The sequence below is a fragment of the Zingiber officinale genome, chromosome 5A (genome assembly GCF_018446385.1).
Source record: "Zingiber officinale cultivar Zhangliang chromosome 5A, Zo_v1.1, whole genome shotgun sequence".
Lineage (NCBI taxonomy): Eukaryota > Viridiplantae > Streptophyta > Magnoliopsida > Zingiberales > Zingiberaceae > Zingiber > Zingiber officinale.
Window position 1 is genome coordinate 119,654,922 of NC_055994.1, and position 72,089 is coordinate 119,727,010.

General features: G+C 41.0%; 1 protein-coding gene across 1 annotated transcript; it reads right to left on the bottom strand.

Annotated features, from left to right (window-relative positions):
• Positions 1-26,263: 26,263 nt before the first annotated feature.
• Positions 26,264-32,915, bottom strand: LOC121983172. The gene is made up of 7 exons (XM_042536129.1): positions 32,654-32,915; positions 32,312-32,567; positions 27,660-27,848; positions 26,916-27,573; positions 26,779-26,819; positions 26,588-26,647; positions 26,264-26,500 (listed from the first exon to the last, which is right to left on the bottom strand). The coding sequence occupies exons 1-7, from the start codon at positions 32,879-32,881 to the stop codon at positions 26,451-26,453; spliced, it is 1,482 nt and encodes a 493-aa protein (XP_042392063.1). The 5' UTR covers positions 32,882-32,915; the 3' UTR covers positions 26,264-26,450.
• Between the last annotated feature and the right edge of the window lie 39,174 nt (positions 32,916-72,089).

The following is a 72,089-nucleotide window of genomic DNA, read 5'->3' on the forward strand; positions in this document are numbered from 1 at the left end:
AGTATGGTACAAAAATACATATTTACTCAAACTTGCCTACGAATTCTTTTGGAAGCTCCTTATTAAGTCGCCGATGATTTATAGAGAGAGGAGGAGGTTCCTTTGATAAGTAACCCCCCTCCCTTAACTTCTGAACATCCCCATCAGCTGAGTGGGTAAGAGTTCCTACAATGTGTCTGGCATACTCTTCACTAAATTCAAGAGAGCCCAAATACGATCTTCATTTGTTTTCCCATCGTTCATCCTCTCTCACCTTGTATTTTTGAAGTTTAGATTGAAGGTTGTCCCTCTCAACCTTCATGATAGCCTGTTCCGCTTTAGAATATTCTAGCTCATCTAATAGGGAGGTTATCTGTGAATCTTGGGTGTTTAGTTTCTTTTGTTGTTCTAACAATAAGAAGTTTTTGGCAGTCAATTCTTGAATTAGTTCAAGAGATCTAGAGTCGTGCGATAGTTGTAGTCTTTCTACAAGTGTGGTTTTCTAAGTTAAATCCGAAAGAGCTTTATCTTTTAGAGCCCTCTCCACTCAAAATTGGGATTCACTCTTTTATAGTTGGAGCTCCAAGTTTTCCTTCTTAGCCTCTTGAGACTACAGTGATTGATGACAACCTTGTAGAGTTTTCTCCAAGCAGAGATAATGTAACGCCCGAAAATTCTCAAGACTATTTTACGAATATTCTATGATTTTTCTGGAATTATTAGATATTTTTTTGGAATTTTTGGAGTATCGGAAGTAGCAAAAATAAATAGAAAAGTAAAATGGTTTAAGCGGGAATCGAACCCGGGACCTCTCGGGTCCGCTAAACCTTTAGTTAGCCTTAGTAACCGGTGAACCCAGCAGGGCCGTGCTGAAAGAGAAGGGAAACATTTATATTTATATTTGAGTTGGGCCTAGTTACCCACTTAATATAAATTAAAAACTTAAGTTGGTTTGGGTTATTTTGAGTTTGGTTCGGCAACCTCTTCCCCTCCAAACCCTCACGCCGAACACCTCTCCCTCTCCTCCCTCTCTCGGCGCCAACCACAAGGAGAACTAGGGTTCCATCCCTAGGGTCCCAAGGTCACTTTTCGGCGACGATTTCAGCACAAGGACGTTTCCCTCCGCGAGTAGAGCACGTGGACGCGAGCGAATCGTCGAGAAGTCGTCTCCACCGGAATTTCTAGCGATTAGATTTGTAAGAAATCTAGCACACAAGGTAAGAAACCCCTCACCTGCAGTATAATATCTATCGTGTGATTTTTCTGTGCATTAGTTTAGTTATATGCGTATGTTTTCGACACATAGGGTGTATTTAACCCTCCTCGCAGGTTTAGGGATTTAGTGAGTACCCTTAGATGGGTCGGACACATCTTTTCTCCTTCAGTTGGAGGTTTAGATGTTGTTGGGTGCCTAAAGGTAGTCTCCCTAATAGAGAGGGGAGTTACAGCGCACTAGGTGTTCGATTAAATAACCAGCTTAGAAAAGAATGCAACTTAGGCATTTTTTTATTAGCACGGTTGAATGCATTAAAAGCATCTAAATTAGTAAATCAGTTTATTCTAGCTTATATGGGACTACGGTCCACTGGGTGGGCTCCCACAGTCGCCTCTAGGTTCAGACAACCTAGCTCTAGGTTCAGATAACCTAGAAAGAGCTGAGCTATACTCGTTTTAGTTTTAGATAACCTAGTATGCAGGATTTATTATCCATTGAGTTGGCTCCCATAGTCGGTCCCTAGGTTTAGATAACCTAGTAGCTCTACTAAATTCGGGACTTGCAACCCCGGGTCTAGTTAGAGATGCGCGCATAGCACGTACAGTTGTCGGGCCCCTCAGCAGCATGTTTAGTATTTTCACTTATTATATGTATACGGTTTTCAACCTTTCACAAATTAGTTCGTGAATTCAGTACAGTTCTAGCAGTAGCTCAGTATTAGCGTAGCTCAGTTCTTAGTATCAGCTTAGTTTTTCCCTGTGAATATGCATGATGACTTTATGTTCAGCTTTAGATATGCCATGATTGTATGCTTATATGTCATGCCATGCTTAGTTTATTCAGTATATCCAGCATATGTTTTAAACAGCATGATTTAAAATCATATTTGCATCGTTGCATGTTTTGTGAGGTAGATGGTATACAGTAGCGTTCCAGGAGAGTTTCAGGTGCCTGGATCGGTCAGCCGACCGATCCAGACATACCTGGATCGGTCTGCCGACCGATCCAGCCACACCTGGATCGGTCTGCCGACCGATCCAGTTGGGAACAGAACGACCACAGCTCCGATCGATCTGTGGATCGATCGGCAGGTCTGTAGGTAGTTGGGAAGTTTAGTTTCTAGTCCCTAGCTCAGTTGGGATGTTCAGTTTCCCCTCCTTAGCATGTGTACACCAGCAAAGAAGGTCTTTAGACCTTTCTTATCAGTTGTATCCGTCCTTAGTAGAGTAAAATTTTAATTAGCCCAGCTTTCCGCACAGTATAGTTTAGCATAAATTGTAGCGACCGGCCTTACAGCCAGTACCCAGAAGGTGGGTCGTTACAGAGTGGTATCAGAGCAGTGTTCCATACTTCCTACACACACATCAGCATTGAACCTGCAGCTTCCAAGTAAGAATACCTCTACTTTATTTATGCTCCTTGTTTTGTTATTACAGTTCATGTTTATATGCCTACTGCTTGTTAGTATGTGATAGTTTTTAAACATGACATTAGTAGTTATATAACTGTGATTACATTAGTTATGTTATGTTCTCTACGTCTTTAGAAATGGCACGAGGACGCCCAGCTAGAAGGGCACTAGCTACTGAGCCCCAGCAAGAGGCGGGCAGTTCAGTGCCTCCCCCATTAGTGGCTCGCTAGCTGAATGAACAGAAATAGCCACCTTAAAGGCTAATCAGAGAGTACCCCCACAGTCCGAATTTGACGACTTCGGTAGTCTTAGAGGTTCCACCACCAGCCCAGCAGGTGAGCCAAGAAAGGAAGCCTATCGATCCAGTGGCAGAGAGCCGGAGAACTTCTGGGCACTAGTGAACCATGGGATGCACAAGCCTGGTTCAAAACACTGGAGCACGATGGAGCTTCGGACTGGCCGTAACACGAGAAGGTGAAGTGTGCCTCCATCTGCCTGAGACGCACGCATGTGGTGGAAAGAATCGAATGAAGCGCCCAGTGAACCGGATGTCATGGGCTGACTTGAGAAGGAATTCTTCGAGGAGTTCTTTCACATACGGGTTACAAACCGCCACTATGACGAGTTCACCGAGTTTCGTCAAGGCAACCTTTCAGTTGAGGAAGTCGTGAAGAAATTCAACAGTTGGCTCGCTATGCCCGGAGCTAGTTAGCACAGAGAAGGAACGAATCCGGTTGATGCTCAAGATGCCGAGGCCGGAGCAGTGAACGTGGGTGGTGGCATACATAGGCCACAAACCACGGAGGAGTTAGTGAGCGGTGCCTTGACCACAGAGCATTACCAGAAAAGCAGAAGCAAGTCTCCTCCGAGTCCAAAGGCCAAGGAAACTCTCACACTCAAACACAGCAAGGCCACAGCTAAAGGGAACTCCAACAGAAGCGCAAATCGGGAGTGACCCAAAAGGAGGACCATCTAGCAAGCGACCCAGTTATCCAAAGTGTGCTACTTGTGGGAAATTCCACCCGGGGTTTGTCGCAAGGGCACACGAGGATGCTTGAATGTGGACAAGAAGGGCACATGGCCAAGCGGTGCCGAACAAGACCGGTCTTCCTCCCACAGATTGATGCAGCCACCGGCTCTTATATCGATGCGCGCTCAGAAGGTCCACTTATCGGCCGGCGATTAGAAGCCCCTCGGCTATGGCGAATCGCGAGGATCTACTCACTCACCGAGAGGACGAGCAATGCCTCGGCGGTTGTCACAGTCGATTAGCATTTTCGTATAATGCTACTTGTTCTATTTGATCTTGGGGCAACCCATTCATATATAGCCGGATGTTCTCCGAAAATTAGAAATACCCTCAGAGGTGCTCGGTGGCACTACCTTCGGGAGAGATCATGGCATCCACGCACTGGCTCAGAGCAGTATAGGCAGAGAGCTCTTTTGTGATCCGATAGTGCTAGAGATGGCCGACTATGACGTTATCTTTGGAATGGACTTTCGATCAAATACGGTGCTACCATGCCGTAAACTGAAAGTCATCTTCCAACCTGAAGCGGCAGTGTAATACAACGAGGAACCAAAGAGAAAGGGCAAGAAGTTTCTCTCAGCTATGAAAGCACTGGATTACGGGATGTACGAGATTCCTAGCACACGTAGTCAACGCCAGCCAGGACAAGAACAACTAGCAGAGGTTCGAGTCGTATGTGACTACCCAACAGTCTTCCCTGAAGAGTTACCAGGCTTAGCACCAGACAGGGAGATTGACTTTGAGATAGAGCTCATTCCTGGTACGAATCCTATCTCCAAAGCGCCTTATCGCATGCCTCCAGCCGAACTGAAGGAACTTCAGGAGAAACTACAGGAGCTGCTTAACAAGGGTTTCATACGCCCGAGTCACTCACGATGGGGAGCGCCTGTATTGTTCGTGAAGAAGAAGGATGGAAGCATGCGACTGTGCATAGACTACAGATCACTAAACCAAGTCACGATCAAGAACAGGTATCCCCTTCCCAGAATCGATGACCTGTTCGACCAGCTGAAGGGAGCAGCAGTGTTCTCTAAGATAGATCTCAGATCAGGTTATCATCAGGTGAAGGTTAAAGAAGGGGATATACCCAAGACAGCATTCAGAACCAGATACGGACACTACGAGTTCGTAGTCATGCCCTTTGGCATGACCAATGCTCCAGCTACATTCATGGATCTCATGAACAGAGTATTCAGGGAGTACTTGGATAAGTTTGTTATTGTGTTTATCGATGACATCCTTATCTACTCAGGAACTCAGGAAGAACACTCAGAGCACCTGTATGCAGACCCTTCAAAGAACCAACTATACGCCAAGTTCACGAAATGTGAATTTTGGCTAGATCAGTGTCCTTCTGGGTCATATCATCTCGAAGGATGGTATTATGGTAGATCCCAACAAGATAGAAGTAGTAACTGGAAGAGACCTAAGAACGCCGGTGAAATCAGGAGCTTTCGATTAGCAGGATATTATAGGAAGTTTGTAGAGGACTTCTCCGGATAGCCTCCCAGCGACTCTCACCGGAAAGAACAGGAAATTTCGGTGGAAAGAGGACTGTGAGAACAACTTCAGGAGCTAAAAGGAGATTGACCAGTGCTCCCATTTTGGCTCTACCAGATAACACCAGCTTTGACATCTATAGTGATGCCTCTAAGTTGGGACTAGGAGCGGTCTGATGCAAAGCAAGGTGATCGCCTATGCCTCCAGACAACTCAAGGATTATGAGAAGAATTATCCTACTCATGACCTTGAGCTTGCAGCGGTAGTGTTCGCTCTCAAAATTTGGAGACATTACTTATATGGAGCTCATGCAGAGTGTATACAGATCATCGAGTCTGAAGTACTTCTTCACTCGAAGGATCTGAATATGCGACAGCGCAGATGGTTAGAGCTAGTCAAAGACTACGATATAGACATCCTCTACCATCCAGGGAAAGCAAATAAGGTAGCAGATGCACTTAGCAGAAAGTCCAGTGCTACCTTATTATCTCTAGCAACCATGTCACCAACCCTACAGAAGGAGATCGTAGATTTCGGTCTTGAACTCATCGTTGGACAGCTCTCTACTATGACCTTAGAGTCTACCTTGCTTGGTGATATTCGTCAAGCAGAGCAGGACCTGAAATTCAGAAAATCAAGCAAGGGCTAGCAGAACCAGAAAGTAGAGAATTCAGAGTGTCCGATAGAGGGTGTTGTATTTTGGTGACAGACTCCGTGTTCCAGATCGGGAGGAACTCGGAGGCAGATTTTAGATGAGGCTCACAAGACTCCCTATGCGATGCATTCAGGTTCCACCAAAATATATCAAGACCTGAAGAACCATTTTTGGTGGCATGGGATGAAGCGAGACATCGCCAGATATGTTAGCATCTGTCTCACCTGTCAGAGAGTCAAGGCAGAACATCAGCGACCATGAGGAGTTCTGCAGCCTATACCGATTCCAGAATGGAAGTGGGAGGATATCTCTATGGATTTCATAGTGGGACTGCCCAGAACCACGAATGGTTTTGACGCCATCTGGGTAATAGTCGACAGGTTGACTAAATCAGCCCACTTCTTAGCTATCAAGATATCTTACTCCATGGAGAAGCTAGCTCAGTTGTATCTCCAGGAGATCGTCAGACTACATGGAGTCCCACGAACCATCATTTCAGACAGAGACATCACACTTCTGGGAGTGTGTACAGTCAGCGTTGGGCACTAAGTTAAAGTTCAGCACAGCATTCCATCCTCAGACAGATGGTCAGACGGAGAGAGTAAATCAGGTACTCGAAGATATGCTCCGAGCGTGTGCCTTAGACTTCAAGGGAAGTTGGTGCAAATATCTGAGCTTAGCAGAATTTGCATACAACAACAGCTATCAGGCCACTATCGGCATGGCACCTTATGAGGCTCTCTATGGGCGGAGGTGTAGATCTCCAATCTGCTGGTATGAGAGTGGTGAACAGAAAGCACTAGAACTTCAGACAGATCTAGTAGCAGATACCACAGCAGCTATACAGCAGATCCGCCAGAGGATAGAGACAGCTCAGAGCCGCCAGAAGAGCTATGCTGATACACGACGCAGACCCTTAGAGTTTTCAGATTGTTCCTCGAGTAGCTCCCATGAAGGAGTGATGCGTTTTGGGAAGAAGGGCAAGCTTAGTCCCGGATATGTGGGACCATACCTTATCACAAGAGTGGGCAAGGTAGCATATGAGCTAGAGTGCCCAGGAAATGTCGGATGTCCACAACGTATTTCATGTCTATGCTGAAGAAGCATACCCCAGATGCCACCCGGTGATTGAGCCCCAGTCAGTGCAGATCCGCGAAGACCTCAGCTGATAGTCGGCCTATTCGGATAATAGACCGAGCGGTTAAGAAATTTGAACAAGGAGGTACCATTAGTCAAAGTCATTTGGCACAATCACCACAGAAGAGGCAACTTGGGAGACAAAAGCTAGAGTATCCAGAATTATTCTAAGTTCGAGGACAAACTTTTATAAGGTATGGGGATTGTAAGCCCGAAAATTATCAAGACTATTTTAGGAATATTCTATGATTTTCTGGAATTATTAGATATTTTTCGAATTTTGGAGTATCGGAGTAGCAAAAATAAATAGAAAAGTAAAATGGTTTAAGCGGGAATCGAACCCGGGACCTCTCGGGTCCGCTAAACCTTTAGTTAGCCTTAGTAACCGGTGAACCCAGCAGGGCCGTGCTGAAAGAGAAGGGAAACATTTATATTTATATTTGAGTTGGGCCTAGTTACCCACTTAATATAAATTAAAAACTTAAGTTGGTTTGGGTTATTTTGAGTTTGGTTCGGCAACCTCTTCCCCTCCAAACCCTCACGTCGAACACCTCTCCCTCTCCTCCCTCTCTCGGCGCCAACCACAAGGAGAACTAGGGTTCCATCCCTAGGGTCCCAAGGTCACTTTTCGGCGACGATTTCAGCACAAGGACGTTTCCCTCCGCGAGTAGAGCACGTGGACGCGAGCGAATCGTCGAGAAGTCGTCTCCACCGGAATTTCTAGCGATTAGATTTGTAAGAAATCTAGCGCACAAGGTAAGAAACCCCTCACCTGCAGTATAATAGCTACCGTGTGATTTTTCTGTGCATTAGTTTAGTTATATACGTATGTTTTCGACACATAGGGTGTATTTAACCCTCCTCGCAGGTTTAGGGATTTAGTGAGTACCCTTAGATGGGCCGAACACATCTTTTCTCCTTCAGTTGGAGGTTTAGATGCTGTTGGGTGCCTAAAGGTAGTCTCCCTAATAGAGAGGGGAGTTACAGCGCACTAGGTGTTCGATTAAATAACCAGCTTAGAAAAGAATGCAACTTAGGAATTTTTTTTATTAGCACGGTTGAATGCATTAGAAGCATCTAAATTAGTAAATCAATTTATTCTAGCTTATATGGGACTATGGTCCAATGGGTGGGCTCCCACAGTCGCCTCTAGGTTCAGACAACCTAGCTCTAGGTTCAGATAACCTAAAAAGAGCAATTTAGAACAGTTTAGCTATACTCAGTATTTTACTTTTCAGTTGGCACTATACTGGATTAGATATCCATTGGGCTGGGCTCCCATAGTTGGTCCCTAGGTTTAGATAATCTAGTAGCTCTACTAAATTCGGGACTTGCAACCCCGGGTCTAGTTAGAGATGCGCGCATAGCACGTACAGTTGCCGGGCCCCTCAGCAGCATGTTTAGTATTTTCACTTATTATATGTATATAGTTTTCAACCTTTCACAAATTAGTTCGTGAATTCAGTACAGTTCTAGCAGTAGCTCAGTATTAGCGTAGCTCAGTTCTTAGTATCAGCTTAGTTTTTCCCTGTGAATATGCATGATGACTTTATGTTCAGCTTTAGATATGCCATGATTGTATGCTTATATGCCATGTCATGCTTAGTTTATTCAGTATATCCAGCATATGTTTTAAACAACATGATTTAAAATCATATTTGCATCGTTGCATGTTTTTGTGAGGTAGATGGTTTCTTACTAAGCTTTTTAGCTTATAGATACTACTTTTCTTATACTGCAGATAAAGGTAAAGGAAAAGTGGATCAGTAGCGGAGGCTGGAGGGCAATGCTATCAAGATGTGTGTGGTCAGGAGTTGGAATAAAGATCTTTGGGATCTAAACAGTTTTACTTCAGTATTAGCACTTTGCGTTTTTAGTTTTCATTATTCAGTTTTGATTGTTAAGTGTTATGAGATAGTAAACCATGCACTATGTAGTATGCCAGGTTTAGAATGTTAGTAGTTTTATATTAGTGTGATTTGCATTGGGTTAGAGTTGTTGTGTGAGGTTTTGGCACGAAGTGTCAAATCGATTCGCGAATCGAACTCGATCGGTCTCGGCCGATCGGGGCGATGCCCTGGATCGGTCGGCCGATCGAACATGATGTAATCATCCTCCGGATCGGTCGGCCACCGACCGCCAAAGATCTGATAGCGTTCGGAGAGTTTGGTGCGGATCGGTCGGACCGACCGGACATACTGGATCGGTCGACCGATCCAGCCACACCTGGATCGGTCTGCCGACCGATCCAGTTGGGAACAGAATGACCACAGCTCCGATCGATCTGTGGATCGATCGGCAGGTCTGTAGGTAGTTGGGAAGTTTAGTTTCTAGTCCCTAGCTCAGTTGGGATGTTCAGTTTCCCCTCCTTAGCATGTGTACACCAGCAAAGAAGGTTTTTAGACCTTTCTTATCAGTTGTATCCGTCCTTAGTAGAGTAAAATTTTAATTAGCCCAGCTTTTCGCACAGTATAATTTAGCATAAATTGTAGCGACCGGCCTTACAGCCAGTACCCAGAAGGTGGGTCGTTACAGATAAGCTCGGTCTGTGAATCTATTTTTCCTTGTAATTGAACAATTTCATCACTGGGAATAGCAGGGGCATCCTGTAGCTCTTCCAATCTATCTTTTAAAAGTTTATTAGCTCTTTCCAGATCCATAACTAGCTAGCCCAAATATAGGCTTAAAGCATTGAACTAGATAAAATAACATAATTAGATTTTGCAGTAATAAGTTAACAGAATGTAATCAAAGACTTACAGCAATAGCATTACGGTTGTGCTTGTCAGCACGCTCAGCAATTGTGCTACTTCGTATTTATCTTTGTTCTTGTAGCCATGGTCCAGCTAATGAACCTTTCAACTTAAGTATCCCATAAGATGGAGGGGAGGTAAAATCTAGTCCTTGTTGAGACGATAATCCATGGGATTGCTTAAAGAGACATGGAGAGCTAGTAGAAGTTGTAGGCCCTGAAGGAGGAACAATGGAGAGCTCAAGCAATTATGACGGAGCAAAGGATGGTTGGGTGGATAGTGTTGTCCCAACTAACTCAAGATTTTGCTCAAATATCGGTCTTTTGGACACCAAGCCGGCGGATCGCCTACAAGGAGTCAGCCTCTCGTGGGGTTTAGTTAGAGGAGGGACCATGGTTTGTAAAGAAGTTGGTGAAGTGGTATCTAATGTCGTCTCGATAGAAGGGATAACTGGCACGTGACATGGGTATAAGGAGGCCAGGCCTCATCATATGGAGTGCAAAATGAGAATGGCTATGTGGTGAAGACTTGGGCTCTTTACCTCAATTATAGAAAATCTCGGTCAAAGTGATGGGAACTTGCTTAACGATGAGTATTGTAGGTAAATTTAGACTCAAAGCCTCAGTTTGAGGCTTTTTATGCCTGACAACGAAAGGAGTATCCGGCTCTGAGGAGCTGGAGGATGGTTCTCGTGTTGGCTCGGCTGAGGGAAGTAGACCAAGGGAGAAAGAGGTTTAATTGAGGTGATGTTCTTCCAATAAGTCCTCTCCTAACTTGGTTAGAACTACTCTTATTAATTGAGTATTTCTATACAAGAAAGTGGGGAGAATAGCCTCAGTTGGGAAAAAAGAATAAAGATTTTAAAACTTATATAACAAACAATCATTTATAAGGAGAATAAACTTACTAAAGGAAGCACCTAATTCCGTATCGGCCAGACTAAGCCCGAAAACATATAATAAGCCTTCTACGGTTAGCGTGGGCAAGTTAAACTTGACACCTTTTAATTTCCCCATAGAATCAAGGAAGGTGGGATCTGCGGAGATGGCGCTCAAGTTGGGAATAGGAGGAAGGTCATGTTGCCAGGTTACAGGATAAGGTGGAGGAAAGGGAAGGCGTATGAAGAAGTATTTATCTCTATATTCCCCTTGTGGTAGGACTCTATTGAATAGAATTACCTTAGGGCGTGCTTGGAATTTGAACAAACCATTCCTTATCTGACAAAGATAGAAAAAATGATGGAATAGACGAGGTGATAATGGGACATTGAATAAGCAAAAAAGCAATAACAACGCCACTTAGGATGTTGAAAGATTGGGGATTAAGTTGGTGTAAGGAAAGGTTGAAATAGCGATTAACATCAACAAAGAAAGGATGTAGAGGAAATCGAAGGCCAGATATGACTTGTTCCCTGAAGACCGCAATGCTTTCTAGTGGAGGATGATGAGGATGGTCTTCTAGGTAGGAATGACTATATAGGAAGGAATGTCATAGTTTACTTGGAGTTCGTAAGCTTCGTGAAGGATGAAATTGGAGGAGCATTGAGCATACCATTCGTTATACTCTGACATCTTTGAGAGAAAAGGATTGTTAAGGTCAAAAGGAAGAAAAACATAGAGTCGGAGGAAGAATGACGAAGTCTTAGGATTTCTGCTAAATGTTTATAAGGATTCTTCGAAAAAGCTAGTTAAGGGAGACCATTGGATCTTGGCGGTATAAAAGGTGGGATCAATTACAAGCCATTGGATGATCAAGTGAGGCAATGGGTATAGTAAAAAAGCTACATATATGATGTTAGTTACACACATGCCACCAATCGGAAGCTAGTGTTGATAGCTGATGCACTGGGTCATCTTCCCAAAGCATCAACACGATTACCGAAAATAGGTTTAAGGTCTGAAAGCCCGACAAACCTTAAGTGGTTATAAGATTTACTGACTTTTAACATTCCCAGATGGATGAATAACATAAGTCTTGGTCATTTTATTTTATGCGTATAGGAACAAGCCCGATCAGCCGTTAAAAGCTAGGCGGGTGTTAAGTCCAAATGAAAATATACATTGGTAGGAATAAATTCGACCTTCCGTTAAGGGTAGGGAAAACCACAAGGCCGAATGAAAACAAACTTGGCCAGAAATGAGCTCGTTCAGATGTCAAAAGCCAAGTGAAAGTTAATGCCAAACAAGGATAGATACGAGTATAAATAAGCATGTTTAGCCAGTAAAAAATGAATACATAGTAGATTAAACAAACTCTAGAAAGAATTAATTTACTTTTACTTGATTATCTAGATTTTCATTTGTCAATATTTGAGAGTTAGTAGTGAATTATATTGGCACTTAAAATGTTATCAGAGGTTATGAAAATGCTAGTGCTTGAATTGCTGAGAGACTCCTTAGTACAATAATATGCAGGGGATTACATCAGTTTAGGGAATAAGTCAGGAGGTCTGTTCTTAAGTAATCTCCTACGATCTAGAAAATTAATAGGAGGCTCATAAGCTAGATATCCCTTCTCCCTTAATTGTTCTATAGCCCCCTCAGCTCCATGGCTGAAAGCCTTAACAATGGATGCAGCAATAGAATCGTTGAAATCGATCGATTCAAGGAGTATTTTCTTTCTTTTTTGAATTGTTCATCTTCACCCGCTTAATAAGTTGCTAACACATCCTGGGAAGCTTTTAGCTCAGCCTCTTTGGTTGATGTAGCTACTTGGGCCTTGGCTAAGGATATACACAGAGAGTTTACCTCAGCATCCTTGGAGTTTAATTCAGAAATTTTGGCTGCTAATTCAGAGGCGTAAGTCTCCTTCAATGTCTGCAGATGGGTGGACAATTGAGTAGTCTCTGCAACCTGTTTATCAAGCTTTATTTTCAATTCATCGTGAAGGTTAATCTGTGATTGAAGCTGGGACTCAAGGCCATCTACAGTGTGTTAGTCCCATGGCGACCGACTAGAGGGAGATGAATAGCCTACAGCCTGCACAATAAAAACAAACCATTTTCGAACTTTATAGCTTTATTAAACTAACACTTGCATAAAAGGAATAAGAAACTAATTAAAGAAAAAAGAGGCTCGGAGATTTTACTTGGTTACAACCGGAGAGGTTATTAATCCAAGAAAGATGAAAAGCTCACTAAACAATCTCCTTCAAGCGGAGAAGCCTCTTACAGTAGTCAAAGCACTCGATTACAGAACAATACTAAAGAAGAATCAATCACAAGTGTTGTTCTAACCTTCTGGGACCAGAGCTATATTTATAACCCTAGTCGGGGCGCCTGGAAAGGGTCCAGACCCCTGGAGGGGAATAAACTTTTATCCCCGTCGCAACAGGGCACGCCACATTGCGAAATGATAAACTTTTGATTCCGAGCGTCCGGAAGAGTTCCGGGTGCCCAGACCAGTAAAGTCAACTTCTAGTTGACTTTTTGGTCCGGATCTTTCGCTCCAGTTCCGCTCACATTGGTCCAGATCTTCCGCTCTGGTTCCACTCGCTTAGGTGATTTTGGTCATCCAGAATAGAACTCACCCGAACCTAACTTCCAGCCTTCTCGAGAAAATTTCCGCTTCAGCTTCTCGTCCCTCAGAAACGTCACGCGCCTCCTTCTCATCCGCCCGCCCGCAGCACCTCGTACCTCAGATGCACCGAGCCCGTTGGCTCTCTCTCATTCTGTCCTTCTCGCTAACTGCGTCTCTCGCTCGATTTCCTGTGCTCCTAAGTTCCTGCATACTTAGACACAGGGGTTAAATAACAACAAAATCTAACCTAACTTCGTTGATCGCATCAAAACTACCTTGAGGTACTAACACAGTGGTCTTCCATTGGATCGATTTCTCGAATTCAGCTTAAAATAATTTTTGAGCCTCTTGAAATTGCTTAGACAATTCTTTTATTTATTCAGAGACCCGAGTGGAAGATGCTTCAGAGGTCTGTTGTTTTAATAGTTCATTTTCTCGGGCTAGATCATACAGTTGTTGAACCACGCTCATAGTGGTGACCCGGCGTTGTTAAGCATAGGTTGTTAGCAATACTCTAAAATAATAATAGGATAATTGATGGAAAACTACCTTACCTTAGTTTCTTCAAAGGAAAATTTATCTCGCGGTTTAGTGAGAGTAAGCTCTTTAAGTTGGTGTTGGGTTTCTTCCCAGGCGGTCGTTAAAGAACCTCCCAATAATATGGGGGGAGTAGAGGAGGGTGTTGATAATGAAGACAAAGAAGTTTGGACAAAGGGCAAGGAGAAAATAAAAAATGGAGGATCTTGGGTTTCTTGTGGAGGCAAAGGGATTTGTTCCTGAAAGATCATAACAAAATCGGGGTCCAAGCTACTACTTGGAGCTGGGATGTCCTCCTGAGATTGAATAGGTTGTGAAGCGGCAAGAATAGGATACAAAGAGGACAAAGTTGGTTCAAGGGAGGTAACTCGGGTATCCCCTAAAGTGACATCTTCTGGGATGGAGAGCGCTTGTCTTTTAGGAGAAGGCGCCAAAGTTAATTTGCGCCCCTTGCGTTTCCCCTTAAGAGTAGCCTCTAGTTATGAAGGGGCATCTTCTGGCAATATAGGTGAATTTATAGGCACTTCCCCAAGGGTACTAGCTGATCCAGGTGTGATCGTCTAGCTGGCAAAAGCTACACTTGAGGAGACAATAGGTGGCAAAACTTGCTCAGCCAAAAGTTCTCGTTCTTTGGCTAAAAGTGTGTCCTCCTCTAGACCAATTTTCTTATCGACCAAAGCTTCAAACATAGCGTCCACTCCATGAAACAAAAGATATTTTATTTAGTAAAAGGTTAATGGTAAAGGCATCATAACTTACCAAAGGAGCAGTGTAGTTTCTTTTGAACAGGGTTTAAACCGGATAAATACAAAAAATCATTGTATATCCATTTGTGAATGAAGAAACGATGACCAATCAATCTTTGGGAATATCATGGAAGGTTGGGTGTTGATGGAGTTTCATTATATCAAGAAGAGAGAGAAAAGAGGACTACCAGGGGTAGACCATGAAGCAGATTTGGGAAATCTTATGAAAAAGAAATGTGATTTCCAACCTTTGTTGGACGAAGGCATCTCTTTAAAGAAAATCATTTTCAAACAGGATTGGAAAAGAAACACTCCTAGTTCTGATTTTTTGGGATAGGAGAACATGAAAAGGTTACGAGGTGTAGGAGGAATATCAAAAAGATGAAATAATATATACATCCCATACAGATAGCGAAAGGCATTTGGGACAAATTGCTGTAGAGGAATGTTGAAGTATTGGCTTACTTCTGATAGGAAAGGAGGTATAGGAAAATGTAGGCCGACTACCAGTTGGTCCTTAAAGAAAGTAACATAATCATTATAAGGAAGATGAAGACGAGCATCGAGGCCAGGAATTTTGATATGATAATCCTTAGGGATTTTGTATTGGAGGCGAATGGCTGCTCTATCGGCATTGTCGAAAGAGGAACGGGTATGAACATATCAAGGGGAAAACAACTCTTCAACCATGAAAGAGCACGGAAATAACTAGGGGACAAGAAACTTACTAAGATCTTAAGGAAGTGGCGTGACGGAGGGAGGTTAGGAAAAACAAAGGAGCGCAAGGTGTTTGAGAAGGTAAAAAAGAAAAATTGTTGGGGAGTGAGTTGAAAAAGACGAAGTGTTGAGACTAAGGAGTGTTTAAGGTTTTTAGGACGAAGCAACTAATAATAATCACCATTGGATTGAAACAATTTATGCTGCTAAGGAGAAGAATCGGGCGAAAAGCTGCTGAGGAAATCGCTCGCAATGGCTATATACTGTGCTCCCAATCGATTGGGCTTCGTCCCAATCAATTGCCATGTCACATCTCAGCCATCGCAACCACCCATCGCATGTAAACTAAGCAACTGTTGAATCTCAATCGATTGACCAATCTATTGGGGAGGCTTGAATCGCGATCGATCGATTCAGAGTGTCTCTGTGCTCTTTGCAGAAAATCTAGAATCGATTGACCAATCGATTTCATCTACCTCGCGTTCTCGTGAGAAAAACTAAGCCCAATCGATTGGCTAATTGATTAGCAGCTTTCAATCAATCAACTGATCGATTCAGAAGTTCACTGTTCGCTTAGAAACTCTTCCAATTGATTGGGGAAGTTTTGATCGATTACCCAATCGATCAAGACAATTTCTGCACCAAATCGCGTCAACCAATCGATTGGTTGATCGATTGACCCCATTAATTGATTGTCCAATCGATTGGAAAGTAGAAAAAATGTATAGAGTTTGAAACGAGCTTTGTTTCGCATCCAAGATCACCTCATTTCGATATCCGAGTCAAAAGTTATGACCTTCGGAAGTTTACTACGTCTGAACTTCCTAATTTCATGCCAACTCCCTATTGGACTTATGACCGCTAAGTGTTTGGTCAACTTTTAACCCATCTGGAATTTCTCTTTGCCAACTTCTTGTTGGACTTCTGATCACCAAGTGTGATCCTCCTTAACCCCACTTAGATTTACCGTCTCGTGTCAAGTGTCCGGTCCTCCATGATCCACTTGGACTTCCTTCCACCAGATGACCGGTCACCCTTGACCCATCTGGATTTTCATTTGACAAGTATCTGGTCAATCATTTGACCTACTTGGACTTCTCAATACCAAGTGTCCAGTCAACCTTGACCCACCTGGATTTCCACGTGTCTGGCTTCACTCACAAGGTCTTTCCATCTACCTAGCTTCACTCACTAGGACTTCCCATCTACCTGGCTTCACTCATCAGGACTTTCATCTAACTTCACTCACTAGGATTTTCACCTGACTTCACTCACCAGAACTTTTCCACTGCCCGGCTTCATTCACTGGGACTTTCATCTGCCTGGCTTCACTCACCAGGACTTTCACCTAGCTTCACTCACTAAGATTTTCCAACTGCCTAACTTCACTCACCAGGTCTTTCACCTGGCTTCACTCACTAAAATTTCCCAACTGTCTGTCTTCACTCACCAAGACTTTCAACTGTCTAACCTCCAGTTAGGACTTTCCCAATCAAGTATCTGATCAACCTTTTGACCTACTTGACTCTTCTTCACATTTAACTGGTCAACCTTGACCAGAGGGGAATTGTATCAACAATCTCCCCAAACGGACGATTGCATCTGCAATCTCCATGTATTATCAAACATCAAAACCCAAACATCAAAACTCAAGCTTGAGCTAACTCAAGCTTAGTCAACCAGGTCAACCTTGACCTAGGGATATTGCACCAACAGTATGCGCTCGACCAGGCAGAACTGGATCGAGCCTAAAGGGACTCGGCCTTATAAAATTTCTAGCATACGTTCGGCCTAGCGAAGACCGAACGAGCGTAACGGTGCTTGCATGCGCTCGACCAGACAAAACCCGATCGAGCCTAAAGGCACTCAACCTTATAGAGTTTCTAACATACAATCGACCGAGTAAAGGCCGAACAAGAACAAGGGTGCTTGTATGCGCTCAACCGAGCAAAGCCTGATCGATCTTAAAGGCACTCAACCTTATAAAGTTTCTAGCATACGTTCTACCGAGGAAAGACCGAACGAGCATAAGGGTGCTTGTATGGGCTCGACCGAGCAAAACCCGATCGAGCCTAAAGGCACTCAACCTTATAAAGTTTCTAGCATACAATCGGCTAAGTGAAGACCGAACAAGCACAAGGGTGCTTGTATATGCTCAATCGGGTAAAGCCCGATTGAGCTTAAAAACACTTAGCCTTATAAAGTTTCTAGCATACATTCGGTCGAGTGAAGATCGAACAAGCGTAAGGGTGATTGTATGCGCTCGACCGGGCAAAACCCAATCGAGCCTAAAGGCACTCAACCTTTTAAAGTTTCTAGCTTACAATCGGCCAGGATTATATTCAATAGAAGGTATTCTTAATGTATGACCGGCCAAGATATATTCAACAGAAGGTGTTCTCATGATACGACCAGCTTAATAACTGACTGGGATATATTCAACAAAAGGTATTCTTAATGCATGATTGGTCGGGATATATTCAACATAAGGTATTCTTAATGCATGATCGGTCGAGATATATTCAATAGAAGGTGTTTTCGTAATACGACCAGATTAATAACTGACCGGGATATATTCAACAGAAGATATTCTTAATGCATGACCTGCCAGGATATATTCAATAGAAGATATTCTTAATACATGACCGGCCAAGATATATTTAACAGAAGGTGTTTTCATGATATGACCGGCTTAATGACTGGTCAGTATATATTTAGTAGACAAGCAGACGACAACTTCATGACAGCCTAGCAAACTTGTCGGAAAATATTCTCTCGAAGCTTCTTCATTCATTAATCAGTTACAGTGATGTACTCTTTTGCATATGTCATCATATCAAGGATTCAAGTGATAAACGACAAAAAGGGTACATCTGCGGTAGAAAAAAGATTCCTCAGAGGATTATTGCACGAAGTCATGGTTATACTTTTCTCATCTTATAACAAACTCTAACAAATCGGGGACCGCCTCATGATCGCGGAGGTTATGTGAGGTGGTATAAAAAGGGGAATCCTCTCCGCTGGCAAAGTACGCAAACACAAGCACTTACATCCGAAGCTCCACTTTCTTGTAGTTTTCGTTACTGTTCTTCGTCCACATTCGAGTAAGGAGACTGACATGAGCGTCAGAGGGCCTAGCCAGGGATTCCCACCCTGATCTCAGGTCTGTTGGAACCCCGTGGTAGTTTTGATGTAGTTTTGATGTAATCAACCAGGTTAAGTTAGGTCCTGTTGTATTTGACCCTTGTGTCTAAGTGTGCAGGAGCTTAGGAACACAAGAAGTCGAGCGGAAGACGCGGCAGCAAGAAGGATGACACGAGGAGGAGTCGACGGGGTCGGTGCATCCGAGGGACGAGATGCTATGGAAGAGTACACCGGTGGACGAGAAGGACGTGCGCCACATTTCGAGGGACTAGAAGTCGAAGCGAAAGCTTGCTCGAGGAGAAGGTCAAAAAATGGTTCCGGGTGAGCCCTATTTCAGATGACCGCGATCACTCAGGCGATTAGAGCTACAGAAGAGCGAAAGGAGGCTAGAATTGTTGTTAGAGGCGCCTTCAAAGTGAATTGAAGGCATCTCTGCACCTTCACTGTGGAAGGTGCCTTCGATGAATAGTATGAAGGCGCCTTCCAGCCCTATGGAAGGCACCTTCGACCAAGCTGATATTGTCATTGCCAAAGGATAAAGCTTTATCCTTTGGTGTCTCGCTGGAGGCGCCTTCCAGCCCTATGGAAGGCGCCTTCAAGCCACGAATAAGATTTTTCAGGAGCTATAAAAATACCCCTGGACCTAAGAAATAGACAACAACCCTTGTAATTATTTCCTATCAACTGTCTGAGCTTTTCAACGAGTGTAACAGGTTTCTCTTCCTTCAATGAAAGATATTTTCTTTTAGTGCTTTTATTGGTCTTGGATTAACAACCTCCTAGGTTGTAACCAAGTAAATCTGGTACCTCGTCTTAAGTTATTATTTTCATTTATTATTATAGTTGCTTTTAATTAGAGTTAAAAGAACGGAAAAGGTTTTTATTTATTTTTTTAGGTAATTCACCCCCTCTTATCGACCCTAACTGGTCCAACAAGTGGTATCAGAGACAGATCGCCTCAGAAGGACTAACCACCGACTGAAGAAATAAGACAATGGCCGGTGCAAGCATCCACCCACCAAAATTCGAGGGAGACTTTGTGCAATGGAAACGCTGGATGAAGGTATTCTTTAAAACAGATTTTGAGATTCTGTTAATTATGAAATATGGTTTTATAGTTCCAAAAGACAAAGAAGAATACTAGTGAACGAAGAAGGAGCAAGCCGATTTCGTGGCAAATGGTAAAGCAAAATTCCATCTACTCAGCATCCTTGCACCCCAGGAAGTCAATTGAATTGGCAGCTATGACTCCGCTAAAGAGCTCTGGGAGAAGTTCTTAGAACTCTATGAAGGCACTTCGGAAGCAAAGTTAGCAGGTGATACATCTTCTGGACCCAGCTAACAAACCTGTAGATGAACAATGGAGAAAAGGTAGCACAACTCCAAGCACGAATCAAAGAACTCATCACTCAGCTCAATAATCTTGGAGAATCGGTAACGAACCGAGATTCAATCCGATATGCGCTCAATGTCTTCCCAAGAACTCCAGAATGGTCATCCTTAGTAGATGCATACTACATCTCTAAGGACTTCGAGGTAAGTACACTAGAGAATTTATTTTCCACTTTTGAACTTCACAAAACTCGATGTCTAAAGAAATCGAAAAGTCGAACAACAACTTTGCCTTGAGAGCTAAGAAGGAAGGTCCTGACTCTGAAGCGTCAATCGACGAAGATGAAGGGGTGCTACTAGTAAGAAAATTTAATAAATTTATTAAATCTAATAAATTTAAATTGCATACAAGAAAGCATTATAGAAACAAAAGGACGGTCTGATGCTACAACTGCAACGAAGAAGGGCACATCAAGGATGACTGCCCAAAACTGAAGAACAAAGATAAGGAAAAGAATAAGAAGCCAGCTCGGCCCAAACATAATCTAAAAGCCACATGGGATGAATCGTCATCCTCCGAATCTGAAATTGAAGCCTTTGTCGGACCAGCCCAAATAGCAGACCATCAAAAGAAAGATGTAAGCAGCTCAGAGATGAGCATCGACGAAGGGGGAGGATCATCGGGGAAAAACTGTGATAAAGAGGGAGCATCAGAACTTAAGGTAAGTGAGGTATGCGCTCTTTCTCCAGAACAATTTTTTCAGTTCATTAAAGTTCTTTTTAAGGATTTAGTAAAACTAGAAAAAGAAAACAATGATTTGAAAATATAATTAGCAAAAGCATGCCCATTAGATTTGTTTGATAATTTAAAAATAGAAAATGATAAACTAAAAATAGACAAAAGCATGCCCATTTTCAAGGGCTATAAAAAACCTCCTGGACCTAGAAAATAGACAACAACTCTTGTAATCATTTCCTAGCAACTATTTGAGCTTTTCAACGAGTGTAAGAGACTTCTCTGCCTTCAATGAAGGAGATTTTCTTTTAGCTTTCATTGGTCTTGGATTAACAACCATCTAGGTTATAACCAAGTAAATCTGGTGCATCGTCTTTAGGTTATTATTTTCATTTATTATTATAGTTACTTTTAATTAGAGTTGAAAGAACGGGAAATGTTTTTATTTATTTTTTTAGGTAATTCACCCCCTCTTGCCGACCCTAACTGGTCCAACATCACTAACGCTTTGTTGGATCGTCTGAGTGTATACAAGACCATCAAGGAGTTCTTTCAGTTCTTGAGAGTTTCGTCGTTCTCTATTCACCGAAGTCAGTGTTGGAGTGTATACTGAAAGCCTAAGCTTTTATTTTGAATAAAGAATCACATTTGGTCAAATTATCTACATTTGTTTGTAGTTGTTCAATTAATTTATATTGTAGATAACATAGTATGTGGTGTCACATGCAGAAGATGATGTTATCAGTACCTTATAAATTATAAACAGTAGCTCACGACCAAAATGGAAAGGAACAAACCATTAGAAGGTCGTAGTGTAATTAGGTATTAGTTTATCTTGACTATATAATTACACTAGTACACTCAGAGTGTATTGAGTAGGACCATTTGAGGTTGTTTCTTTTATACTGACTTTATAAAGGAACAAAGACCTCGGTTATTATGGAAGTGTGTGCTCTTAATCCTAATATAATAACAAGCACATATATTTGATATTTATTTCTTTAATTTATCAATGGGTGAGATTTAGTTCGATGAATCAATAAACCCGATAAGTTGGGAAATGATATCACTTATAGTGTGTGTTGTTGATTATAGAAGGAAACTGTGTCCTAGAGATACTAGGTTGATAATGTCCCCAAGAAGAGCTCATAAGGATTGTCATGTTAAACCCTGCAGGTGGACTTAGTCCGACATGACGATAAGGTTGAGTGGTACTACTCTTGGACTAAGATATTAATTAAATGAGTTGTCAGTAACTCACTTAATTAGTGGACATTCGATATCTTAAACACAGGGAGACTAACACACTCATAATAAGAAGGAGCCCAAAAATGTAATTTGGGATTGGTGCGGTAGTTCAATAATAGTTCTCTAGTGAAATGAATTATTATTGATAAAATTAAATTGTGTGTTCGGGGCGAACACGGGATGCTTAATTTTATCGGGAGACCAAAACCAATTCCTCCTCTCGGTCCCTATCGTAGCCTCTTATTTATAGAGTATTATACCCACCTATACCCACCTTCTATACCTACCTAAAGGGGGTCGGCCAAGTTAGCTTGGAATCAAGCTAGGGCCGGCCTAAGCATGGTTTAAGGTGGCCGGCCCTAGCTTGAACCCAAGATAGAGGGGGCCGGCCATATTAAATTAAAAAGAATTATAATTTTAATTTTTATTATGTGGAAGATATAATTTATTAAAGAGAATTAAAATTAAAATATCTCTCTTGTAAAGGATCTACAAAAGATTAAAGAAAGAGATTAGATCTCTTTCCTTATTTGTAGATTGGTGAGATATTTTATTTTCTCTTTAAAAATTATTCACATGTTGAAAATTAAAATTATAGAAATTTCTTTTTATCAACCATGAAGAGATTTTTGAAGTGAAATTTTACTTTTAAAATTTCCGGAAACAAATTAGGAAGTTTTAATTTGTTGATTAAAACTTGTCTAATTTATTCCTCCATGATGTGGCCGGCCATTATAGTTTAATTGGGAAATTTTATTTTATTTTTCTCAATAAAATCATGTCAAGGAAATTAAGGAAATTTTATTGTAATTAAATTTCCTAATTTACCAAGGCTAAGGAATATAAAAGAGGGGGTTGGGGTGCCTTCATGAGACACAACCTCTATTATTTCTCTCCCTCTTTTCCTTGGTGTTGTGGCCGGCCATCATCCTCTCCCTCTCTTCCTCTTGTGGTGGCCGAATCCTTCATCTCCCTTGGAGCTCTTGTGGTGGCCGGATACTACTTGGAGAAGAAGAAGGAGAAGGAGAGAAAGCTTGCGTCTCTTGGAGCTTGGTTGGTGTTTTGTTCTTCATCCTTGGTAAAGCTTCCTTGTTGTGGCCGAACCTAACTAGGAGGAGAAGAAGGTGGTTGGTGGTTTCTCATCTCGGAAGATCGTTGCCCACACAACGTCCGAGGTTAGAAGAGGAATACGGTAAAAGATCAAGAGGTCTTTCTAGAAGGTATAACTAGTAATTTTTCCTTTCCGCATCATACTAGTTATTTATGGAAATAATATCAAATACAAGAGGCTTACGATTCTAGTATTTCGAATATGTTTTTCGATGTTGTGTTCTTTTGTTTTATTTTTTCTTGTGATTTGATTGTTCTTTTCGGTTAACCTAAAGTTATTTTAGGAAATTAAATATTAGCTTTCCATAAAAGGTTTTGTCTAGTCGGTGGTGGTTGCTCCCATATCCAAGAAGGTCGTGTGCCTCGCCACGTCAGTACTGGGAACCAATTATGGAAATTAATATTTAATGGAATTAATAACTTAAGGTGATTTGGGTCGAACGTGTTAAGTTCCGCAGGAGACCCAAGTCAAAACCTAAAAGAACGAATAGATTAAGTTTTGGATCAAACGTGTTAAGTTCCGTAGGCGATCCAAAATTTAATTTAAAAGAACACATGGTAGCTAGGAAAAGGTTCAGACCTTTGTACAAAATTTTTATACAGTGGAACCTCTAGGTTTTCCGAGTAGCAACCAACAGTCAGCGCACCATCTCATCGCCTTTAGACAGGATCACCATACATTAGCGGTGATCTAATATTTCGCCTCTAATAGCTGCGAAATTATATTTCGTAGCTATTTTACTTATTTTTTTGTAGTGGCCCTTTGAGAAATAACAAACCATAATACGCCCTTTGGGAATTCCATAACTTTAAGTGTGTCCTTTGGTAAATTGTCCAACAATATTCAAAAATATTTAATATGATTTTAGTATAGTGTGAAAAATAAAGCCGTCAATTTGGGTTGTACACGTCGAGTTGGCCCGTCCCGCCAAACAATTTAAGCAGGTTGGGTTGGAATTTTATCAACCCAAGTCCGCCGTGGGCCAACCCGTCTAGACCCGCGACCCGCGCGGGTCGGCCCGCTCGGGCTTGGGTTGGCCCGCGGGTTGAAAAACATATGTAAGCTAAGTTTTAGGCCAATTTTATTATCTTTCTTTGTTATAATTTTGAAATTAAAATAGTACTTTTTATCCAACATAAGTACTCGTTTGTGTTCATTTATATTTAAAATACATGTTTATTTATACATTTAATTATAGAAAACTTTTTCGAAGTACAATGTTGAATATATGAAATATTTTTTAATTTTTTTTTAAATTTTTGATGGGCCCGCGGGTTGGCCCGCCAAATCCGCAACCCGCCAAGTTGACGGGTTGGCCCGCCCCGCCCCACCAAATGGTTAACCCGTCATGGACCAACCCGCCCTGCCACGGGTTGACCCGTCTGACAGCTCTAGTGAAAAAAGACACTTCGATGCACGAGATGTCTGCCAACGCGGATTTTTAGAGAAGAGTAGGGTCATATTGAATTCATTATATATAGCTTTACTCTACATTATAAAAGGTTATTTTCGCTCAAACTCCTAATTAGACAATAATAATTTTATTATTACATCAATGCTCCTCTTTTGTTATTTATAGCATTTTTAGTGAAAATTAAATTTAATATTTATTTATCCAAAAATACTTCCGAGTACTTTTAGATCAAATATCAATTAGTTTTTTTTTTTTTTAAGTCTCAGTCAAGGTCTCTTACCTACAGAGATAATTATCAATCATCAAATATATCTAATCAATTAATGGTTAATAAATAGAAAGTATTTGTTGAAATACAATCAAAGTTTTTGGTCCTAAATTTATTTTTTTTTCTAATTCATCTCAATAAATAAGAAATTAATATATATTTTTAAAATTATTTTGTAAATTAATTGAGCAATTTATAAGTATAAATAAAGATCTAAGTAACTTTTAATTAATTTTCAATTTAAACTCATAATTTTGATTGTATAAATTAATTATTTCTTTATAATTAAACTCACTTTAATTAATTGAATAAATTAATTCTTAACTTTTTCAAATAAAATTTTATATTTATTAATGTAATTAGCTCTTAACTATTTGATAATTAACACTTAACTATCCAATTGTCCCCTCTCAAACTACACATCTCATGCTAAAGGTTCAAATCTTATGCATGTGATTGTATATTAAAATAAAATGTAAAGTCATCATCTTAGTCATCTTTCTAGGACGACTCCACACTCTCAAAAAGGAGATAAATCATAAAGGGCATTTGTCCTAATACAACGACCCTTTGCATGGAAAGACTAGACATCGAGTAAAATACTTTGTACACGTTAAAAATTGATCCTAAAATCTATTGCAACAACCGCCTATGTAAATACCAATTACGTCAACCCGTAAGGACAACCATAGTGACTACACTAACCGCATGTATGTGATTGTATATGCTTCTAGGCATATCGGCAATTTATCTAAGTAATCATCTTTGTGATCTCACATGCAAAATATTTCTTCATACATGGTACACAAGGATCACTCTAGGAACAATAGGACAGCGGTAAGACGTTTTCTCAATTTCTAAATTATCTAAAAATCAAGTCCCAACTTTAGCGAATTAACAAATGAATATTTTTTAATAGACAATTGACCTAAGAACATTGAGATGATTGGCCACCTACTACAAGCGCTTTTCAATTTATCCTAGTATCCGATTAAAAACTTCCATAATATCATGCCAATTGCCCTCAAGATTAATTGACATGAGCTAAACATCTAATGCCAACTAAAAATAATACACAATGATATACTGAGATTTTGCATGACATTACAACAAAAACCAAACTTTATCCCACTTATTGATCTTGTTGAATTTGTGCAATTAGTAAACTAATTAGTTAAAAGAGATATGTAAGACAAGTCACAAACACCATGTTCAAGTTTGATCACAATGGATGTGCTCGCTAAAAAACATAGACAATTTGCAAAGTGCTTCCATTGAAAAAGGACCCAATGGCTCAATGCTTTCTTTTATTTGGGAGGCAAGGGGCACAAACTCATGAAAGCTAATAGAAGATTGGACAGGATTTCAGAAGAGTTCATGATAATGGCAAGAAGCAAATTTGAGAGTGAACAAATTGGCCTCTATTTCAATTGGCAATGAAAACCTCATACTTATACATGTTTTCTACATAGTTGAAATAGAAATAGATACTTAAAAATGCATAAATTTGGTGAAGAAATGATGGATAAAATCCTCTAAATGAGACGACAAAATACCTCCACAATTGTAGAGAATACTCTGATTTTGGAGGATCCTGGATGGAGAACTCAAGAGATGTGGCAATCTCAAGTTGCAATGTCTATCTTATGTTTTTGGCAATTTATCACTTACAACTGCCACAATGTCTCATTGTGCATTGTTGAAAGGATAGTTTAGACTAGATTAAGGTGACACATCATGGAATTCAAACAAACTTAGCTAGTATAGGAGCACTCTGATGCAATCTCTGGCTCCTGCATGGAGTAGTAAGGTTAATCCAGAATAAAAACATTAAACCCCTGTTACCCTAGGAGAGGAAGAGTGAACCAATTATGCAAGTACATACATGCTGCCAAGTAGCTTAGAGAGTGGCAGAACTAAAAAGAATTTGTTACACAGTAGAAGCATCCTTAGTTCCATCTACATTAAGCAAGCAAATTAGTTGTGACCAGCAACCATCTATTCTTTTCCAGGTGAATATGTTTGCTTCTTAGAACTGTTGGGTTTAACTGCCAATTCATCCAAGAGTTCATCAGTATGTTGACATAATTTCAAGTAATTTTGTGAGCAAAAAAATAAATGAACCCTTGGCTTACCTGGGCATAGAATTTTAACAAACTTTGTTACAGCTTTTACAGAGGCAACATAATCTTGGCCTGTTACCATAGATAGATGTGAATTTAGAAGTAGAGAAGGGAAAACCCATCTTCTAAGTTTTAGAATCAACACTAAGCTTGATCTTAACCAAAAAGCCAAAAAAGGTAACAAACTTTATAGGATTTATAACCTTGAGTGTCCATTTCCTTGTCAGAAACAGATGCGAGTGAGCTGTCAAATTGAGCAGACGGTGAGCATCCACTCATAGCATTGTCATTGTAAATGAAACGGATTAAAGAAAAAGGTAGGGTAAAAGTTAGACTTTACCTTGGAATTGAAGAAACATGTGAAGAGTGTGACTGTAATGAAGGATCAACTTCACAGTCCAGATCAATTTCAGCTAAAAATTCAGAAAAAGAGAAATCAACATTGAAGATGTCCAAGTCTGGAAGATCAATGTCTAAATTTTCAGTGGGTTCATTATCACTTGAAGATTTAGAAGTATCTGCAACTGGTTCATGAACACCTGTGGTGAAAAAGGGATTATCAAAATCCAATTTCCCCTTTATATGTCCTCTCTTGCTTTTTGAATTGAGTTTATAAGGTGAAGCAATGTGGTAGCTCCTCTCAACTGCATAATACTCAGTGTTCTTGAGGGGGCTGGCTATGATAGATTTGGATGCTAATATAGAGCAATTGGATGGTGCAGCTGGCTTATGCATGGCACAATCACTGGTTTGCATAGAAGCATTTTCCAAAGGGGAACCAGAACTTTCAACTGGAGATTGGAATGCTTGTGGAGGTGTTCTGGGGGAAGAATTGGTCTGGCAGTCAGGTGATTGCTTACAAGAACTCTTTACCACAGACAACAATTGTGTTGGAATAAAAGCTGTCGCCAAATCAGTAGATACAGCATTGGGAGTGGATATCCCTATTTGTTCTTGAGTTTCTGGAATGAAAACGCCTTTGGAGACCAATGCAGCATCTGAAATTCCAACAAAGGAATAAATAGTGATCTAAAGTGAGCAAATTGTGAAGGAAACTTAGATCTACTGAGAAATGATCTTATACCTCCAACAGTAGATGGAAAATTAGGCGAATTGATCTGCGATTTCTTTGGTTCTGAAGGATGATTTGGCAAAGACTTCATTGCCTTTCTCTTGTTCACATTGGAAGAATTGGGCATTGAATTTGATTTCTGAGCAAGCCCAGTGAATGGTTGTGTGTATTTCATAGCAGGTGTTTCATTAGTCGCATTACCTGCATGGAGAACAAAATCATGACAATTTTGGAAAAGTGTACACAATTTAAAGCTACAAAAGGACCAAACTAGCAACATGCACCAATGAATTATGAAGACTGTTATGTATTATATTCTGTAGTGTAATTATGTGCCACATAGAGTGATTTTGTGCTGAGGAATTTATGAAGAAGAGTATTTAGTAAAATATCAGAAAAGATGGTGAAACTGATGTAGTTGCCTATAAAATATATGAAGACTGAGGAGATGAGACAACAGTTTAATTATCATAACCATCAGTTGTGTCAAATCTCAAGTATTAAAGTTGGTTGCATAAAAGTAATCTCTCTACTGAACTCTATACAAAATTATGTAGCATCCTCCTCAATAATTGTTCCCTCACCCCTTTCAAACAACCATTGAACTGCAGGATAGGAACCTATTATCTTGTTGCACTACACAATGTTTTTAAGAATCAAGTTCATGATATGGAGAATCAATCAATAGGTAATGTGCTGATTGATATAAATTGAACATTGTGCCAACCCCCAACCCAAACAAATATGATGTCAAATAGACAATATAAAATGTGAATCTGGCATAACCCCAATCAACCTGATCATCCTAAATCAGCCAAAGCATACAACTATTATAGACGATTCAACCTATGTTACTCCCTTGAGATCAATAATTATAAATATGATTAACTACCCTAACTCCTCTGTTTATAGGAGTGATATAACCATCTTATAGGAAGAAATTTTGGCATGAATAATGTTCTAACTGTAACAATATATCAAATAATAAAATTCTCTGTAACAGCCACAGAAAGACATTATTGTTGAACCACATAAATCAAACTTCCTTTCTCATAGTGATCTTGTATTTACTCATGCCTTACCTATTTCTTTAATTCTCCAATTTCCATATTGCATAAGTGCAATTTTCTCCTAGGCAAAACAAGCCTCATGATTCTGATGATCCTCAACACAATCCTATTGTCATCATGATGATCCAATTTTATATTCAGCCAATAATCATGATTTTTGCATCCAAATACAATGCATAATTACTTTGCCTAAGACACTGAAAAATACTTAATTTTGGTATCAACCAGTTACAGAAGACTATTCAGCCAAACCCATAACCTGGCTTCAGTAAGAAGATTGAGTAATAAACATTATCCAAGGATACCTACCTATTCACAAATGGAATAACTCACTAATAACTGGAAACTCATGCTTTTAAACTGACTCGTATACAATTTCAAGTTTAGGATCATTTTTTCATATAATTTCAATATAAATGAAGTCAGATACATGAAATTTAATCAGGAACGCAGAGATACAAGATCTTTTGTTAGATCGTGAAAGTTGATAAAAGGGAGTGGGGGTGAATATCGATTTAAAAATTAACGAAAGTATGCAGCGGAAAAAGTAAAGTAAAGAGAAATGACACAAGTAATTTTTACTTGTTCGGAACCTGTGTCGACTCCTACTCCAAGGCCCGCACACAATGGTGCTTTTGGTGGGCAATCACTAATAATTCGAAATGAGAATTACAACGAAAGTACAAGAATTATTAGTAAAAAAAATACCGACAATTATGAAAACTAAAACAGAAAGAAAAAGAAACTTGTCGGTGAGCTTTTAGCAACGTCGCAGGAGCACTGAAGATTTGATTGTCAGTTGTTGTTGGAGCTCCACCTTTGACCCTCCTTATATAGGAGGCTCGGAGCGCCTGGAACTTCAGGGCGCCTCAACCATGATGTAGCCGACCCAACCAGGAGGCTCCACGTGGCGGTGACGCAAAGATGATAGAATTTGCCTCCGGGTGCCCGGAGGTGGGCGCCCGAGTACCTCCGGGCACCCGAACCTCCGAGCGCCTGGGTACCTCCCAAACGCCCAAACCCAAGTTTTCCAGCAGACTCCTTCCTGCAAGAAAAACTTTAGTCCGAGGCAATTATACCTTGCAACACAGATTGTTACCACAATTTTATAGATAAGAAAAATAGTAATTAGATTCCGTCTCTCCGAGACCAGAATTAGTCAAGATCTCGACTTAGAGTTCTGAGATGGTTCTAAGTCAAATCGGCGCCTAAGTTCCCTTCCCGGGAACACGTCCTCATAGTCACTCCCCTCCAGTGACTTACCTCCACTTACCTGTCAAACGTCCGGTCAGCCCTTCGACCCGTCTGAACTTCGCATCAACTATCCGATCAGTCCATCGACCTAGCTGGACTTCATGCCAAATGTTCAGTCAGCCCGTCGACCCGTTTGGACTTCGTGCCAGTTATCCGGTCGGCCCATCGACTTAGCTGGGCTTCGTACCAGACATCCGATCAGCCCGTCAACCTGTCTAGGCTTCTCCTGCACACTCGATCAGAGTGTTAGATCAACAACAAAAGTAACTTAACCTATTTTATCATTCGTTAAAACCTAGGTTCGACCATTAGTACAAACCACACCAACATTTTTACCTCCTAACAGAAATCAAAACTAACTTTCAAGCATTGAAAGTATTTTTGGAAATAATATGGTGAATATGATACAATTCCATATCTGATCAGTCATTACTCTTAGTGATGTTGTGAAACTATAAAGTTTTGAAGCCGGAGGAAATCTATGATTATGTCGGAGAACATTCCAATAAGATTTTTGATTTGCTCTGTGTTATGAGATCAAGGGAACCAATTTCTGTTAAATATAAGTGAATGGAGAAGAAATGGAAGAGGAAAGAGACTCCATTGTGAATGAGACTTTAGTTCCACATTGAAAGCTTCGAAGCATTTTTGTTGGTTTATATTGATTCACATACATTGACGATGTGAACAAATACATAAGGAGAGACTCTCTCTCACGCGTAGGTATACAGGGGGTGCAAATCCAGAGTTCAGATTGTACTGAACCAAGTTGACTCGTATGCGAACGCGACCTGCACACACGAATGTCGGACCGATCGGGGCAAAATTTGCTCAAGTGGAACAACTAATCTTTTACTGCTATGAAACAGATACATTAAATTCGAGATTAATACAGAATAAAACTGGCCGAGTAATAATGAGTGAAAGATCGTTTCACTGCTCGACTAATAATGACCATTAAGATCATTAACTCTGGCCATTGATCCGAACTCCTATATAAGAGGAAGCTTCGATCATAAGCAAATAGAGACAACAAACAAAGCAAAGGCTTCCCAATTTTCCTCCTCCTCTGTCAGCGGAGTGTCTATGGTAGCATTCGGATACTATTCAGTTCGCCGTAACCATCGATGCTTGGTGAGTATCACGATCAGCCGTTGTATCCTAAGAAACAGACGACCCTTATAAGCCTCGAAGCACAGCCGAAGGTGGACGAATCTGTTTCAAGAAAATTGTGACTCGCATGCCTCGATCAACTCGCCCAGTCGGTCTCTTTGTCAAACCAATAGACTTCTCTGCCCGCTCAAAATCTTCGCCCGGCCTATCAGCTCACTCAGTCGGCCAGTCTCTTTGGCATCCTGACCTGTCTGCTTCACTCGGCCTGTCTACTTGACTCGATCGACCTCTCTGACAACTCGACCTGTCTGCTCGACCCGGTCAACCTCTCTGACAACCTGACCTCTCTGACAGCCCAACTTGTCTGTTCGATCCAACCGGCCTCTTTTGCTCGACTTGTCTACCTAGTCCGACCGGCCTCTCCTACTCGGCCTGTCTACCTCATCCGATCGGCCTCTCCTGCTCGACCTGTCTGTCTCATCCGACCGACCTCTCTGCTCGGACGCTTTGCTCACTCAGTTACTCTGAAGTTGACACTTGGATAAAAATCAACCCCTGCTAATAGCCTGAGATCATCTACTCAGGTCAGCTCAACTGTAAGTTGAATTTAGTTCGAGTATTTAAATTCAGCTAAGTCCCCTAAAAATCTCCGACAACAGATTGTTTGTGTCTAACAATTTCTTGGTAATTTTTTTTCCATCTTCTAAATTTATCTATGTTTTCTTCCTGTGAGAAGAATTTACAGAATTCTTTCAAGCTTTTCTCAAAAAACAAGGGGAAAAGCTAGCCTTGACTGTGTTCTCAGCAAAATATCATGTGGCTGAATATTAAATCTTTCTAAACAAATTGCTTGTTTTCAACCACTTTTACTGCTTAGGTACCCAGAGTACTATTAAAATATACCAACAGAGAGGCGAAGAAGAATGTCAACTGTCCTAGGAAAACGTATCACAAACTTTAGAAGATTGAAAATGATATAGAACTATAAAATGTTTTCATCACAAACTTTAGAAGATAGAAAATGATATAGAACTATAGAAGATTGAAAATGATATAGAACTATAAAATGTTTTCATCGCAAACTTTAGAAGATAGAAAATGATATAGAACTTTAGAAGATTGAAAACATGATGGCTAGACATGTTTTCATATATAGAATGGCTAATTTTATATCTATCTTACTACTTACTTTCAATACGGTCAGGGTTGGAGCGAGAATCAATGTACCTGTAGAAGATCCAGAAGTGCTGGGGTGCAATGTGGGAAGGATAGGCGTCACAGGGGCCGCCATGAGCTGGGTAGGAAGATGAATCGATGGAGGAAGAGACGCCGCCCCAGCGGCATGATATGCCCGCAGAACCTCCTGCATCCCCTGCAGCGCCATCTCCACCCTCCGCTGCTCCTGATCCATAACCAATCGCTGCTCCTTGAGGCTGATATACTCGTCCAGAATCTCGCCTAGCCCTAGCAGTCCCTTGGGCACCTGAATCCACATCCACCGAACCAAACCTCCCAATAAAACGAACGCAACGAAGAAGACATAGCGAGAGCAGGTATAAGGGAGCATACCTCTTTTGCCTTGGTTCTGGAGAAGAGGTCGGAGGCCTCAGAGCGGAAGGCGGCGAGGGTGGCGTCGAAGCGGTTAGCGGCGAGGTAGCGGTCAACGATGAAGGCGATCTGGACAGGAGTGACCTTCCCCTTGCCGAGATTATCCGGCTTCTTAGGTCTGCTGTTTCCGTGCTTGACCATGGCTGAGGAGCGCCGGGAAGAGGAATGGGAAAGAGACGGCGGAAGCATCGACCAAGCGTGAATTCAAACACCAAATAACGGAAAGAGCGAAAAAAAGAGGAGGGAAAGAGTCGTAGGAACTTAAAAGAGGGGGGAGATGCGATTAAACAAGGGCGCCAATTTTGAATTTGGGAGGGATTTGAGTGGGCTATTAACGGCCCAAATAAAAATCAAATTGGACCAATTTAGACCCGATTGATTTTTCACTTATTAAAAAAAAAAAAGGTAATATTCGGCTAAGTCTCAATCTATCCAAAATTTAGTTACAAAATGAAAGAGAAGGTTATTTTAGTTACATAGTAAATTAGGGTATATCTGGGACGGTTTTTGGCTTTTTCTTTTTGTTGCTCCCATAAAAAATGAAGAAAAAGACAACAAGTTGGGTTCAAAAAATTGAACCCGGCCTCTTAATATTTGATGACAAGTAGGAAAGAGAAACTAAAAAAAAGCTAGAAAAAACATACCCTTACAGAACAACTTGGGACCATAGTTGCGAACAGATTGGGATCGGCTTGGTTCACTTACTGCATGCAACCGACTGAAGTAATTTAAAATATGATTCAATTTGTCTTAGTAGAATGAAGTTTGGTTTAAACGAATGATATTTAGGATTGAGACATGACTTGTTTGGATTTGATGTAACCCAATTCAATTCAGATAATTGGTTGGCTAAGTTCAACACGAATTGAGATGAAGCATTTGACTTTGCTCAAAGTAGAGATATAAGCCTAATTTGTACAATCATGATGGTAAAAAAGGTGAATACGTTCGTCCTTAGTATCTCTGTCAATTCATCTCAGGACCAACATAGATGAAGTAAATCACGAGTGGCTACTAGCCTTTGAAATAGTAACTAGCACTAATTTATAGAATCATTATGACAAAAGGTGAATACGCTAGCCCCCAGCGCCCCCACCAATCCATCCCAAGGCCAACACGGAGGAGGTAATCACGGGCGGCTACTAGCCTTTGGAATAGAATCATGATCATACGTCAAATTGATTTAGAGTCAAAATCGGATCGATTAGGATTGAATCGTAGAATCATATGATTCTACGAAAAAAACTCTTAATCGATTAGTCTGAGTGATTAAGACTTCTTAATCGATTCTTCCTCCTATACACAAAACACTGTCTAATCGATTAACTCAATAGATTAGCCGTGGCTGAATCGATTAGGTCAATCGATTAGTCGTGGCTGAATCGATTGGGTGAATCGATTCAGTCTTGTTTTTACGTCGCGAAACTCTCGGTCTTAATCGATTGGTCCAATCAATTTGGCTTGATCCAATCAATTGACCAATCGATTCAGGTTCTTTCTGTGTTCTTACAAGAACCTTCTAATATATTACCTAATTGATTAATTTAAGGTCAATTGATTGTCTAACCCTAACTTGCTTAATCCAAGTCTATGATTCTCTTGCCCAACAACCAATTAACCATAACCTATTAGAACTTCCTCACCAAGTGTCTGGCAAACCTTTAACTCACTAAGACTTTTCATCTCGTATCAACTTTTCATTAGACTTCCGATCACCAAGTGTGGCCATCCTTGACCCACTTAGATTTTCCCCTTACCTAATCACAGTTAGGACTTTCCTCTTGCCAACATGCAGTCCTAGTATATCCACTTAGATTTTCCTCATGTCTAACAGTAGTTAGGACTTTCCTCTTGGCAACATGCAGTCCTCCCATATCCACTTAGATTTTTCTTTGTCTAACCGCAGTTAGGACTTTCCTCTTGGCAACATGCAGTCCTCCCATATCCACTTAGATTTTTCTTTGCCTAACTACAGTTAGGACTTCCCTTTGCTAATACGCAGTGCTCCTAAACCCACTTGGACTTTCATTTACCAATGTATGGTCCTCCTTAATCCACTTAGATTTTTTTCTAACCATAGTTAGGATTTCCCTTTGCCAACATGCAGTCCTCCTAGATCCACTTGGAAATTCCTTTGCCAACGTGCGGTCATCCTTGATCCACTTGGAGTTTCCTTTATCTAACTCTCAAGTTAGAATTTTTTCTTGTCTAACCTCCCATTAGAACTTCCTAGTACTTCTCTCTCGCATATCATCAAATATCTAGTCAACCTTGACGTATTTAACTTCTGCTCACATATTATCCAAATATTGAAACTCAAGCTTGAATCCACTAAAGCTTAGTCAAACTAGTTAACCTTAACCTAAGGACGATTGCACCAACAATCTCTCTCTTTTTGATGTTTGACGATATGTTTAAGTTAGGCTAATCTATTAACTCAACTTCCTTCTTCATCTCATGCCAAGACATGAATAAGGATTTATAATTTAAACCCTACATTTTCTCCCCTTTTGACACACATTAAAAACTCTTCACATTAAGAGTCCATTTTGTCAAAGGACCTTAATGAAAATCTCATACCTTTCATTGTAACTTATGATCAACCTTGAGCATATTACAATAAAGATTTTCAATCTTGTCTCCTGATCTTGCCCAAAAGTCAATGAGATTGATGCTAGGGATGTGGCGTTCCTGTTGACCTCTTGTGGACTTTGCTCTAACCTGCAACACAAGCAGCGTCAGTGCCAAGCTAGGGAAGGGGTTCCCGGCAATGACCCTCCGTCGCTCAAGTCAGTCTCCGGCGAAGCAGAAGAAGCAAAGCGCGAAGCAACAAGAAGATTGTAGCGCAAGAGTAAAATATCGCATACCTCCGCCGATGCTTGGACCCCCCCTTTTATATAGAGCTTTGGTAGCGCACGTGCACGCTTCCCAAGGTGGGCACGCATCTCAAAGCTTCCCCTGAAAAAATGTGTTAGTAAAGTATCCCTGACACAGTACCTTAACGGGCCGAACATATCTACGAAGTGACAGTGGAAGCTTCCGTCGTATGATCCTCTATCTGACCATGTCGCCTGTCAGCGGCACTAGCTCCCAAAAGTATATCAAAAGATAACCTGTTGTGTCTATTGCTTGGCCGAGCGGAATAGTCGCTCGGTCGGAACTCCACTGTCCACGTGCTATCTATTGTCGGGCCGAGTGGGATAGCCGCTCGACTGGAAGTCCACTATTCGCGTATTGTCTGTTATCAGGTCGAGCGGGATAACCGCTCGACCGGAAGTTCACTGTCCGCATGCTCTGTTGCTGGGTCAAGCGGGATAGCCGCTCGGCCGGAAGTCCACTGTCGTGATCTGTTGCTAGGCCGAGCGGGCTAGCCGCTTGGCCGAAAGTCCACTGTTTGCATGTCCGGCTCATGTTGAGTCAACTGCTAGACCAAGCGGAAGAGCCGCTTGACCCGGTTTCTACATACTGCTCTCTTTGTCGTCCTCTTATTTGAGCGTTGGGTGCTCGGCTCATGGACGAGTCAAAGGTAATCTCGGATCGGGCCTTTCTCTTCTCGATCGGGACATGCTCGTTCGATCGGCAAATGACTTCCAAGCGTTGACTGTCTTGACTTTGACCTCCTTTAACCTCCACCGTGGCAGCGGGGTGTGGCCCTATATTATCACCGCATCACAAGTTTCCCCTCAAGTTTAGTCGAAGGAGGCTGTAAGTCTGACTGACCGAACAATTGTGTGAGCAGATTTCCTCCTGATCGGCCTTCGACACCATGTGGTCTCCGATTGGGATGAGACCGATCCTCACCAATTAGCCTGTTGAAGCTTGTCGCTCGGGTATAAGTATGCTCCCTCGATCTGATCGGCACGATGAAGGTTTACACTTGTGAAATCTTTCCTTGGGATGTCTTGGGTGAGCGCGAGTCATGTTGACGTCACCCAAATTTATGGGAAATTGTACAAATCTCTACGCATTAAGGTTGTACGCGCTTCTATTCCGTCATTAAATGTTGACCTATGGCGAGGCGCCATGTGTCACGCCCGATGCCACCGAACGCTTGACGTGATAGGCGTGATGTGACATTTGGCAGTTCAAATTCAACGGTGAGATCTTAGCCTAGGTTTTCGTGACCTAGATCGGACGGCTCCGGTTGACCGAGCCCGAGGCTCATAAGCCGGTGGCATCGTCTTCTTCTCTACACCTAACCTTCGTCGAGTGCTTCTAGTGACCTTTCTGCTCATGCGCTTCCTTCATTCTCTAGCGACGCTCCGCCTGTGCCCCTGCTATGCTCCTCCTTCTTCTCCGGCGACCTTTCTCCTGTAAGCCTTCTCCCAATCGCGTCTGCCTTTGATCTTTTTCGGCGTTTCTTTTTTGTTCCAGCGACATTCCCATAGCTTTTTTTCGCCTTTCCCGGTTTTTGCAATGGCAGGTTCTTCACAGCCGCTTGCATCTGTCCCTGGACTCTAGTACACATCCATGGAGTTTAGGTTTGATGAGGGTGACGCTGAGAGACTGCGAGATGTCTTTGAAATTCCTCCTGACCATCAGATCATTCTACCTTCTCCATGGGAACCCTCGCCGCACCTCTTGTGACCTTCATGCCGCCACCTTCGAAGCCCTCGAAGGTTCAGAAGTCTGGCATTCGACCAGCGTTCGCATCTCGCCCATCGGGTCAGGCTACCTCGGGGCAATCGACACCGAGCGACCAACGCCATATAACGGCGATCCTCCATCTACCCATCGAAGAATATAGCGAGCCGAGTGTCGGGTCTCAAGGCCCCAAGCATCAGATCATCATCCAGGGGTGCTCGCAAAGATCTAGGAGGACGCACGAGCCCGTACGACAATGATGCCTCCGAGCGCGCTTGCGAACAACCATACCCAGATGTCCACTGGGGTAAGTTTCACTATACATTTGCATAATTCACTCCCGATCGGCACTTATATTTGCTTGTTCACAATATTAGGTGGAGAGTCTGGCCATGTGTCATAGGCTTGCGTTTTTGGAGGAGGAAGTGAAGCAACTGAAGGCGTCGAGTGGCAAATTCTCCGTTGCTCAGGAAAAAATAGACGTCGAGGTGGCCAAGTTGTAGTCCGCTCTGGAGAAGAGCGACAAACTTCTTGAGGCAGAACCGGCCAAGAGCACTGGGTAGGCCACGATGCTGGAGTGGCTCAACAAACAGGTCACTACTTTTGATAATAAGATCGAGTCAACGAACGCGTGGAAGAACCGAGTCATCGCAGACCTCGACGAGAAGAATAAGGAAGCTCATCCCTCGCCCAAAATCTCAAGGAGGCCAAAGACTTTTTGGTTGCTGATCGGCACAGTCGGTCGGCCGAAGAAGTTGCTCTTCAGGGCCAACTCGTCGATAAAGATAAGGAGTTGTCCACTGCCAATGACGAACTTGAGGGCTCCTGAGCGGCCTCAAGGATTTATTAAGATGCCGAGGTGAGTAGGTTGACACCATGAAGCAGACCTACATCTGCTCGGACGCATTCAATGACAAAGTCGCTGACTGGGCCCTTCACTTATTTGACTTGGCGATCGATGATACGATCAACCAGCTTTGCGAGGGAGGCCATCTACCGACCGATCTGACCAATAATGTCATAACTCGGGACAAGCTCACTGTCGCGCTGCCTGACGATGTCCTAGACTACCATGAGTGAGGTCGAGCGTTTTTGAGTGAGGCTGATTGTCCATGTAAGATGTAAAATTTTTAAAGTTTAAATGCATGCTCGTCTGTTCGGACGAGCTTTACCTCCTTGCATTTTTTTTTTCAACTCCTTGATTATTTACTTGAGCTCTTGGCCTCGTTCACGATTATTCTATCAGTCGATCGACCCCTCTGGTATTCAGAGTCCATAATTCTGCGGTCTCCCGCTCAACTCAGGGAGTATTTTAAAGAATAGCGCCAAACGGTCGCCATATTCTGAAGACTTCGAGTTTTTGGTTGGCTATTCACCGATGTTTACCTACTCACTGAGCTTTCGAAGACTGCTCGATCCTGAACGGGGGAGACAAGGAATCTCGTATGTTGGTTCGAGACCAAGGGAACACCACTCAACCACGAACGGGGGAGATAGATGCTCTGATAAGCTGGTTCGTGACCAGTGAAGATCGCTCGACCCCGAACGGGGGAGATATGAGATCCGATAAACTGGTCCGAGACCAGTGAAGACCACTCACCCCGAACGAGGGAGATAAATGTTCTAATAAGCTGGTTCATGACCAGTGAATATCGTTCGACCCCGAACGGGGGAGATATGAGATTTAATAAGCTGGTCTGAGACCAGTGAAGACCGCTCGACCCCAAACGGGGGAGATATAAGATCTGATAAGCTGGTCCAAGACCAGTGAAGACTGCTCGACCCTGAATGGGGAGATATGAGATCCGATAAGTTGGTCCGAGACTAGTGAAGACTGCTTGACCCCGACCGGTCAGCACGAGAGTCTCTAACGCTAAGCTCATGGCTCAAATACAACTCAAACCCGACCAATCAGCACGGAAGTCTCTTACTCAAGGGTTTATAGTCGCCGCTTGACTTCTAGAGCCCATGGTTCTAATATAACTTAAACCCGGCCAATCAACACGGGAGTCTCTGACTCAAGGGTTTATAGTCGCCGCTCGACTTCTAGAGCTCATGACTCTAATATAACTCAAATCTGGTTGATCTGCACGGGAGTCTCTAACTCAAGGGTTTATAGTCGTCGCTCGACTTCTAGTGCTCGTGGCTCTAATATAACTCAAACCTGGCCGAACGGCATAAGAGTCTCTAACTCAAGGGTTTATAGTCGCCGCTCGACTATTGATGAAGACCCGGGTTTTTGGTCACCGTTCGACCGTCGATGGAGACAAGGGTTTAAGGTCACTGCTCGATCGTCGGTGGAGACAAGAGTTTAAGGTTGTCACTCGACCATCAATGGAGACAAGGGTTTAATGTCCCCGCTCGACGATTTGATGTACACCCGCGTTTAACATCGTCGCTCGATGATTTGATGTAGACCCGCGTTTAATGTCGTCGCTCAATGATTTGATATGAACATCAACCATTGTAGACACGCATTTAAGGTCGTCGCTCAACCGTCGATAGAGACAAGGGTTTAACGTCGCCACTCGATGATTTGATGTAGACTCACGTTTAATGTCACTGCTCGACGGTTTGATGTAGACCCGTGTTTAACATCACTACTCGATGGTTTGATGTAGACCCGCATTTAACGTTGTCGCTCGATGATTTGATGTATACTCGGGTTTAAGGTTGTCGCTCGACCGTTTGAGGGAGATGCACTTCTTAAGAGGCCTTTACTTTTTTAATCAAACTTTGCCCTACATTCGGCATATATAAAAAAGATGTAAAAAGTACAGTATTCACTTGCGCACCTCTCATCCAGCCCTGTAGGGTTGAAGATGATTCACGCTCTACAGCCGCTCTGTCTTCTTATCATGTTCTCGATCGACCGTAATTCATATGGCAATCCTCGTTCGGCTCTAAGCGCGGATTCTTCTGAGCGATTCTTGTTTCAGTCTTGACCATCTCGACGCAGCATCGCCGAGCGGCTAGTTGATCACCTTTGACTTCACCCACACGGTCGTCCACCGAGAACTTGATCTTTTGGCAATAGGTAGACACCACCGCCTGGAATTCGTTGAGGGTCGGTCGGCCCAAGATGATGTTGTAGGCCGACTGTGCGTCCATCACGATGAAGTTTATGGTCATGGTTCTCTTCAGTGGCTCTTCTCTGAGCGAGACGACCAGTTGGGCCTGTCCAAACGACAGTACCTCGTTGTCCGTAAAGTCGTATAGTGGGGTCGTCATGGGCAGTAGCTCACTTCGATCAATTTGTAACTGATCGAACGCCTTATTGAAAATAATGTTCACCGAACTCCCTTTATCAATAAAAGTACGGTGAATAGTATAATTAGCAATTGCCACTCGGATGATCAACGCATCGTCGTGGGGGATCTCTACTCCCTCAAAGTCGTTTGGGCCGAAGCTGATCTGGGGTGCTTCAGCCTTCTCCTTACTGCATCCCACAGCGTGGATCTCCAACCACCAGGCATACGACTTCCTGGTTTGGTTGGAGTCGTCGTTGGTCAAACCTCCGGCAATCATTCCTATTTCTCCTCGGGACGCATTGCTTCTGTTTTCTTCTTCCCGACCGGATGGTCGATTTCTCTTGACCGGGACTCGAGAAGGATCGACGTTATCCCTTCCCTGGTGCCGGTTGGATCGCTCGAGCGTGCCTCTTTCATACTCTTGTCGCCCGATAGACCATTGCCTTTGTCGTCAATTAGGGGTTGGAGATCGACGACGGTATCCTCTTGAGGTCGGTCGGCTGACGACTGGTGTCAAACCGAGTCAATCCCGTGTGTTGTGCGTCGGCGATTAGTGAAAGAAGCAAAACATGGACGTCCATACTTTGCCTCTTGTCGCTTTCAACCGTCCGGAGGCTACATGCTACATGTCATGTGTCCTAGCCTCCTGGTATGGCCACTCTCCCTCCGCTCTTGGCCCCTTCTGCGGTTGGTTGCTGCTTGCAAATCGTCGCTCAGACGCCGGACCTGAGTGTTCGGTCGGCGCTTCTTTCCTTTTGGCCGCTTGAACTTCTTCCACGTTTATGTACTCATTGACCTTCTTGAGCATGTGGTCGAAGTCCCTGGGCAGCTTCCTGACGAGCGATCGAAAGGAATCTCCCTCGACGAACCCCTGGGTAGTCGTTCATCATCATCTCGGATAAGGCCAAGAGGATACCCATGGCGACTTGGTTGAAGCGTTGGATGTACGCTCGGAGCGCTTCCTTAGACCCTTGCTTTAGGGTAAAGAGGTTGACGCTCGTCTTCTGGTAGCGTCAGCTACTGGCGAAATGATGTTGGAACGTGGCTTGGAAATCTTTGAAGCTTCTTATTGAGCCGTCCAACAATCTTCTGAACCAGCGCTGTGCCAATCCGGAGAGAGTTGTGAGGAAGACTTGGCACTTCACTCCATCTGTATATTGGTGCAACGTGGCTTCATTATCGAACTGATACAAATAATCATCTAGATCGGTCGAGCCGTTATATGTCCTGATCGCCAGCGGAGTGTAGTGTCTGGGCAGAGGGTCTCGTATGATCTCCTCTAAAAACTGCTGGTTGATCCGTTCGGGAGAAGCATTGGCTTGGGGGCACCTTACCTTTCCGTGCATCCTGAACGGGAGCATCATTTGAAGATCCCCGCTCTTGGTACGCTTAGGCTATCTCCGAGGGGGTTTGGAACAAGGCTCGATGGAAGGGGATTGGTACGGGCGGCGCTTCCCCTGGCGTGTCGGTCGGCCTTCTATTCTGTCCCCATACAGAGAGTTGTTCCGCTCGATCTTCGTGCCCCGCTCGTCCTGCTGCCGATGTCACGGGTTGCGGCGCTAGCCGATCGACTAACGCTTGTTGTTGTTATTGCTCGATCATTTTTGTCGCTCGGGCTTGCACGAGCATGTCGAGCTCTTCTTGGGTGAGCATCACGATGGTTAGTCGTCCAACGTCATCCATCTTCTCGGCTCGGATGTAGGTTATGTTCCCACAGATGGTGCCAAATATGATCATGTCTGAAAGTCGATGAGATGGATGCTGGGGATGTGGTGCTCCCGCTGACCTCCTGTGGACTTTGCTCCGACCTGCAACACAAGCAATGTCAGTGCCAAGCCAGGGAAAGGGTCCTCGGGGATGGCCCTCAAACGCTCGAGTCAGTCTCCGGCGAAGCAATAGAAGCAAAGCGCGAAGCAATAAGAAGACTGTAGCGCAATAGTAAAATATTGCATACTTCCGTCGATGTTTGGATCCCCCTTTATATAAAGCTTCGGTAGCGTGCATGCACACTTTCCAAGGTAGACACGCATCTCAAAGCTTCTCCTGAAAAGACGTGTCGATAAAGTATCCCTAACACCGTACCTTAATGGGCCGAGCATATCTCTGAAGTGACAGTGGAAGCTTCCGCCATACAATCCTCTATCTGACCATGCCGCCTGTCAGTTGCACTAGCTCTCAAAAGGATATCAAAAGATAACCTGCTGTGTATGTTGCTTGGTCGAGCAGAATAGTCGCTCGATCGGAACTCCACTGTCCACGTGTTGTCTACTGTTGGGCCGAGGGGGATAATCGCTCGGCCGGAAGTCCACTGTCCGCATACTGTTTGCTATTAGGCTGAGCGAGATAGCCGCTCGGCCGGAAGTCCATTGTCCGTATGCTCTGTTGTTGGGTCGAGTGGGATAGCCGCTCGGTCAGAAGTCCATTGTCATGATCTGTTGTTGGGCCGAGCGGGCTAACCGCTCGGCCGAAAGTCAACTATCCGAATGCTCGGCTGATGTTGAGTCTGTTTCTAGACCGAGCAGAAGAGCCACTCATCCCGATTTTTGCATACTGCTCCCTTTGTCGTCATCTTATTTGAGCGTTGGGTGCTCGGCTCATGGCCGAGTCAAAGGTAATCTCGAATCGGGCCTTTCTCTTCCCGATCGAGACATGCTCGTCTAATTGGCAAATGACTTCTAAGCGTTGACCGCCTTGACTTTGACCTCCACCGTGGCAGCAGGGTGGGACCCTATATTATCACCGCATCATCTCCAATGCTCAACCTAGAGCACCAACACAATAAAGATTCTCAATCTTCTATTCTCTCTTCATTAGAGTCGTCAATTTAGGTTGGGTTCGTCTGGTTGGCCCACCCTGCCAAACAATTTAAATGGGTTGGGTTGGAATTTTATCAACCCAAGCCCGCTGCAAGCCGACCTGCCTAGGCCCGCGACTCACGCGGGTCGGCTCGCGACGGGCTTAGGTTGGCCCGCGGGTTGAAAAACACATATAAGCTAAGTTTTATGTCAATTTATTATCTTTCTTTGTTATAATTTTGAAATAAAAATAGTATTTTTCATTCAATATAAGTACTCGTTTGTATCCATTTATATTTAAAATACGTGTTTATGGATACATTTGATTGATGAAACCTTTCCGAAGTAAAACGCTGAAAATATGAAACATTTTTATTTTTTTTTTAAACAAATTGATGGGCCCGTGGGTTGGCCCGCCAAACCCATAACCCGCCATGGATTGGGTTGGGTTGGAAATTTCTCAACCGGCCAAGTTGACGGGTTGGCCCGCCCCGCCCCACCCCACCAAATGGATGATTGGCCTCCCACGGGCTGACCCACCCCGCCATGAGTTAGCCCGTCTGACAGCTCTACTCTTTATCCTTATAATTTAAAAGAAAATTCATACTTTAAGGAGAAACTCTCTTTAATCATGATTCAAACTTCTATCATTACACCAACAATAATTTAGAATTTCTAAACCTTTTGGAAACCTAAACTTAAGTTTTGAGATTAAAAATTCAATATTGAACATAAACCTCCTCCTAAACTTTGAATTCGCCCCCTTTTAACCATTCTTTTCATATTTTCATCATAACAATTACCCTTAAATACTTGTCAAAACATTTCATAGGGTTAGAGAAGGTTAAATAAACTAAACGTGACTTAATAGACTAAAATTATACCACTTAAGTTAAAATTAACATTCTCAATCGATTGGTTTCAACTATCAATCGATTATAATCTCTCCAAATCGATTGAAGTTGAGATTTAATCGATTACGATATTTTAATTGATTAATCCAATCGATTAATACATTTAATTGATCACTTGATCGATTCCGTGTACCTCTGTGTTTACGAAAATTCACCTCAATCGTTTCCTTAATTGATTGGGGTGAGATAATTGATTGACACTTGTATATAAATTTTCTGATTTATGAAACAATTTCATATTCAATTTCAGAAAACCATAAATAATTTTATGATTATCAAAAAATAACAACATTTTATGTAAAAATTACTTATGTCATATACTATTAGGGGAAATAGTTTTCTATGAAAATACATCTCATTTTTAAAGATTGATACATAATTAAAAATTATTAAAATTTCAATATCTCACACTATTTTGTATCTAGCTAATCAATGATGATCTTTATCAAAAGGTAAACTTCACTAAGATTTTCTAAAATGATTTTGAAATTATTTTTAAAATAAATTTCTATCTATATTCTTTGGGCTAAATACACATGACTTATACATTAAATTTTTCAATGATTGAACTTCACATAATCTATTGTTTTGATGATAATATAACTCTAAAAAAAATTACTAAATCAATATTTTGAGTTTTGTTCATCCTCCTAACATCTCATTTGTATCCAATATGTCTCAAAAGATATACAAGTCCAACCTATGATTGTGTGAGATGTAAAATAGGTTTTCCCTAAAACTAAGGGATCATACATTTCTAACTAGATAATTAAACTTTGTGTTGGTGCAGGAAGCATCCGACGATCGAACCTAAGTTTTGATAATGGCAAAGGGATTCAAAGTTAAGATTCTCTGTCATCTAACATGTTGAATGAGTGTTTCAGGAAAATCCTAACTGCGGTTAGGTAGGTGAAAACCCTAGGGGGTGGTAACCCTAGGTCCTAGGGGGTGGTAACCCTAGGTGGAGAAAAGTCCTAGCTGCGGTTAGGCAAAGGGAAAACCCTAGGGGGTGATAACCCTAGGTCATAGGGGGTGGTAACCCTATGCGGAAAGTCTTGGCAGGTCGATGACTTCAGGCAAAAAGTCCTAGGGGGTGGTAACCCTAGGTGGAAAGTCCTAGTGTCGCGAACCAGGTGAAAGACTGGACTAGCCGGGAAGCGGATGTCCAACAGAAAGTCCGGAAGTATCGAGTGCTGAGCAAAAGTCCAGTCGATCTGGAGGATCGCACTGGCAGCAGGTAAATCTCCTGAGTGGAGTAGGTGAGGACGCGTTCCCCGTAGAGGGAACAGTAGGCGTCGGGTCGACCTAGGGTTTCCGGTCGGAAATCCGAAGTCAGACCCGGACAGTCCGGAGACTGTCATAATATCCTTTATCATATTTATACTGTTGTTTTATGCTAACTTTGTGTTGCAGGATATTGTTTGGGACTAACATATCTTGCAGGTACAAAATAATGATGTTTTCCCTCGGATGAACAGTGTCCGAGACGCCTCCATGGAGCTTGGAGGTGCCTCGGGTGCAAAACCTGAAGCTGGCTGCAAAGTGGAGCTGGAGGCGCCTTCATAGGGATTGAAGGCGCCTTGGACCATTGAAGGCGCCTTCAGGTTAGGATAAGCAGCAGTCAGCAGAGGTTATCACAGCGCAGGAACAGGGATAAATTTTGGGGTTCAAGGCGCCTTGACTGACACTGGAGGCGCCTTGAACGTCCAATAAAAGGACATCTCGACCAGCAGCTTGATATATCGTCTTCCAAGTGAACTGTCTATTACAAGCTGCCTACGAGATGATCCCGAAGTGCTGTAACGACACCCCGACAACCCGGAGCTTCAGATTTAGTCTTTTGTTGTCGGTATAATTTTTTTACTGCTTTGAATTGTAATTAGTTTGTAATAGTTTTTACGAGCTTATAGTTGTTGCCCACGGAAAGTGATCAAGGATCGCGGGCCTTCGAGTAGGAGTCGCCTTAGGCTCCGAACGAAGTAAATTCTTTTGTGTCTCTGTGTGCTTGTTTTCTTTATTCCGCTGCGTTTTAACTCTTACGAATTTGATAATCGAACGAAATAGCCGCGAGCGCTATTCACCCCCCCCCCCCCCCTTGGTTAATCAAGTTGGAACTGGTCACTATTGGGTCCCCAAGGATCAAGTCTATTACCTTGATAGACCATATCGAGGCTATGATCCAGGGGGAGCTAATAGAAAAACAATATTAAGAACATAATTCAAATTAATATTCAAATTAAAAATTCAAAATTAAATTCAAATTTTGAAATTCAATTAAATTTCGAAATTAAAATTAAATTTAAAAATCAAAAATTCAATTTAAATCAAATAAAAATATAGAAGGAGAATCCAGAATAGCTGGCACCCCTAACTAAACTTAGGGGTGTCAAAAATGAACCCGACCCGACGACCCAACCCGAATCGACCCGAAAAAAATCAGGTTCGGGTTGGACATTTTCGGGTTCGGGTCGGGTTCGGGTTGGAGGGTATTCGGGTTGAAGATTTTCGGGTTGGGTCGGGTCGGGTTCGGGTTGACCCGGGTTGACCCGGGTTGACCCAAATATAGGGTTTAGTGGGGTTTTTTTAGGGTTAAATCAAATTTTATTTTGAAAATTAAGATGTTTTATGTATATTAATATCAAGTTAGTATGATAATGATGAAATATTGAGATAAAAGTGAAGAATTATAGGGAAAATAACTCCAAAAAGTCATTTTGAATCGAATTTTCGGGTTACACGGGTTGGGTTCGGGTTGGGCGGGTTCGGGTTCGGGTTTAGGAGTTTCGGGTTGAATTCGGGTTCGGGTCGGGTTCGGGTTGGGTTATAAAAAAAAAAAAAAAAATTTAACCCGACCCAACCCGACCCGACCCACCCGAATTGACACCCTTAACTAAACTACCCGACTGGGTAACCGAACTTAATCTACCCGAAATGGGTAAACAAGAGTAGACTACCTAGCAGGGTAATTAAGGTTAGATTAAAATGGGCTAGGTTTAACTTGACCCACAGTACTGGTGAAGTTTTTGGATGATAGTACGTTAGGGAAGCTTGGGCATCGCATGTCTAGGAAGATATGGCTTCGACCTGGTGCATTTGGCCAAGTGGAACTGACCAAAGCTACCCTTAAATGGATCCTAACTAGTTAGACCAAGGATTAGTATTAAGTTCAATGGGTAGGACTATTTGGAAAACCTCGAAGGCATGGTTACTTTAATGAGCTCCTTGTGACTCACCATAGTCCAGAAGTTTATCCAAAGAATGCTTACTTGTTGAACCCAAAGCTAAACCTGAATCTAACACAAAGTTAAACCTTACCCTTAAATTCAACCATAATTCATCTCACAACAATTATAGGGTTCCCTGACTAAAAATTTAGATCGGGTGAGATGACTAAGAAATTAAAACTAAAATTGACTTAAACTTAAACTAAAATCATTTCAAAACTAAATTTCAAAATCATTTAAAAATCTTTTCAAAACTTATTTTCAAAATCTTTTCAAAACTTATTTTCAAAATCTTTTCAAAACTAAAATCTTTTCAAAACTAAATTTCAAAATCATTTTAAAATCTTTTCAAAACTTATTTTCAAAATCTTTTCAAAACTAAAATCATTTCAAAAATCATTTTAAAATCTTTTCAAAACTAAATTTTAAAAATCATTTTAAAATCTTTTCAAAACTAAATTTTAAAAATCATTTTAAAATCTTTTCAAAACTTATTTTCAAAATATTTTCAAAACTTATTTTCAAAAATCATTTTAAAAATCTTTTCAAAACTTATTTTTAAAATCTTTTCAAAACTTAATTTAAAAATCATTTAAAAATCTTTTCAAAACTTAATTTCAAAATCATTTTAAAAATCTTTTCAAAACTTATTTTCAAAATCTTTTCAAAACTAAAATCTTTTCAAAACTAAATTTCAAAAATCATTTTAAAATCTTTTCAAAACTTATTTTCAAAATCTTTTCAAAACTTAATTTCAAAATCATTTTAAAATCCTTTGAAAAATATTTGGAAAACTTATTCAAAAACCTTTGAAAAATCTTGGGAAAACTAATTTCAAAATCCTTTGAAAAATACTTGAAAAACTAACTTGAAAATCTTGCTCCCCTAAATTTACCAAACTTACAAGAATATGGAATTAGCCCTGAAGGAAATGGAGATTTGAAGTTTGAGCATGCTCATACTTTAGGGCTCTGATACCTGAACAAAACAATCTGGATAACTTAAAATCTATTTAACCTCATGCTTGGAATTAAAGACCAACTAAAATAAATAACCTAAATTAAACATTTAGTCACTCCCTCTTTATCCAAAAAAAAAAAAATTAACAAATTCTTACTCCTATCTTTTCAAAATTAAGTTTTAACGCTAAGTACCTTTTAAACTGAACCTACATTCTCAAAATTCATTGTTTGCAAAAGGCTTAGCTAAAGTGACTCATATAGCAACCTTCAAACTTTCTCAAACTTAGCCACCTTATCAATTTTAACTCTAAATGCTAAAATACTTTTCTAAGTTAAAAGGATTAAAAAGCATATTTCTTTACTTGTAAAATTTAACTCATGGCTTTCAAAAGACTTTTGCTAAGTAAATTGAGACTTCAAATTTCTTTACAAACAATTTGGCTCCAAAATTTGAAAAAAAAAAAAACTAGCTAAGTTTTTCTAACTTTAGTTAGGTATGTCCTTCTAAAAACAACCAAGTCTCAAAAGTGGCTAAAGGCATCATTCGAAATCATCCATATATTAGCCTTCTTCTACCTTCTCTCAAAAAGATTGTTTTCTTAAAATCTTAAAACTTGCTTTCAACTGATTTTTGATATATGGCAAAGGGGGAGAGTAGAAGAAAATTCAAAGAATTAAAGAATTCAAAGAATTAAAGAAAATTGAAAGAAATTTAAATTTTAAAAAGTGAGCTTTTATCAAGGGGGAGTCTTTATATTAAGGGGGAGCTCTGCACTTAATTTAGTTCTGCACTTAACTATCATTATGCTTGTATTTTCATGCTTATCTTTTAATGGCATTATTTTCTTAACTTTGAATTTTTGTTGCCATAATCAAAAAGGGGGAGATTGTTGGTGCAGGAAGCATCCGACGATCGAACCTAAGTTTTGATAATGGCAAAGGAATTCAAAGTTAAGATTCTCTGTCATCTAACATGTTGAATGAGTGTTTCAGGAAAATCCTAACTGCGGTTAGGTAGGTGAAAACCCTAGGGGGTGGTAACCCTAGGTCCTAGGGGGTGGTAACCCTAGGTGGAGAAAAGTCCTAGCTGCGGTTAGGCAAAGGGAAAACCCTAGGGGGTGGTAACCCTAGGTCATAGGGGGTGGTAACCCTATGCGGAAAGTCTTGGCAGGTCGATGACTTCAGGCAAAAAGTCCTAGGGGGTGGTAACCCTAGGTGGAAAGTCCTGGTGTCGCGAACCAGGTGAAAGACTGGACTAGCCGGGAAGCGGATGTCCAACAGAAAGTCCGGAAGTATCGAGTGCTGAGCAAAAGTCCAGTGGAGTAGGTGAGGACGCGTTCCCCGTAGAGGGAACAGTAGGTGTCGGGTCGACCTAGGGTTTCCGGTCGGAAATCCGAAGTTAGACCCAGACAGTCCGGAGACTGTCATAATATTCTTTATCATATTTATACTGTTGTTTTATGCTAACTTTGTGTTGCAGGATATTGTTTGGGACTAACATATCTTGCAGGTACAAAATAATGATGTTTTCCCTCGGATGAACAGTGTCCGAGGCACCTCCATGGAGCTTGGAGGCGCCTCGGGTGCAAAACCTGAAGCTGGCTGCGAAGTGGAGCTGGAGGCGCCTTCATAGGAATTGAAGGCGCCTTGGACCATTGAAGGCGCCTTGGAGCTTTGATGAAGGCGCCTTCAGGTTAGGATAAGCAGCAGTCAGTGGAGGTTATCACAGCGCAGGAACAGGGATAAATTTTGGGGTTCAAGGCGCCTTGACTGGCACTGGAGGCGCCTTGAACGTCCAATAAAAGGACATCTCGACCAGCAGCTTGATATATCGTCTTCCAAGTGAACTGTCTATTACAAGCTGCCTACGAGATGATCCCGAAGTGCTGTAACGACACCCCGACAACCCGGAGCTTCAGATTTAGTCTTTTGTTGTCGGTATAATCTTTTTACTGCTTTGAATTGTAATTAGTTTGTAATAGTTTTTACGAGCTTATAGTTGTTGCCCACGGAAAGCGATCAAGGATCGCGGGCCTTCGAGTAGGAGTCGCCTTAGGCTCCGAACGAAGTAAATTCTTTTGTGTCTCTGTGTGATTGTTTTCTTTATTCCGCTGCGTTTTAACTCTTACGAATTTGATAATCGAACGAAATAGCCGCGAGCGCTATTCACCCCCCTCTAGCGTGTCTCGATCCAACACTTTGATCATCCAACCTAAGATGTTAATTGATGACATTGCCCTTAATTTTAAGAAATTAAAATAATGCATGAAAATGCTCATGACATACATCAAATGCATATTTTCAAAAAGAAATCTATCATATATAAATGATACATGTATAACATAATATATGACATTTTTCATATGGATATAATGTCATGATATATGATGGATCACACAATCATGGTAATTTGAGCATAAATAAAATACCTACATTCTCTATCTAAGTATCACTAATTAAAAATAGACCTAAGTTTGTCCTTATCTCCTTATAAGATGTCAAAATTCTAACTTGGTATTCCTTTAACTTCTATTATATTTGTGTCAATTTGATCTAGCTTAATTTTTCAAATTTTATTGGCATATTCTTACTCTTTCGAGAGTAAAAATTAACTTTTTATTTTCAAGGTGTAATAACAATACCTTAAAAATATCTCAAAGTGTCAACTTTGCCATTGGTTGGGTTAACTACCCTTTCCATTAGAATTGACACACTCTAACCCCATGTAGGGTGTAGAGAATACACTCTTAGGAACAAAAAATCTATTGGTGCTCCTTGAGTGTTCTAAGTACTCACCAAAAATAATTTTCCTATAAACCTTCCTAATTACCTTTCTAGGCTTCTTGGAAGCCCTGATCACACTATTCTCCTCAAGATCAATTCTAGGGATAGTCTCCCTTTTAACCTTAGCTTGATTCATAGACTTATGATTAGTTCCACAACTATATGAAACTCTATGGTATGATGTCACATTCTCCTTGGCTTTTAAACTCAAACTTCTCTTACCATTAAATGACTCTAGCTTTTTTAAACCTAGGTTTTGTTCTTTTGACCCCTTAAGTAAATTTTCCATTCTTTTAAAAGATTTTTCTGATTTCTCAAGTTTTAACCTCAAAATTTGATTTTCTATATTTAAATCCTTAAATTTTGAATTTCTATTATTGTCGTGAACACTTTTCTTTTTAGACGTATATTTAATTTGTTTTAGTTTATTACCTAAACCGTTTTCTACCTTTATATCCTTGGATAAGCTAGTTCTAACATAAAAAGACTTATAATCTTCCATATGGTTTTCATACTTTCCATTTTCATGATAAATAGCATTAAAAAGATAGAAATTATTCTCATCATGCATTTTATTATGATTTAAATAAGTACCATTAACTAATGATATCTTAATTTTTCCCTTAGAAGCTCCCCCTTGACTTGAACTTCCTTTCTTGTTAATGTTTCTCTTTGGACATTGATTCTGATAATGCCCCCTTTTGATTGCATATGAAGCACACAATGTACTCCTTGCCTTTGTGTATCACAGGTAAAGCCTCCTTTAGTTTCTCCTTTATCTTGGATATCACTTGGGTCCTTTTCTTCCCCACTGTATGACACTTGTTCTTATAGTTGTTGGATCGTGAAAGTCAATAGAGGGGGGTGAATATCAATTTAAAATTATTCGTAGTGAGTTAGAGTAAGCAGCAGAAAAATAAAAGCGAAATAATGCTAACACAAATCAATTTACTTGGTTTGGAGTCTTCGTCGACTCCTAATCCATGGTTCGCACTCGTTGAGTGCTTTCGTTGGGCAATTCACTAATAGTTCGCAAAAAGGTTACAAATGTAAGCACACGAACTTTAAAAGGAAATACCGACAACAAAATAAAGGAAAGGAAACTCTGGGCAGCACGTTGTCGGAGGACCTTCGCAGCGTCGCAGGAGCACAACGTAGTAGAGTATATGTCGTTGTTGTTCTTTGCTCCAGGGCTCGCCCTCCTTATATAGGATGCTCCGGGTGCCCGGATCCCTTCCGGGCACTTCAAGTGTGAGATAGCCCGGCCAACCAAAGTGCTCTACGTTGCGACGGGTGCGATGGATAAAATTTGCCTTCCGGGCGCCCAGACCACCTTTCTCCAGAAGGTCCTTTTCCTGCAAGAAAGTGTTAGTCCAAGGTAAAATAAAAGTTATACTACCCTTTAAAACAAAAGTTAGCATAGTTAAAGAAAAAGAGTAATAATTAGATTTCGTCTCACCGAGATCAGAATCTAGTTAAGATCTGAACTTAAATTTTCAAAATTGTTCTAAGTTGGATCAGCGCCTAAGTTCCCTAACCAAGAATGCGTCCTCACTAAGTCACTCCCCTCCAGTGACTTACCTTAACTTACCTGCCAGACGTCCGGTCAACCCGTCGACCCGTCTGGACTTCGTGCCAGCTACTCGGTCTGAGTTAGCATAATAGATAAAAATAGTATAGTAAACCTAGGGTTACCACCCTAGGGTTGTCTAGCTTCACTCACTAGGACTTCTATTGCCTGGCTTCACTCACCAGGACTTCCTCCACCTAGCTTCACTCACTAGGGCTCGACTTCACTCACCGAGACTTCCACCACCTAGCTTCACTCACTAGGGTCCGGCTTCACTCACCGGGACTTCCATCACCTAGCTTTACTCACTAGGGCCTGACTTCACTCATTGGGACTTCCACCACCTAACTTCACTCACTAGGGTCCGACTTCACTCACCGGGACTTCCACCACCTAACTTCACTCACTAGGGCCCGACTTCATTTATCGGGACTTCCACTTTGCCTAACCTTTGGTTAGAACTTACCTTTGCTAGTCATCTAGTCCTGACTAGACTTCTCTCTCCCAACATCAAATCCTGTTTGGGTCAACCCTTGGTCATATTATCAAATATCGAAACCCTAGAGGTCGATTGCACCAATAATAGTATCATTTTTTCCTATACTTAAAGCAAATAATATGATCTTTATTTTTAATACATGAAATTGATATACCTTCACAATTTGTACTTTTTTGACTTGTAGAGGTAACACTATCTTCTTTCACATTGACTTCAGATGATGAGACTTCTTTTTGTTCTTATGTCAATGATCTCTCCCCCTCAATCCTTGAGGTGGATGCTTCTTCAATTCTTCCTCAGATGTTAAACACCTCTCAACTTTCAAATCCTCTTGTATTTGAAACAAAGAGTTTCATTCTTTACCTTTTCTTCATTTTCTATTGAGGATGGATCTTCATGAAGCTTTACCAATTTGCTCCATAGTTCCTTGGGATTTTAAAATTCTTCAATTTTACACAATATGATGTTTGACAATAAATTAACTAATAATTTGATTACCCGAGTTCGTGATCCATTTTTCCTTTCGCACTACTAAGCCAGGACCAAGTCCTGGAACATCTTGTCAGTTGTTTTCTTTTTAGATTGATCTGAAATGGCCCTTCAAGAAGGCTACAGTACAGCCCGCCATCCGCTATTCACCGGAGATGACTTCGGGTACTGGAAGGGTCGGATGAAGGCATATCTCCAGACTCACTTTGAAGTCTGGATGATTGTCAAAACTGGACTCCAACTGCCAACTGATAGCGCCGGCAAACCACTACCATACGAGGATTGGGACGCATCTCTTATTAAGAAGGTGGAAGCTAATGCCAAGGCAACCTGTACCCTCCAGTGCGGCCTATCAAAAGAAGAACTCAACCGCGTCGGCCCCTTCAACAGTGCCAAAGAGTTGTGGGAGAAGCTCATTGAACTTCACGAAGGGACATCCGACACCAAAGTAAGTAAAAGAGACTTAATTTTCAATAAATTATTTAACATCAAATTGCAGGAAGGTGAATCAGCTGCCCAACTCCATGCTCGGATTCAAGATCTGCTCAATGGTCTTCATGTAATTGGACAGAAGGTAGACAACCGGGACATCATAAGGTATTCTTTAAATGTTTTTCCAAGGAACACCTTGTGGGCATCCATGGTAGATGCCTACAAGGTCTCCAAGGACTTATCTACCATTAAGTTAGATGGACTTTTTGCAGAATTTGAACTTCACGAACAGACTAATGCACGCCCGACCGAGAAAGGGTTGGCTTTGGTTGCAGGAACAGGGAGAACGCGCGAATCAAAAATCAAGCGCAGAACCGAACCTGAGTCAGAAGAAGAACCAGATTCGGAAGACGATGATGAACTTACAATCGCAAAATTAAAAGATACCAAAATTAAAAGAATAAGGAGTGGCCATGGAGGAGAATTTGAGAATCACAACTTCACTAAATTTTGTGAGATAAATGGGTACAAACATGAATACTCCTGCCCTAGAACCCCCCAACAAAATGATTTAGTAGAACGTAAAAATAGAACCTTACAAGAAGCTGCTAGAACCATGTTAAATGAATATAAACTATCTAATCAATTCTGGGCTTAGGCAGTTAATACAGCATGCTACATTCAAAATAGAATTTTAATTAACAAATTTCAAAATAAAACACCCTATGAAATTTATTATAATAAAATTCCTAACTTAAACTATTTAAAGGTATTTGGGTGTAAAGTTTTCATTTTAAACACTAAAAACTACTTAGGAAAATTTACATCAAAAACAACCCCGGGAATATTTTTAGGGTACTCAACCACTAGTAGAGCATATAGAGTATATAACAAAGATACCCTAAAAGTAGAAGAAATAACAAATATAAAATTTGATGAAAACACTATAAATGAAACAGAAAATACAGAAAATGCTAATTCAATAAACCAAGAAGATGACGACATTCAACTTGAACCTATTGAATCTGAAGAACAAATCACTAATTCAAATGACACACGACCAACCAGAACAAGTACAAATCACCCATCTAACCAAATCTTGGGTGATCCAACTGTAGGAGTCAGAACTAGGTCATCCTATAGAAACCAGAGTCAAATAGCCCTAATTTCAAAATTTGAACCCAAAACTATAGAAGAAGCCCTACCAGACCCAGATTGGACTATAGAAATGCAAGAAGAATTGGCCCAATTTGAAACAAATCAGGTATGGGAATTAGTGCCTAAACCCATTAACAAAACCATAATTGACACTAAATGGGTTTTTAGAAACAAATTAAGTGATCAAGGTGAAATAGTCAGAAATAAAGCCAGGTTAGTAGCCAAAGGATTCAATCAAATAGAAGGGCTAGACTATGATGAGACCTATGCTCCTGTAGCAAGACTTGAATCCATTAGGATGTTGTTGGCCTATGCAGCACTCAAAGGATTCAAGTTATTCTAAATGGATGTAAAATCCGCATTCTTAAACGGATTTATTAAAGAAGAAGTATACGTAGGTCAACCCCCAGGATTTGAGGACATAGAACATCCAAATTATGTCTTTAGATTAAAAAAGGCCCTGTACGGACTAAAACAAGCACCTAGGGCTTGGTATGAACGACTGCCCAACTATCTAATATCAAAAGGGTTCAACCAAGGTCAAATAGACCCAACCCTTTTTGTAAAAACCTTTGAAAACGACATCTTTATAGCCCAAATTTACGTCGACGATATTATTTTTGGATCAACCAACTCAAAATTTCTAAAAGAATTTACCAAACTAATGGAAAATGAATTTGAAATGAGTCTAGTAGGTGAACTTAATTTCTTTTTAGGGTTACAAATTAAGAAAATCAAAGATGGAATTTATATTTATCAAACCAAATATGCTAAGGAATTAATTAGTAAATTTGGAATGGAAAACTCAAAAATCATTAATACACCAATGGCTACTAATGTTAAAATTGACTCAGACTTAGAAGGTAAACCAGTAGACTTGAAATACTATCGAAGTGCAATAGGAAGTCTACTGTACCTAACTGCAAGTCCGGACATTCTCTTTGCAGTAGGTATGTGTGCAAGATACCAATCTTGTGCAAAAGAGTCTCACTTAACCCTAGTAAAAAGAATCCTTAGGTATGTTAAGGGAACCCTAAACGTAGGACTTTGGTACCCTAGATCTTGCACCCTTGATCTAACCGGCTACTCTGACTCTGACTATGCCGGATGCAAGCTAGATAGAAAAAGCACAAGTGACAGTTGTCAATTTTTAGGGCACTGCCTAGTAAGTTGGTCAAGCAGAAAGCAACATTGTGTTGCCTTATCTACCATTGAAGCTGAATATATAGCACTAGGTGAATGCACATCTCAATTACTATGGATGATGCATACCCTTAAAGACTATCAACTTGAATATCAAAAAACAAAAATCTCAATTGATAACATCAGTTCAATAAATCTAACAAAAAACCTGATTCATCACTCAAGGACTAAACATATAGAAGTGAAGCACCACTTTGTAAGGGATCATGTAGCTAAGGGTGATATTGTACTCAACTACGTTGAGTCCAAATCAAACCTAGCTGACATCTTTACAAAACCTTTACTTGAACTTGAGTTCAGTACACTCAGAAGACAAATAGGAATGTGTTGGGTAGAATAGGTATCTTCAAATCAGTCCTCTTAATGCTTTTTGGTTTAAAATTACATTTCTAAAATTCTAGGCAAAATTCTGATTTTTCAAAATCCCTACTTTACTAGACTTTCTAAATTTGGACTTAGCCTAGGTTTTTCCCTAGAAATCATGTTCCCCCAGGACTCAGCCAGAGCATCTCACAAACACCTAGGTTTACCTTGGTTGTGTTTGTTAAACATAGAACGGTGTGAGATGCATAGGGTACAGCCTGGACTCAAGAATGCTTATTTCTGTGCATCAATATGAGTTTGGGCGTTAAAGACTTTATTAACAGTAATCAAATCAAGTCTTCCAGCCCTAGTCAAATCTAACTGGATCAATTGACTTGACTTGACTAACCAAGTGAACACTGTTGCTGTCTAGGCAATCAGCAAGTAGCTAAAGGTTAGACAGTTGGTGAAGGAAATAATAAGTTCAAGCATCCTTGTACTTAAGGGATCTTATACCTGATCAAAACAAATCTTAACTCATGCTTGGATCTTAGGGCTCTGATACCTTACTAAAACAAAATTTGTAAACTATTAAACACTAAGGATAACGCTTCTCCTTTTACCTTAAGTATCTTTGCAATTCATTTATCTTAAACAGCTTTTTTAAAAAAAATTCAAATTTACGACTTTCAAGTCTCTTCTATTTAAAATTTTTTTAATTCTGTTAGAAAATTCACTAAGTTAAAAAAAGCTGAATATATCACAAAGAAAAATATCCTCTAAAACTATTTTCCTTGGCCAAATTTTCTTTCAAAAATGTTGCTATTAAAACCAATTCTAAGATGTTGCTTTTCACTTATTTTTTTTTCCTCTTGCCTAAGTTAAGATTTTTATACAAGTTCTGCTAAGTTTTGTCTTGAAAAGTTAAGTTTTTTTCAAAACTAGCTTATTTTTGATATATGGCAAAGGGGGAGAGTAGAGAAATTCAAAAGAGAACAAAAATCCAAGTAGAGAAATTCAAAGAGAACAAAAATCCAAAGGGGAGGTTATATTAAGGGGGAGTTTGTAATGCCATTTTTTTCTTTCTTTCATTAAAGAGAACAAAAATCCAAAGGGGAGGTTATATTAAAGGGGGAGTTTGTAATGCCATTTTTTTTCTTTCTTTCCTTGTACTTAAACCTTATTGCATATTATTACTTAACTTTGAATTTTGGTTGCCATAATCAAAAGGGGGAGATTGTTGGTGCGGGAAGCATCCGACGATCAAACCTGAGTTTTGATAATGGCAAAGGATTCAAAGTTAAGGTTTGTGGTGAACTAACATGTTGAATAAGTGTTTCAGGAAAGTCCTAGCTGCGGTTAGGCAAAGGGAAAATCCTAAGGGGTGGTAACCTTAGGTCCTAGGGGGCGGTAACCCTAGGTGAGGGAAAACCCTAAGGGGCGGCAACCTTAGATCCTAGGGGGAGGTAACCCTAGGTGAGGGAAAACCCTAAGGGGCGGCAACCTTAGGTCCTAGGGGGTGGCAACTCTAGGTGGAGAAAAACCCTAGGGGGCGGTAACCCTAGGTCCTAGGGGTGGTAACCCTAGGCGGAAAGTCCAGTCGGTCTGGAGGACCGGACTGGCATCAGGGATGTAGGTGAGGACGCGTTCTCCGTAGGTAGGCGTCGGGTCGACTTAGGTTGGAAATCCGAAGTCAGACTCGGACAGTCCGAAGACTGTCAGTTCTTCTTTACTATGATTTATCAAATTCTAACACTGTCTTGCAGGGTATTTGCTCGGACTAACCTTGTTTTGCAGGGGAGGAACCTGCTGGAAAAAGGTGGTCCGGGCGCCCGGAACAGGTCCGGGCGCCCGGAACAGGTCCGGGCGCCCGGGGCCAAGTTTTATCCCTGCCGCGACTTCGCCACGTGGAGCATCCTGGTTGGTTGGCCACGTCACACTCCAGGCGCCCGGAAGGGATCCAGGCACCCAGAATGTCATATAAAAAGAGGGTCGGGGGAGCAGCTAAAGAACAACAACACATTCTAAGCTTTCTTCTGTGAAGTGCTGCCAACAAGACGACCTTGAAGTGCTACTACTCGACGTCGACGACCCGAAGCTCAGACTCTTCGATCTTTTATTGTCGGTATTAGTTTACTTATTGCATTAATTGCAATTCAAATTGTAATATTTCCGATATTATAGTTGTTGCCCACCGAAAGCGGTCAAGGACCGCGGGCCTTCGAGTAGGAGTCGCCATAGGCTCCGAACGAAGTAAAAGATCTGCGTCTGTTGTGTTTGCTTTTACTTTCCGCTGCGTTTCTACTCTGTGTTTTAAAATCGTTAAAATAGCCACGAGCGCTATTCACCCCCCTCTGGCGCTTTTGATCCATCACTTATAGTCTGCGGCGCATCTCTTGACTTACTTATCGATCCAATTCTTCTTCTTGAGAAGCTTTCTATTTTCATCAATTGGAGTTTGAAATCCCTCCATTAGAGTAAATCATTGCTCTATGTCCATCATGAAGAAATTTTTGACCCTTAATTTTCAAAGGTCAAAGCTTCCAATTCTGAATGATGGAAATGCTCAGATATCGTATTCAAATCCATCTTGACACTCTATTTTTAAACTTGAGCTCTTTAAATGATAATTTCTTAACCTGTTGAAATTAGGGCTTCAAGCTTTAATTTCTTCTTCTTCCTCTAATTCATTGCTCTTTCGACGAATAGTCCAAGAAGAGTGGTCTCGCTTAGAACACTTCGGGAGTTAGAGGGGTGATTAGCTCCAATCGTTTCGTTGATGATTTGTTACAGTGAAAAACTTGAAGTAATCACTAACACTCGAATTTATTTGGTATCCACCTACTTGATGTGACTGATCCAAGGATCCATATAGTGCATACACTCCACTGTGAAAAACACTCCCTTTAGAAAATAATTTGGAGGTGAAGAAACCTCGTACAAACTCAAATGTAAGAAATGCAACAAGAAGTGCAAACTAGGTTACAAAAAGAAATAAAAAATGATTACAATGAGGAACCTTACTTTATTTGCTCTTTTCTTGCTTTGATTTAGCCCTCTTGTTAATTCAGAAATGTAGCAACACTTCACTTTGAATCATCTAAGAGTTGGCGATCAAAATGTGTGTGAGTGTTGCCATCAATCCTTTCCAAAAACCTCTAGGGTTCACTCGACGTCTCCTAATCGATTTAGCTTTTGCTTAATCGATTGTCACGTCATCTAACTGTTCAAACACCTGTAGAACGACTCTTTTTCCAAATCCTAATCGATTGATAAGACATCCCAATCAATTCGGAGGGGTTTAATTGATTACCCAATCGAGTCCACATCTCTTTGTTCTCTCATAAAAGGTCTTAATCGATTAGCTCAATCGATTAAGACTTCTTAATTGATTGTCTCAATCGATTATTCCTCCTCGCAATAAAACACTGCCTAATTAATTAACTCAATCAATTGACAATGGTTGAATCAATTGGGTCAATTGATTCAGCCTTGTTTTCACTTCATAAAACTCATGCCCCTAATTGATTGGTCTAATCGATTAAGCTCGACTCAATCGATTGATCAATTGAGTCGGGTCCTTTCTGTGTTCTCGCAAGAACCTTTTAATTAATTACTAAATCGATTAGCTTAGGGCTAATCGATTACTCAATCATAACTTACTTAATCCAAGTGTAGGGTTTTCTTGTCCAACATTCAGTTAACCGTGATTTGCTGGGACTTCCTCACAAAGTGTTCAGTGAACCTTTGACCCACTTGGATTTTCCATCTCATGTCAACTTTTCGTTGGATTTTCGGTCACCAAGTATGATCCTTCTTGACCTACTTGGATTTTTTTTCTTATATAACCGTAGTTAAGATTTTCCTCTTACCAACGTATAGTTCTCCTAAATTTACTTGGATTTTCCTTTACTTAACTGCAGTTAGGATTTCTCTTTGCCAACGTGTAGTTTTCCCAGACTCACTTGGACTTTCCTTTGCCAACATGTGATTCTTCTTGACTCATTTGGATTTTCCTTTACCTAACCATAATCAAGACTTCCCTTTGTTAACGTGTAATTTTCCTAGACTCATTTGGACTTCCCTTTACCAATGTATGATCCTCTTTTATCTACTTAGATTTTTCTTTATCTAACTCTAAAGTTAGAATTTTATCTTACCTAACTTCCAATTAAGATTTTTCAATATTTCCTCTCACACGTATTTGACTAAGTAAGAGAAAGTAAGGTAAAAGAAGGCTCCGAAGAGCGACTTTGCCTCAGGATGGGAGTAATCCTATAACTAGGCAATGAACCGACCACGAAAATCAATATGAGTTTTAGCTTTTACGGTCAATAAAACATACATTTTAATATAAATGTTTATTATTTATTGCGCTAACATATTTTATAAAAATTGGTTTCGATCGATTGTAAGGAGATCGGTCGATCGAATGATTCAGACCATCAAAAAAATCGACCGGATAATTGTATAATCAAATTTAACAAAAAGGTGTTCTTATAATGTCAGATAAACAAAGCTTGCTAATGTACCAGACGACATATCATGCATATATTACTCAAACATCATAACTCTAAGTCATGGTCAATCTTAATAGACCAATAAATTTAACGGAATCTACAGAATTAAGGATGGATGTGTGGGGAGCTATCTTTTATTAAAGCGTGGTGCACAGTTTGATAAATATCAAATTTCAAATGTGCTCTTTAATAAAATGGCCTAGGAATTTTTATAGCTAGCTATTTTTTATCAATTTTAATATTATTAGATATTAATCTAGAAACTAAAAGTTTTGTAAGATCATGTAGGGCGGAATTATGATATCGTGGTAAGATATTTAGATTGTCACCTAGGTATTCATAGTTCGATCTCTAATTATGATATATTTGTAGAAATTTTTTCTTTAAATAAGAGGTGCAACCAAAGGATGCTAGGCTTCTGTGTTTATTATCGCGTGCATTTCCCGATTTACTTGATGATCGGTGGAAAACTTCCGTGAGATCGAGCTGGTCACCCTATAGATAGTCAATGAGGCTAACTGAGATTATCATTTTTATCCCCGAAGTTATGGTGTCGTGGTAAGACATCCAGATTATTACTCATGCACTCACAATTCGATCCCAACTTAACGATAGGAATTTTTCTCCAAATAAAAAGATGCAATTAAAAGACACTAAACTTCTAGACTAACCATTATATATACTTCCCGATTTATATTAGTGACCAGTATACCCGGTCATCCTGTGTTTGCCTGCCACTTCTGTATCCGACATTATAGCATTCCTGTCTACTCTTGGCTCTTGCTTGTTTTATAATTTTATTCACTTAACGACGATATGCAATATGAAAGTTTATATTTGTCCCCAATGTAAACCATGCCCTAATTATAATAAATTTGGAAATAAGCTCAATGAATAAAAAAACTATACTGATGCTGAAAAATTATTCAAGCAAAAAAGTGAATCTTAGACATTTAATCAAATTAATCTGGCTTACACTACTTCACTTTGTATAAATCTGCCGGGCGCGAATGCCGCCGTAGCCTGGCGCTATATAGAATACATTGTTGGTTCCCAAATTTCATTGATTACTTACTAGAGAATTATTATCAAATTTTAGTGAGAGTTGTCATTGCAGATTTGTATTAATCTTGCATATTAGACCAAGAGAAATCCTATGCTCTTCAGTTTTGCTGATAGAAGGCCTATACTAGTGTTAGTGATTTTTCAGTGCCTTATCAGCGTAGCCTGTTGTCGGTATCAAATGGAACAGAATGAAGTCAAGACTTATGTTTTAAGGGGATTAACCATTGAATCAATTTAAGCCAAAATTAATCTTGCATCTTCAAGGAAAATGTCATGTTATCAGTTTTGTTGATAGTAGGAGGCTTATACTCGTGTTGTCATTTTTCAGTTTCTTATTAGTTTAGCCTGATGTCCAGATTGAAGATACCTTAGCAATTGATTGTCAGGTCTTCTGTGATACTGCCAATGACGGAAGCAGTAGCTTCAGAGATCTCTCTTCAGCTATGGGATCACTTGGAAAAATAGGAATAACTGATACCGGTGACATTGTGGACAAGCTTTATGTCTATTGTAGTTCAAAATGGCGCAAACAAGTTGTTCTGAATCAAAAGTAGAAGAAATATAGACACCAATCCAACCGTTTTTGTTTGGTAAATGCTATGTTGAGATACAAGTGATGCCAACTATTCTACAGTGGTAATGCATTCTTATGGTATAGTAAAAACCAATACAAGCCATGAGTGTGCATCTAGAGGAAAGAACTGATACAATTGGTGATTCAGTCTCCAAGTGCACATTGATTGAGAAATCTTTGTTGGACACAAACAATATGTAGCCGGAGATATATGGGATATTAGCTGAATTTAAATACTTGAATTAAATTCAATTTACAATTGAGATAACCTGAGCTGATAATCTCAGGCTGCCAGCAGGGGCTGATTTCTGTCAAGTGATGAAGGCAGTCTGTATTAGTGAGAGCCCTAGAGCCGATCATGTGATGATTGTTGTATGGACTCGATGTATCATATATATATCTCTCTCTCTCTCTATATATATATATATATAAAGATATTTCTTTATGATTATTATACTTACTTGTATTGATGTCAAATAATTGAATATAATAGTGTCATTGAGTAGAATGTTCTTATCTATATCAATCGATTGGTTGAATTGATAATGAGATGATATAGAGAACACTACTCTTAATCATTCCTAGTCAAGTATTAATATTCAGGGACAATATTAATGCGATAAGACTAGCATGTAGGTCAACTCGATGACTTGATCTCACAAGTCATAGATATTAGATATCAAGTTGACACATGGGTATGCATTGGAGAATGTATACTGAATAACCCGTCATGAGAAAGTATCATGGATCGTTATATGAGTGTCATATACTTTCTCATGTGACTATTAAGTATGATTATCAGTCCTTGGACCTGAAGTCACCATGGTTCCCTACATAAGGAGTTGCATACTTTGGCTTCGTCAAACGGCACCCATAAATGGGTGGACTATAAAGGCGACTACTGGGTATGTAACAAATTATGCGAAGGGATGTGAGTGATGTAGAAGGGATCTATCCCTCTTATATGACGGGAGTGATATCATGATTCTTGATATAGTGAGACCACTAAGTGCATGACCATGCCCAAATAAGTCAATATGAGATATTGAGCTCATTTGATTAGAGTGAGTCTACTTGGAGTTCAAGACATAGATTGATTAGAGGATGACACGATCTATGCCTCAATTGATCAATTTAGATGTCATGGATAGAAGGACATTATCACATATTGTGAGAGTCACAATTAGTAGTCACAATGATGATGTTGGATCTCAACATTCTTGTAACTTGGGTAGTCATGATGTGTTGCTAGATACCGCTCATTGCTTATGTTTCTAAATAGGTTTAGGAGCATTACCAACGTTACAAGAACCTATAGGGTCACGCACAAAGGGCAGTTAGATGGAGATTAGGTTCATATGATGGACCAAGAGGATTAGGTTCATGTGATGAACCAATTGGATTAAGAGTAATTCAAATTAGACTAATTGAGTTTGACTCAATTTGATTCATATGTCGAATGAGTCTAATTTAGACTATGATTCATTGAGTCAATTTAAACTAATGAATAGAGATTCATTAAATTAATTAAATTGATTTGAATCAAATGGTAGATTTGATCAGTCATGGGAGATAAGAGGTCAAGTTTGACTTGATTTGAGAGGGAAGATGAAGGGTCAAGTTTGACTTAACTAAATGCCACCTCATTGTGACTTGGCATGGGTCGGCCAATAATGATGTTCCACATCATCAAGGCTACATCATTGTGTGCCACCTCATGAGGAAAACCAAGAGTCATGACTCTATTGGATCGAGACACGCTAGAGGGGGGGTGAATAACGCTCGTGGCTTTCACTATTTTTGAATTCGTAAATCGTATGAGTTTAAGCAGCGGAATAAAGAAAAGGGAACAAAAACAATACACAAGGACACGAGGAGTTACTTGGTTCGGAGCCTGTGGCGACTCCTACTCCAAGGCCCGCGATCGTTGATCGCTTCTGGTGGGCAACAATTATAAGCTCGAAACTAGGGGTGTCAAAAATGAACCCGACCCGACGACCCAACCCGAATCGACCCGAAAAAAATCAGGTTCGGGTTGGACATTTTCGGGTTCGGGTCGGGTTCGGGTTGGAGGGTATTCGGGTTGAAGATTTTCGGGTTGGGTCGGGTCGGGTTCGGGTTGACCCGGGTTGACCCGGGTTGACCCAAATATAGGGTTTAGTGGGGTTTTTTTAGGGTTAAATCAAATTTTATTTTGAAAATTAAGATGTTTTATGTATATTAATATCAAGTTAGTATGATAATGATGAAATATTGAGATAAAAGTGAAGAATTATAGGGAAAATAACTCCAAAAAGTCATTTTGAATCGAATTTTCGGGTTACACGGGTTGGGTTCGGGTTGGGCGGGTTCGGGTTCGGGTTTAGGAGTTTCGGGTTGAATTCGGGTTCGGGTCGGGTTCGGGTTGGGTTATAAAAAAAAAAAAAAAAATTTAACCCGACCCAACCCGACCCGACCCACCCGAATTGACACCCTTACTCGAAACAATAGTACATATTAAGATTTACAATGAGTGTGAGAATGTAGATTATACCGAACGACATATTCTAAAACAGCGGAGCTCCGGGTCGTCGGAAGGTTGCTGCAGCACTTCGAGATGAACATGTTAGCAGTTGAACGGAGAAGGATCGTTTGTGAATGCTTGAAGTTAGTGCTGCTCGAACCCTCCTTATAAACAGTGATGGAGGCGCCTCCAAGCTAAGCCTGTACGAGGCGCCTCCAGGCCGCCGAGTCGCACGCGTGGATCAACTCTGATCTGGTCGCACCTTATCCCATTGAAGGCGCCTCCAAGCTGCTCCAAGGCGCCTCCAACGCCTGGTCCAAGGCGCCTCCAGCTTCTCTGGACAGCTGGCTTTGGCTAGCACCCGAGGCGCCTCCAAGCCCCATGGAGGCGCCTCGGACACTGTTCATCCGAGGCTAAGTGTGCTTCTTTATTCCTGCAAAATGTGTTAGTCCCAAACACAAATCCTGCAAAACAAAGTTAGCACAGAAACAATATGATAGATATAATTGACAGTCATCGGACTATCCGGGTCTGACTTCGGATTTCCAACTGGAAACTCTAGGTCGACCCGACGCCTACTGTTCCCTCTACGGGGAACGCGTCCTCACCTACTCCACTCAGGAGATTTACTTGTTGCTAGTGCGATCCTCCAGATCGACTGGACTTTTGCTCAGTGTTCAAAGCTTCCGGACTTTCTGCTGGACTTCCGCTTCCCGGCTAGTCTAGTCTTTCACCTGGTTCCCGACACCAGGACTTTCCACCTAGGGTTACCCCCTAGGACTTTTGCCTGAAGCTGTCGACCTGCCAAGACTTTCCACCTAGGGTTACCCCCCCTAGGACTTTTGCCTGAAGTTGTCGACCTGCCAAGACTTTCCGCATAGGGTTACCACCCCCTAGGGTTTTCCACTTGCCTAACCGCAGCTAGGACTTTCCTGAAACACTCAATTAAGTACCTTAAATCATAAAACAACTTAACTTTGAATTCCTTTGCCATTATCAAAACAACGGTCAATCGTCGGATGCTTCCCCGCACTAACAGACTCTTGGTATTACATGAAGGTATAAAATGCTCTAATAAGTGGCCGGCCACCAGAATGAATGAGAAAGGGTGTGCTTATTCAAGGTCTCTTCTTCTTCCTCTCTTCTTTTTCTCTCCTTCTCCTCCATTGTCGAGACCTCTCAAGAGTGCTAGCACACTCTAAGTGGTTCTCTCCACCTTTTGTTCGTGTGGATACGTGTAGAAGAGTGTACACTTGACACTCTACGAGATCCGGCAATCATTTAGACGAGCGGGATAAGCGAAGGGCTTCGTGAAAAGGGTAATACTTCCTTTTCATGTAGATCTAAGGTAGATCTAGTGTAGACAAACATGTACATGAATATTTTATTTATCTATCTTCACACGGATCCGTGGCTAGCTTTGAGGTTTCCGCAACGCAAAAAGCGGTTTTTGCGGCTCGAAAGTTCTAACAGTGGTATCAGAGTCACGTGCGAAGCTTGTACATGTTTGTATTTATTATTACGAAAAGGTTTCAGATCTGTAAGTTTCTGTAATTTTTCTACTTTTATGGATTTTGTGAGTATTTTTCTTGTAGAGGCGAAGCAACAAGTGCTTGGACACTTGTAGGCTTCAAATACCGAGAAAAACCTTCCGAAACGACAAGGTCTTGCCCAAACAATATTTTTTTTTTGGGACAGCGATTTAAGGTGCTATTAGATCAGTTTGGGACACTCGCGATATTCATTTCGCGAGAAGGGGCGCTGCCCCTAACCCCGCAAGGGGCATTGTCTCGCGATCGCGCCCGAAAATCGCTAAACAGGACTGTCGAGGAGTTGTGACTCATAAAATTGATAAAACAGTAGTAAAATTATAGAAATTTATGTAAAATACATAATTTAGAATTATGTATGATATTGTGATGGTCATGGCCCAAAAACCCCAATGTGATTGGTTAAAATTGTGTTGTAATTCATAATATGGCATGCGCACCATCTTAGTATTGTGCGTGTTGTATATGATATGCGACCTGCGCGTCGTGCCTCCCTTATTATGTTCCTGTTGTAAATAGATTTTAGACTCGAATGTAACTCGAGTTTCATATTTGTAATGTACAAAATGAAGCGGTGGAAGATTCACTCAAGGAGTTACGAGGAGGGCGCTGTCAATATATGGCGGTCAAAAGGAGGCGCTTGAAGAAGCCATTAACCCTAGGTTGACCGTCCGATCTTTTCATTGGCTTGAGAAGATCATAGTAGGGCCATAAACTCATCACAAATTAATTAATCAGTATATATATATATATATCATTGCTTGTGTGTATGTGATGCATGCTAATGTAGGGTAATTAGTGCCTTAATGCGTATATGATACACATTCATGATTAGATTAGATTTTAATCAAGTCAACTCGAAATGCCTACCAAGTTTTGATACCCATCACTACCTCGATCATTTGTTGTTGTTGAATCAATATAAACCAACAAAAGTGCCTTGAAACTCCCAATGTGGGACTAAAGTCTCATTCACAATGGAGCTTCTTCTCTTCCACCTCTTTCTCCATTCACACTTATTCAACAATTCCCCACATGAATGGAGATAGGGTAAGTGATAGCATTCAGCAGTTGAGTCAAGTATAGGATATGTAGGTTTTACCCTTTGAACCTTCCCTTGTGAAGATTTGGTTGCTTACTGGCTGATAGTAGACACGATGTCCTTGAACTATACTGCCATCTGTGTAAGCAGTGACAAATCTCACCCAAGACTCTTCCTGATATAACTCAGTTCTCATGAGTGTGTTTATTCTTGGCCATGAACACGCCTGGTTCTGAGAGAAGCTTTAAGAATTGTGCCTCCAATTCTCTTCGAATCGGCCCCACTTCTTTCTCACATAGGTGATCCCTCAAGAGTTGCCATCTACTCTTCTTGATCATTAAAAGCCCATCGGCTTACCCTGGTCTAGTCACTGTTTTATTGGGTTATCCCCCTACAGTGTGTCTAGTCAGTACAAATTAGTTGTCCCTTTGAACCTAGTTCTTGGGATCTCCAGTCACCATAGGTTGGGTGTCCTCTGCACTAATCGCTGACAACGACATTAAGCCCATTCCTCTTGATGAGCTTACAACTAACTATCGATTTAACCCCTTGGTTAGTGGATCCGCTAGGTTATCTTTTGACTTCACATAGTCAACAGTGATAACTCTCGTTGAGAGTAATTGTCTAATGGTATTATGTCTACGACGTATATTTCTAGACTTACCATTATACAGATGCCTTTGTGCACGACCGATTGCTGATTGACTATCGCAATGTATGCAAATCACCGGCACTAGTTTCGGCCATCATGGAATATCTTCTAAAAATTGTCATAGTCATTCAGCCTCTTCACCACATTTGTCAAGAGCTACAAACTCATATTCCATCATGGATCTGGTTATTACGGTTTGCTTAGAAGATTTTTGGGAAATGGTTGCACCTGCTAGAGTGAAGACATATCCACTCATAGACTTAGAGTCGTTTATATCAGATATCCAACTCGCATCGCTATATCCTTCGACCACAGCAGGATATCTTGTATAGTCTAGTCCATATTCACGAGTATACCTCAAGTACCTCAGTACTCTCGTTATCCCTTTCCAGTGCTCAACACCGAGATTACTCGTGTATCTACTCAGTTTGCTTACTGCGTAGGTCAAGTCTAGTCGTGTACAACTCATCAAGTACATCAGACTTCCAATTACTCAAGAGTACTCTATCGATACTTTCCCCTCGATTTTTTGATAGATGTTGACTCATATCTATCGGCATTCGTGCCAACGCAGTATCATCCTTGATGAATTTCTCAAGAATCTTGTCCACGTAATGGGGCTGACTAAGAACAAGTCCTTCTGTCGTTCTAAGAATTTTGATTCCTAGAATCACATCAGCTAGGCCTATGTCTTTCATGTCAAATCTTGAGTTCAACATGTCTTTAGTGGATTTGATTATCTTATCATTACTCCTAATGATAAGTATGTCATCTACATAGAGGCACAAGATGACATAGTCACTCTATGTGGCTTTCATGTAGACACATTTATCACATTCATTGATCTTGAATCCACATTCCTTCATGACATTATCAATTTTTTCATGCCATTGCTTTGGAGCTTGTTTCAAGCCATATAATGACTTCACCAATCTACATATCTTGTTTTTCTGTCATGGCACAGAAAACCCCTCAGGTTGCTCCATATAGATCTCCTCTTCTAAATCCCCGTTTAGAAAGACAGTATTTACGTCCATTTGATGTATTTCAAGATTCCATAGAGCGGCAATAGCCAACAATACTCTAATGGAAGTTATTCTCGATATCGGAGAGTATGTATCGAAGTAATCAAGGCCTTCTCGTTATCGATATCCTTTGATTACCAATCTGCCCTTGTATTTATCGATTGTGCCATATGATTTCATTTTCTTCTTGAAGATCCACTTGCAACCTAGTGGCTTACTTCCCGGAGGAAAATCCACAAGTTCCCAAGTATGATTTTACAAGATAAATTCTATCTCAGATGTAATTGCCTCTTTCCATTGAGGTTCATCAGAAGAGCCTACAACTTCTGAGTAACTTCGGGGCTCACTCTCCGACATGAAAGTGATAAAATCCGATCCATAGGATTTTTCTACCCGAGCTCTTTTGCTCCATCTAGGCTCAACCTCCACGGGTTCCTCGTCATCATCATCTTCTTCTTCGCCTTGTGTTTCGTTTGCCCGTTTTGAGGAGCTAGCATCCTCTCGAGTCTTATACGGAAACACATGCTCAAAGAATGAGGCATTTCTCGATTCGATTATCGAGTTCTTGTGTATCTCCGGTATGTGTGACTCATACACACAAAATCTATACGCAGTGCTGTTTTGTGTATATTCAATAAATATGCAATCAACAGTCTTTGGTCCTATCTTAATTCTTTTCGGATCAGGCACCAACAATTTGGCAAGACACCCCCATATTCGTAAATATTTGTAGGATAGTTGTATTCCATTCCACAACTCATAAGGGATCTTATCTATTTTCTTTCGGGGCACCTTATTTAAAAGGTAATTAGTTGTTAACGCAGCTTCCCCCCACATAGACTCTAGTAATCCAGAGCTTAATAGAAGAGTATTCATTATCTCCTTTAGAGTTTGATTCTTTCGCTCAGCAACTCCATTTTACTGAAGAGTATAAGGAGATGTTGTTTCATGTCTGATCCTATGTTCAGCACACAACTCAGCGAACGGCGACACATATTCACCGCCTCGGTCACTTCGAACCACCTTAATTTTCCTATTAAGTTGGTTTTCAACCTCATTCTTATAGAGAACAAATTTCGCTATAGCTTCATCCTTACTTTTGAGAAGATACACATAACAATATTTTGTGTTATCATCTACAAAAGTGATGAAGTATTTATTACCACCACATGTTGGTGTACCTTTTAGGTCGCACACATCAGTGTGGATTAGGTCAAGTGGTTCATTACTTCTTTCAATATGTTGAAAGGATGACCTTGTCATTTTCGCTTTAACACAAATCTCACACTTGTGTTTTGGGTCAAGGTGGAATGTAGGTATGCTTTGCATATTAATTAATCTACGCAATAAATCGTAGTTAACATATCCTGTCTACCATGCCACAAACACGAATACTCAAGCATATAAGTGGAAGAACTTTCAGTTTTATTTATCTTAGGCCTAATCGCCATTACATTGAGCTTAAACAACCCATCACGTAGTCCTTTCCTACAAACACTCCATTCTTGGACAATACAACTCTATCCGACTCAAAGACAATGTGAAAGTCATGCTTGCTTAACAGTGATCCGGACACTAGATTCTTTCAAATCTCTGGAACATACAACACATTATTCAAAGTGAGATCCTTGCCCGAGGTCATCTTCAGCACCACTTTTCCTTGGCTTATGATGTTCGAAGTTGCTGAGTTCCCCATGAACAGTTTGTCTCCAGTGACTTCCTCGAAGTTGTGGAGCAGCTCCTTGTCGCAGCACACATGTCTGGTGGCTCCAGTATCGATCCACCATTGCCGTAGGTTTGAACCGATCATGTTCGACTCAGAGACCACAACGCAGAGGTCGTCCATTTCTGGTCTCTCGTTCAGGTTGGCCTCTTGCTTCTTCTTCGGCTTTTTGCACTCCGAATATTTGTGACCCACTTTGTCACAGTTGAAGCACTTCTCAGAGAACTTCTTCTTGCTGATGCCTCTTCTAGGTCCCATCTTGGAAGACTTGAGGTTCTTCCGTTTCGAGCTTTGACCGTGCTCAACCACGTTGGCTTTCACTGTAGCCTGAGAGAACAGTTTCCTCTCTGAACTCTTGTTGTCTTCTTCAATGCGAAGTCGAACAATGAGTTCCTCCACATTCATCTCCTTCCGCTTGTGCTTCAGGTAGTTCTTGAAGTTCTTCCAGTCGGGAGACAGCTTCTCAATGATAGCAGCCACCTGGAAGGTTTCACTCAGAACCATCCCTTCTGAGTGGATCTCGTGCAAGATCACATGAAGCTCCTGGACTTGGCTGATCACTGTCTTGGAGTCAA

Coding starts and splice junctions, on each gene's coding strand:
- LOC121983172 (XM_042536129.1), bottom strand. CDS start 32,881: ATGCTTCCGCCGTCTCTTTCCCATTCCTCTTCCCGGCGCTCCTCAGCC. Junction 32,568..32,653: donor CCAGAACCAAGGCAAAAGAG/GTATGCTCCCTT, acceptor ATGTGGATTCAG/GTGCCCAAGGGACTGCTAGG. Junction 27,574..27,659: donor TTTTCCATCTACTGTTGGAG/GTATAAGATCAT, acceptor TTGGAATTTCAG/ATGCTGCATTGGTCTCCAAA.